Genomic DNA, 72,089 nt, shown 5'->3' with positions numbered 1-72,089 from the left:
ACATTGCAAGGAGTCAGAAGTTGGGATTTTTATATTTAAAGAAAAATTTAATATGACAACCATGACTCAAGAAGCAGCTGTGACAAAACTGTGCTTGTTTGGCCTGATACTTTTCCAAGGGGGGAGGATTAGACCTTCAGAGGATTTTTTAAGATTAGGTAAATTCATTTTGAGTGCTGTTATCATTTACTGCAGTGAATTTTGGGACAGGCCACACTGGCATAGTTTCAGTGCTGTGTGTTGTATATCAATATAGATATGATTAGACAAACCTTTGGTGATTAAGAGGATTTTATCATATGAAGGTGTCTTTTGCTCCAGGGCATAAATCATTCAGCAAGAAGTTTCATTTTATTTCCTCAAGGTTTTTTAATTTTCGGTTAATTAGCTAGAAATATACCACCTACTACATGCTCCTTTTCTCAGTTATGAGGCTAAAATTTGCCTCTACTAAAAATTGCTATGGGGCATTTGATTGTTTCTTTAAAATATTGCTAGCAACTTGTTATAAAATTAATTTGCTCAGTAACAGGCATGCTGGGGTAATCATCAAAGCCTTTCTAGGCAAGTTGTGTGTTCAGTCAAAAAATATTAGGCAATTCAAAATGTCTGTTGTTCTTCAGCTATTACAAAGTTTCATTTTTAAGAAGTCTCTAAAAAACAAACCCAACTTGACTTAAGCACTTCAGTGAGTTAATGGTGAAGTTATTTTATTCTAACTGGCTCCTGTCTCAAAAGATGGCCAAAAGAAAACAGCTGCAATCTTTTTTTTCTGAAGGTTAGTGCATTATCTTACTCCAATTCTAAAATGTTCTTCAAATGGCAGCTACTAGTCTGTCAAGTGCTGTAGGGCTGGAAGATGCCTCAGGATATCCTGAAAATTGATTTTCTGAAATAGTCAATTCATTCTGTATTTTAAAGTTTGCTGCGGGCTTCCAGTCACAGATGTAAATGGGAAGGTTAAGATTAACTCCCTTTCTCTTATTCCCTCTGCCCTAGCATGGAGTGGGCAGAGTGTATGAGGTGGGGGATGCCCCATCCCTGGAGACATTCAAGGCCAGGTTGGGCTCTGAGCAACCTGATCTAGTTGAGGATGTCCCTGCTCATTGCAGCAGGTTAGACTAGATAACCTATGAAGGTCACTTTCAACCTATCAACCTATCAACCTATCACTTTCAATCTATGTGAGATATCCTATGCTGTCTTCCTGGATAGCCCATTGAAACATTAGAAGGTCACACTTTCACAAAAATGGCTCATCTCACTCCTAAAATGAGATTTGAAGACTGCTACCCTAACACAGAATCACAGACCACAAACAGATGAACGAGGTCCTTGACTAGCATCAGAAAGCTTTCTGTTGCAATGCTGTGTGTAAAAAGCAAGGAGGAAGTTCCTGTGAAAGACTTCATCCTTTTCATTAGTGAATTCCAAAATAGGTCTGTTTTTCCAGGTCTTTTGAACAGTGTTTGTAAAAGCTTTGTAATATTGTAATTTCCAGTTCACCTAGTTCTAAAGAAGGGGTTCTTGGTTATGCCAAATAATGCTTGATATTAGAGTGCCTAGCTGGGAGACAGTTTCTTTGGTGTTTCAGTTATGGGTGTCATAGTGTTCACACAAAATTAATTGTGAATTTCTTAACTGTTTGATTTAAATGCTTTAAAGACATTCATAAAGGTCTTGAAGGATATGTTCTTCATGCTCGTCTTTCAGTTTTGACTGAAGGGACATTAGCAGATCATCCTTACTGTGGAATCTGTGTTTCTCAGCTGCGACTGACTGCTGTTAGGCATTACACAGGTAGAAAAAAACCCCATCAAAACACCTTTTAGAGAAGTTTTGCTATCTCTTACATGACCACTAAATGTCAGAGAAGTAAAATCTGAATATTGTGCTATGGTCTCTACTCCCTGAGTGTGAGACAAACAAAATTCTCTTACTCCCAACAGCACTCTTGATAGTAGAAAGTTCTGCACTGATTCAACATCTGTTGACAAGCTGTCTATATAAATCAACAGAGAAATGAACTGATACATGAAACTGAGTGTGTCTCCAAAGTGACTCACAATCTGTTGAAACAAGACACCATACCATTAGATGTGTAATTCCAGTGTTGTGGTTCCTCTTCCATCCTAAAATACCTGGAATAAAAAGCAGAAGTACAGTGACATGACAGTCTGGCAGCTGCCCTGAAGCACACATAAAAGAGGACTGAATGAAATAAAACCGTATAGACTTCTCTTATCCAGTGTCAGCATTGTATTACATATTGAATTTTTGCTTTGCTTATTAGGACCAATGGACATATTTTGAACCAATTCTGACAGACTAGATTCTAACGCTGAGCAAATTATGACATTATGGTATTCATATGTGCCAGTAAAAAAAAAAAAAAATTGAGAAATTGTGTGGCAAACAAGCATGGAAGGCAGAATAGGAACTAGAAACTAAGCAGACTAACAACAAGGCACTATATACTAGGAAAGAGACGGAAAGAGAGTATGGGCATTAGTGCCAAATGTTTGGTCATTGTGTAATAATTCACATCTGGCCAAATGTTAGTATCATCCTAATACTTTGCACCTCTGCTGAGTATTATTACAGGGGCAGTCGAAAACATGGTCAAATACTTTATACTGGTTGTAGGATGCATGCTGGCTGGCCTAAATTTGGAAGCAATTTCACTGCTTCACACATCACACATGTCCACTTAGCTAGAAGTTGGGATATATATAAAACAAAAAATAGGTTTTGAGGGGACATAACCAATAGGGGCCCATTATTGCCTATTTTTATAAAAAAATTTTCTCACAACTGGGTTTTTAGACAAAAATATTATACTGAGACAATGGTGATTGCTTGGTGGGCATCTTCTTTTGATCTAATTACTACAATAACATAGCTAGATCTGTTGACAGTATTTGATGAGGTTGACCATCATGTGGTGCTGTTTTACTTGAGATCTAGCAGACGGATAAAGCTGCACTCCTCTTTCTCTTATCCCTCCTCCTACCTGGATCATATTCGGAATTATGTGTGCTTCTGGCTCTGGGAACACCCTCACATCATAAAAGCTCTTAGTTAAGATGGGGACATGAGATGGATTTGGGAGTCAGTAGCATACACGGGCAATTAAACTCTGTGTCTTTGTAATAGTGTAATCAAGATTTCCAAACAGTAAAGTGCATAGCTTTACATATAAAGGAAGAATAGCCTGAGAAAACTAAATATGTCTCTAACACTGGACTGTTCAAAGAGGAGGAGATCTGGAAGAACTGTTTCAGCTCAGGCTGGAAACTGGGCGTGGAGCTGTTCTTGGAACCAGGATGATGGCAGAAAGTTCTCTAGGTGAGGTGGTTTCCCTCCTATCACCATACCCACGTCCATTTGTCCTGCCTGAAGGCTCTGCTGCTGAAAAATGCTATAGAAGAAAGTGCAAGTGAATGCCATGACGGATCATAAAATCTTAACATATCTACCAGGTTTCCTGTTAATTTTCCTTGGTTCAGCTCAACTCAGCTGTATGTAAACGATGCTCTCCAGGATTTGGCTTACTTTCTCTCTAGTAATTAGGTTTCCCAGGAAGGTTTTTCTTTAATTTTAGGAATCTTTTCCTCATAACCAATCTAATTTTTCTTCTTTCATTTCGTGCCCTTTTCTTCTTGTTCTTTTCCCAAGGGACATAGAATAGCTCACTACCTTCTTCGTGGTAACCTGTTACATGGTAAATCATTGCTTCCTGCTAAGGAAACCACTCTCCGGAGCAGATTGTTTCCTTAATAAGAAGCAATCATCCTTCACCCTATGTTTGAATTCTGCAATGAATTTATCTCACTCACGAATCCAGTGTAAGCCATCTTTCTGTCTCATTGTAACCTACTCAACAAAGCTGGTTTTCGCAAGGATGCATTAAATGACTCATTCTCCTGGCCAAGACTTCCTTTAGATTTGTGACTGCTGAATTCACCTTTTCCAGATGGTATCATAGTTTTCTGTCTCTCAGTCTAGGGAATGAAATTTAAGAATACGTGATAAGTAACATGGGACAGATTATGAACTTCTGCAAATGCATTTGTGCAGTACTTTCGATGCTAGACACTGTTTTTCCACATCTGGAGAGTAGAATATGATCTATTACCCCATCCATGAAAGAATATAAAATAATTGTAGGGTTAATCTTTATGTAGGACAATATTTATGTGTGCAATTAAGCACTTGCTAACAACCAGTGGAACTGTGGCATAGTCTCAAGCACCTTTCCTAGTACACAACTGATCTGGGCTTCAAAAATTGAATGATTGTTTATACTTATTTATAAGTGTGTTGTTGTTTGTTTGTTTTTTAAAGTGTGCTTGGGAATTTGATCAACTTTTGGAAATGGAAAAGCTTAAATGTTTTTGTTGTTTTGTAATTTTTGGGATTATCTTAATTACTATGGGAAAACAGCTAAAGAATAAACAAAGCAGCCTGTTATTCTTTTGTTTGCTTTACAAATAAATGTTCCACTTCATAATTACCCCTTTAAATCTAAATGCTTAGGTACAAAATATATTGTTTAGGAAAGCTTTACAGTCATCATGGCAAATATTTGACAGTACTTGTAGAACTAAGACACAGATAAAACGATTTATTGTGTTGTTTATAAACTGCAGAATTCTTGGTCAGTAGAGATTTAAGGTTTTTTGTTTGAATGTTAGACAGAAGGAGAAACTGCAAGAAATGTGGGTCCTGTACACACTTAGCATCCTTAGTGTAATATTTGTGGGTTGTCATCGACCACATTTTCCAACTATAGCTGTTTTTATTTATTGATCATATATATTTAGGCAAACATGTTTAAGACTGCACACATACATGATGTATACTCTTCTAATTTATAAATATATCTGTATGTTCCTTTGTTTCAAATTTGCAGGTCATCTAGAAAGAACTGAGCCTCCAAAACCAATTGAAAATTCTAACAGTGAATTAAACTAGCAGGAATTTTTGTTTATTTTCCTTAATCTCTTTCATAGATATCAAATTGGTGTTAGATACACAGTTGCTGCTTGTGTCAGTATAATAACACCAACTGCCAAGCTATGTGTTCAAAAGCAAATAAATTGAAATAATCAGGGTTTTCAGGATCATCTGCTGTAAAAAAAATGTCCTATATGTTAGGTAGCTCACAGAGAAACCTTTATTAGAAAATCCTATTGACACCCTGCTGCTAGAGGTCCATATACCACACAGAACAAAATACAGTCTCTCACTGCAGTTTAGATTTATTAACCTAGAAGTCCAGAGCTCCACAACATGAAACTCCTCTTCAGTCTGCAGCCTGGGCCACTCCAGAGTCTTTACCTGTGATTTCTCTTATCGCATCCCAGGACCTGCAGAAAATTACTGCCACATCCTTTCTTTCAGGTGGAGTAACTAGCCAGCTGCTAGCTGCCAGCTGTGAAACAACAGATTTTACAGAGGGTTGCCCCAAAACCACCAGCAAGGACTAACAAGATGGAAAAATTCAGGCTCCCACTCAATCACCGGTCCTACTATCACCAACTGCCAATTTATATGTCAGGATGAGAGGAGAGATGGTTTAGTAAAGGGATTAAATTATATTGAGCAAATTAGATAGGGAGCAGTTTTTCTTCAGATCATCTTTTCTTTCCAAGTGACTGCAAGCATGCTTTTAGAGTATGTTTTTTAATATAAGGTTAAGGTATCCTCTACAGAAGGCCAAATTGAATGAGTTAGCAGCATTTGCTTAGGTCTCCTTGCCCTCAGCAAGGGTATGCATTGTGCTGCAATACTATTCTGGGGCTGAAGGCTATAGATATGATTTCCATTCTGCCACCCTCCCAGCAAAATGGGACCTCTCATTTAGCTACTTCAGATCATGGTTTGCAATTGATGGATCAATTTCAAATAAAATGTATGAAATTCACCTTATGACATAAATATATCTTGTATTCAACACCGGCCTTCGTTATGCTGCATTCTCTAGCAGTTGCCTGTAAAGATTACATTACATGGAAAAAGAGACTTCTAAGCCATCAAAGAGGACTGAATGCAATCCTTTAAGGAGATGATGGTAGCATGAAACCTGGTCATTTTCAATAAATGAGATACAACACCTTTCAGGTATTACACATGCCCCTGAGCATCCTTTTTCATTTCTGCATTGTTGTGATCACACTTTCTGCTTCAGCAAGGTCTTTTTTTCTGCCATCCTAGTGTTAGAAAACCAGAACCACCATCATTACCTCTATCACCACCACCATCAAAAGACGGGATAATTTGACAGGAAAAACTGCAATATCAACTACATGCAATTTAATATCAGGCAGTGTATAGATAAAATGAGCTCCCCATCCATCTTTTAATTTATATTAGCTTTGAGTCCACAGGCAGGTTGAATATTCAGACAGAATGGCTTTCTTCTAGTCAACAGGCCCACAAAGACTGATACTTCACACCACAAAAATTTCCTCTGAGATGATGAAATATCCTGTATTCCAGGAATGCATACTTTTTCATTTGAGATGATATTAATCACTGATCAGAGCAGGTCAACAAATTTGGCATTTCTGATTTTCGCTGCACACAGTGAACTTGTAAATCAGAATAAATATTTGCAAATATTTATACACAGCTATGGCAAAGGCTATGGGGAATGCATGTCATGGCAGAAGTAGTAGTTTACAGTGCTGGCAGATAGAGATCCTGTTGCCATCTAACAGCTCCTAGTTGGGCACAGGCAACACATTTTGTTATGGCATGTCCATGCTTTCCTGCATAAGCATGAGTAACTCTCACGTCAGTGCCACCAAAAACTTGGGGTTGAGAGGTCTGAAGGTAATGGTGGCTGTGGCTCACTCTTCTCACCCAGCTCTCCTTCATATTCATAGAAGCTGAATCACTATTTCCACAGAGAGTCTGACAGCCACCACAATTCCTTGCTGCTTCCCCTTCGAGCACATCTAGATCTTTATCTGTCTCTTCCAGAGCTGTTTCTCAGAGGTAGTGTAAGCCCCAGTGATACTATAATTATTTAGAAATTCCTTTTAGCTGTTGTCAGTCCCTTGCCCAAGCAGGGAGAGTGCAGCTCCTTGGGTTCTCTCCTAGGAGAGAGTGGCCAGCCAGGAAACTGCTGCAAAAAGTCTCATGTTTCCTACTACACATTAGCAAGCCTCAATCAAATGCTATGTGCTTGGAGGAACTGCAAGGGAAAAGGTATTTTATCTGTAAATAGCTAACCCCACATTTAGCCATACCTGTGTAAATCTGCAGGGACTCTTCTGAAGCTGATGGGGCAGCTCTAGAGTTGCCTCATTCAGCAGGGCCCCGTGTAAGAAATGGGTGTATGCTCAGGAGGATGGAAGCTCTATCTGAAGGTTAAGGTACACAAAAACGTTTCAGGAGCTTGAGGAAGAAAATTAGTGTGTGAACATGACAACCTGAGGAAGGAATGAAGACATTAATTATCAGACCAAGGGAAAAACAAAGCAGCATGCAGAAAAACAATTAGTAGTTGAAAATGCTCTTGAGCCCAGTAACCTTGGAGAATGCATTGAGCTAGTGATGGTGGCTGTTGTCACTTAAGGCAATTATTGGATATCATATAAACCTTTTTTCAAACCAAGACAGAGTTGTTTATGTTTTAGGAAGCAGCCATCAATAGTGAAATTAAATATCTGAATGAATGCAGGAACATGTTCTAATAAAACACGAAGGAAGTAATCAGGGAAGATTATCAGTCTTGTCAGCCTGATATTTAGCAGCAATAAAAAAGAAAGTCTGCCACCAATGTACTTTCCTTTTTGCAAGCTGAGCCTATCTAGCATAATATTAAATGGCAGAGACTTATAAAGAGTTTAAGAGCTTCTCTGCAGGATGGAGCTGAAGACACACAGAAAACTGAGATTTACACTGGATTATTAAACTGGCTTACTCTTAATGCCAAACCAGGGCATCCCGGGATCAGCAATAACTTCCTGTGATTGCAGAGACCAGCCTCCAGTCACGCAGATGACCTGAACAGGAGTTTGATGAATTGCAAAGGAAGGCTTTGTATTCTGGCCTAAAGGAAAGCAAGACTTAACAGGCTCAGGACAGAAACACAGAACCCACCTGTACCCCACTGATCTTTTTTCCTCTGTCTCCAAGAAACAAATGAAGGATGGCAATGCCCAGCTACATCTGGAGGTGCCTGGTACAAATCCCCATGCAGGCACTCAAAAAGGAGGTCACTGCTTGCAATCACAACCTTACACTGCACCCTGGATACAAATAACACCCAGCAATAGAGCACAGCCTGTGCCTGCTACTATAGCTCAACAGATGGAGTAGCTGCTAAGCTTAGCTTGCAGGATTGAGAGATGGATTTTTTGTTTTATAAGCAAGACCATGTGCAGATGAACTGCGGATTGCCTACAGTTCACCAACATAAAATCTATTACTTAGCATTTTTTTTAGGTCAACATACTTGGTGTCACTCTCTTCTCTCATCTCTTCCCTGCCTATTTTATTTCAGAAAGTTGTTTGCCTGCTTTTCTCTCATGTTTCAGAGTTGAACTTCAGCAACTGAAATTGGTGCACCTTGCTTAGAAAGTTTCTGAAATTTATTAACGCTCATCTTTGATGAGCTAGCTTAAGACAGGTAGGACAATACATTTGCATGTGACTTAGCTTTTTTCCCTACAGTTTTATTATAAATGTTAATGCTCGTCTTTGATGAAGTGGCTCAAGCCAGGTAGCACAATATATTTGCATATAGTTTCACATTGTTTTTCTGTGCTTTTATTGTAAGTGGGATTTCTATGAAAAACCAAAAAAAAGCCACAGAAGCTGATGACAAAGTTGGTGTCAAAGCTTTGATGTAAACTTCTGTTTCTCAATACATTCTCCCTGAAATCTCAGAAGGCCATTTTAACAGCTTTGGAAATTGCATACTTTGTACTTAAGCTCTAATGTCTTTCTTAAAACACACCCATTTCTACCATGAGGTAGTAATAATTTTAGCTGTTGTTTCCACACCTCTAGGCCCATTATAGAACCTTACACAACTTTACTATAGACTGGGCTCCAAATCCCTGAAATACCAGCAGAACAATTTTTGTAAGATGACATCTTCAGACTAAATCTCTATATTTACTTTAAAGATTAGCATAAGTATGAAAGTGATCTGTCTGAGTGAAATTTTTGCTTGCATGAAGAAAGATGTCTCTGTCTCTATCTGCATCCTTGTTTTAAATTGGCATTTTTTCTTAGTTATCAGAACAATAAAATTGCTTATTGTGAGTCAAATTTCCATGAATAAGGAAAAAAATATGAAAGTGGCTAGACGGACCTCTGTGTGCATTGGGTAGAGACCCACAGAGGGAGTGTAAATGAAAGATGTAACTAATTGATAATCTTAAAAGTATAAAACAGGTTCCCTTCTGAATGTAGCCATTACACTTTATGATTTCTGCCAAAGTGTATATTGATCTCTCTGTCTTAAGAATCAGCACCTTTCCCTGCTGATTGAATTCTAATTACTCACTCCATAGTTACATTGATTTTAACAGACTTCTGGACAATTTTGTACTAGGCTGGTTTCAAATTACACTTAATGAATTTGTCATGACTATCGATATAAAAACTTCCATTCTACAGCAACCTGAAAAAGAAAGAAACTGCTTTTCCTCCCTTCTGCACAGGCCAAAGTTGTCCGCAACTTGTACTGTGCTCATCTGGAGCAGGCTCGTGATCTCTTTGATGAGAAAAGGCAGAAAATAACCATTGGTTTTGTTTGCTTAAACCCAATGATGAGTATGTCTCCAGCAAAAAGTGATTAGATTCAATGCACAAGTTAGTATTTTCAAAGAAAAATTCAATCACTTTCCTTATAAAGCAACAAAGTCAGGAAAATCTTCCGTCTGCCCTCTCCAAAATATGAATAATATAGTTAAAGGATAGGTAAGTCATATTGGTGCTGGTTATGTATTTCGTGTATGGGACAAAGTCCTCCCCCAACAAGCAGGCAATGTATGAAGCATAACAAAGATTAACAGCAAAAAGTTTACTTACAGTGTTATGACCTGTGCACTTTGGAGATACTTGGCTGCAGCCCATGCATGTGTGTCTGTAATGAAGACACACGGATTAGATATCCAGGTGCCACTTGGGCATCACAGGTCTACCTGTGCCCCCTGAAGCCACAGACCATGGGTGATGGGCAGCAATGCAGCAATGCCTGGTTCAGCTGCCTGGGGCTGTCCCCAGACTCTCTGCCTGCTCGCAGGGTCAGTCCCTTGATGATGGGTCCCCCTGCCTGCCTAACGCACATCCAGGCACAGGCATTTGCATAAATCAATCAAATCAGCCAGACTTACAATTAACTTCAGGGAATCTTTTTTGGCTTCATGCTTTTATTTTTGAGTTATTGCTATATAAAGGAGCATTCAATATTCAGTCAGGCTGAAAGATGTTGATTATATTCATCAGCTTTAATAAGATATAAGATCTTATTTTCTTGAATTATCTGTAGATCAAAGATATGATCAATGGCAGCCTTTAAATATTTCCAAGTCAATATTTCCAGAGAAGCTGTCATTAAAAAGGACCTAGACATGTTTTTTAACTGAAGACCCAACCCCTACTTGCAGACCTTGATCTTCCTTTCAAAGTTGATATTTTTGGGTGCAGCAGTTCTGGTGTCAACTGCGGTTGAAGCAGTAAGATATCTACAGATCCAGATTTTATATATATATATATATATATATATATATATATAAAATTATTGTTATTACAACTATACCTAAACTACCAGACACAGAAGTACCCTGGAGTCCTGTTCATGGATGCATCTCCCCTGTGTTTTAAGCCCATGTTAGGGTGAGACAAGGGCACAACACCATCCGCTCCCACCACCACCATTTCTGTGGGAGGGAAGCGGGGTGTGCAGAGCAGTGTGTGCCCATTGCTCTGCCCTTGCCCCGTGCCCCGAAGGGACCAGGCTCCTGCTTTGCACTTCCTGCCTGAATGAGATGGACTTCTAGCTGCTGTCTGCTGGAAGGAGTGTGATTTCAGAATACAATTTTCAGTCTAAATGGTAAAACTGTGGGTGTGTTTGAGCAAAAAAGAAATGAAGAAAACCAATTAATTTAAAAGCAGGCAATGATTTCACAGCACATGCCTATCGTGCATTCAAAATCACTGATTTACTACACATATCCTTTCTGGAAGTGACATACAGAAATTTTACTGCAAAGACAGGTTATTTTTTGTTTCTAATGAGGAAATGAATGAGTTATCCTCCTCCAACTCTGCATGTAGGGAACAATTCCAGTAGACAGGAGAGTTTGATGATTTCAGATGTTATTTTCTAAATTATAAAGCTTCCTGTGGAGATGAACTTTCTTACAGTCTCTGATAAACTATCTGGTGATTACTCTGAAGAGTAGTAAATGATCTAAAAATATGTATATCATCTTTGGAAGGAGAAAATAGATTGAAGGAGTCCTTTAAACCTGAAAGCTGAGTGGTTTGTTCTCTGTTGGGATAAACACATCAAGTTAGGGTTTACTTTGAGCAGCCTAATAGAAAACAATCTGCATAAATAGATGAAATTTTATCAGACAATGAATAAAAGATTCAAACAGAAAATTGTTTTTCTTTAGTTTCTATGAGGACTAAAAAGAACAAAATTACTGGGCTATTTCTTTCCCCTTAAAATCTTTTTATAGATAATGGTGAACAGATGATTCCTTCAAACTTCACTTGCGATAAATTCAAGACAAGATAATATAATCATCCATCTTCTTGATGAACCTCATCATCTTATCTTCAGTGTGAATCCAGGAGAAAAACTGAACAAGCCATGCATCTACACATCTCTTCATTTAAAAATTACAGCTGAAGGTTAGAAAATGTTTAAGGTCAAACTTCTAAGCTACCATCTGGAGCTCATTTAACAATTGCCAAGAACATCTGCCACTACTGCACATGCTTAAGACAAAACTTAGCCAGCATCACCTTTTAGTTTAAGGACAAAATCCTAGAGTTACATGAGCATTGGCTGAGATGCTTTGCTGCCAGCAGTCAGAATTCAGCACAAATTTAGTGCAGTTTGGCAACCAGTGGAGTCATTAATAGATAAAGATAGTCTTGTAGTTCTTAACACAGTGTTCACCATCTAAAACCCCATCTCACAAATAATAGTGTCATTTATGACTTTGCAAGACCCATCAAAAACACTGTGTGGGGGGTGGGGTGGGTATCTCCTGGCCGATGAGGACTGAGATTCAGCTGTGGGGTGGTCAAAGGAAACTCCCGTCGCTGCTGTCAGAGCCGCCCCTTCTGCTGTGGCTGTGCAAGGAGTCTGCGGTGCTCAGATTGCTGAAGGCAGTATTTTTCAGGAGTGCTGTAAGTGAAATATGAAGGCAGACATTTAAGAGCTAAACAAAACACATCCACAGAGGTGGGTGTAATATCATCTGAACTTTTATGCCAAAAGTGCAAGATACAAAATTCAGAGAAACACACAGCTCACAAGGTCTAATTCCTCAGATAGAGTTCAGCGTCTTTATTCATATTTTAAGATATAGCAAATCCCACTGGCTATTAATTCCTTACATTGATGAAAACATTTAGACTTTTAGAAATACTGTAAGGCTGCTATTCTTTACTCACATACATGAATTCCGAGTAGCGAGAAGTAGATGATGTGACATGTATTGCTAAATACAGAAGAAATATTTGCACTTTTTTTTAATGACCTGTATGGAAATTATACCCTCTAAATGATGGACATGACATATAAGATGTCTATTAAGATATAATGATAATTTTAACTAGAAGGAGAGGTTTTTACCTGATTGCATAATTAATTTAGTGATTTGATCCAACAGGACAGACCCTTTCAGACATGCTTAGTGTAGTCAAATTTCTGTAGTTTGTTAAATGTCATGAAATGGATTATTTTCCATAGGTGAAAAAGTAATACAATATATTGAGCATTTAGTGATTGACCTAAGTATTTAGTGATTCATCTGCAACATTATCTGTAACATGTAATAACAGATGTGCAATTCAAGATAATGTATATTAATAGGTATAATAAATTATTTTATTCCCTTTACAGAACACTGAGTCTGTATTTTAATGGTGTCTAGAAAGCAAAGAAAATTGAAATTATTGCTTTCATTCAGTTGAAAAGCTGTGAATCTGACTAAAATTCCCACATTGATTATAGATCAATTTGCTTTTAAAACTGAAAAAGAAGAGCTATGCTCCATGTCTTGTTCTTTATGAGGTTTTAAATTACATTATATTTTGTATTTTAATAGATGGCAGAATTTAATCAGAGGGACAGGAATTATGTAGAAACTGGTAGTTGTCTAATGGTGTGGAGAAGATTAATGAAAAGTATTGTGTTATTTTTGTATTTTGATTTCTGTTTTATTTTTTTTTTTAATTGTAGATAAACATAACTGCTAAAAGGTTATAATCAATTTTTTTTTTTTTTTTTTTACAGAATCTTTGTATGAAAATTAAGAGGAAGGTGTTTTTAACTAAACTTTCAATCAAACAACTATTTGTTTTCCAAAATTCAGAACACCATTACCAAATCCATGATACACATGACATTGGGTGTGATCTCCACCTGGGCTTATCTTTCCAGTTCTGTTCAAGAACTTTAACCAGCAGAGACACCTGTTACTTTGAATGTGTTTTTGTATTTTTTCTTAATGTCTAGAAATTATTTATCTTTAGTAGGTTCTAAATATTTTCTTCATTTTCTAGCCTGAAAAGTGTTTACAGCTGAACCAGAATTTGTAAGCAGGCTGGCTATCATGGTGTGACTCTGAAAACACACCCTCACCTGATCCAGATTAATTTAGACTGTCATTGTATGCTTGGTTTGCTGAATCTTCCTATAGTAACTTTTCTAGATTATGAAATTTAAAAAGATCTTCTGCTTTTGAGAAAGAATTGACAAGCAAAAAGTAATTGTTCTTCATAGCATACCTGCAGATGTTAAGTAAAATGTCTCCAAAACTTTAATTACAGTAAAAGGAAAGAGAATGCTGAGATTAATGGTAAAATAGATTTATGAGATCAAACATTTAAAGGTCAGAAAAGCCTAGCAGTTAAGGTTGACAGGCAAAGTTTACAGGATTATGTTGCACGTTTTGCATACCTTAAAATAGCAAAGAAAAATAATGTTTTATGCTTAATATGGAGGAAAAGAAAGACAAGTCTGAGCAGAAACCTGTGTGGGAGTTGTATATAAGAATATGGACACATCCTTTTCAATAGAAATGGAAGTTTTTACTGGGTTATTTCAGCTACTATTTTTTATTTCACAAATAATGCCGTAACTCTAATAAAGTTACAGGCATAGGTAATGCTATGCTTTTTTATTTGTTTGTAGTTGGTAAGCATGTGTATTTTCTGCCCATGTTTGCTAAACTGCATTTTTTTGTATTGTTGAAGATACGTAAAAATAGTCACAATTTATTGCATTAATGCGTGTCTAATATCAGCCAGTGCCACCAGCTACTGCACAATACCTTCTTTGTCCCTCTGCAAAATAGGGATGATAATAGTTTACATTTACTTTATCTCAATGCAGTATTGTGCTCCTTAATCATGTCCTACCAAGCAAGCACACTTAAGCATGGGAAGTCCTTGAGGAAGAAGAAAAAAAAGAAATGAAAAAGCAGAACAATTTGAAATCAAATTAGAGTGGAGGATGGGGGAACTTTAAACCTGGGACAAGTTAGTATCAGTTGGATATTTTTTAAACAAAAACTTTGTGTGGCCTGTATTTTCCCTTTGCTTTTATTGAAGACATTTATAGGTTTTAATAACTGCAAAGACTTATGCTCAGCATCTAGTGTTACATGCCCTGCTGTGGTTATAATGCTGATAATACCAATGGTGTGATACTTTAACTGAAACAGATTTTTTTTGTATGCAGTCAGGTGGTACCCCCATCCCACAGGCCTGACTCTGGCCCTCTATCCCCTCTCCCCACCCCACAGATCTTCCTGGGATGCCTGGCAGCAGTTTGGAGCTGCTTAGCCACTATGGGTTTTGGTGCTACCACAGGCAGATAGACATGTGAAGAATGATGCATGAAAAAGGAGGAGAAAAACCATGTCACATGTGCCCTCCTGACTACCAGCTGCTGAAAGTTAAGGGTTCAGGCTATTCCTTCCATCATTAGACAGAGGCTATTGTGGAGGTAACCTGGTTTGTGGCGAGGTTCAGTTGGGCTGGGAAAGACAGAGTGGGAAAAAAGCACAGAAACAGGACTAGGGAGTAATGGGCAAGGAGGGTAAGGTTAGAAGGAAATTGGAAATTGCATGAAATGAGGGAAAGCAGAAAATTAAAATAATAAAAAATAGGTTAAAGTGTCTTAGAAAAGGAGTTGGGAGGGGGGAAGAAAAGAAAGGAAGTACTGGAGGTTACTTTGAAAAGTTTGCTGATGCTGTTGAAAAATGTGTAGTATCAGGAATTCCCCAGTACACTCCAACTCTACAAGCAGGAGAAGACAGGCTGAAAGAGCCAGTCTTATTTTAATTAAATGTTTATTTAAGTCTAAAATATTTGAAAATTATAATTGATTTCCCCCAGCAATGCCATTAACCAAGCCCCTTTCACAGAGATCTTTGAAAAGCAGTCAACTCATGAAAAATCCCAGTTGGCAACTTTTTTTTCCATGAAAAAGCAGTTTACCGCAATCTTCAAAGGCCAGGATCTGGCATAGTTTTCTCTTGAATCAAGTTAACTCTGCAAGCTGAAGCCCTGCCAGGAAGCATGAAGTGTTCCAGCTAGCTGCAAGCGTGATTGCTGCGTGCTCAGACCCATGAGCCAGAGTGATGGACCTTCTTGCCCAACTGCCTAAACAGTCATTGATATCACAGCTCATGTGACCTGCCCATGTTAATAGAGCCCATTTTCGTTAGTGGGCCAGGTGGCAAACTGCAGCCATTCAGCATCTGTCTCATGAGCATCTAAACTCTCTCTTTACCACGGCCAGGATGGATGGTTGAGAGTAGTACCAACACAGCTGTTCAGTGTAACCCATCCCTGCTCATGAACTGTTAAGGCTTTTTAGCAGAACATGTGGCGATAGCATAAGGCGTAATAGTTTCAAACTAAAGGAGGGGAGATTCAGGCAAAAGAAGAGGAAGAAATCTTTTATAATGAGGGTGGTGGAACACTGGCACAGGTTGCCCAGAGAGGTGGTAGATGCTCCATCCCTGGAAACATTGAAGGCCAGGCTGGACGGGGCTCTGAGCAACCTGATCTAGTTAAAGATGTCCCTGCTCATTGCAGGGGGGTTGGACTAGACAACCTTTGAAGGTCCCTTCCAAGCCAAACTATTCTATGATTCCATGATACTATGACTTCATGAAGTGTCCAGCCATGGCATTACAGAGCACAGTCTATAGGCAGAGGCATGATCCCACAGTAAGGACAAAATAAATGAATTTGCATGGAGTTTCATTCTGCAAAAGCTAATCTGCTCCCACCGCCCTTCAGTGTCAGTGGAAATCCCCTGCACTAGCAAGGTGCAACAACCATACACCTGAGCAGAGTCTTGTCATTCAGAGACCACAGAGCTAAGGCTTGGTTTAAATGATTGTTTCTTGAACAAGGCTTCTTCTGACTGTGGTCAGTTTCAATGACTAAGAACAAATCTTTCAGAAATAAGAATACCACATTCCTACTACTGTGCAATAAAAAGACACAGGGATATTATAGAAAATTAAAATTGATGCCCTTGCTGCAAGCGGTGCAAAAATATATGGAGCGATTAGTTGCCTAAAAGCTCAAACGGTCCGCGAAACTTCTAAATAAGGTTGATGCTGGGAAACCATAGACCAAATATTCTGAAAATCACGCTCTTTTGATGTGTTCTAGGTAAGATACTTTAATATTTACATCACATGGTCTTTATAATTCTGACATCAGAACAGACACAGAATAAAGGTCAACAGAAAGAAAAAAACCAATAATAATGAAACAAAAGTCATATATTTTCTTGTCTTTAGCAAATACACAATGGAGGTGGCTGGGCACATTTAGAGGAGGGCATTTTTCAGACAGAAATATCATTGTGTGAAAGAAAACTCTCAAAGATACTCTAAATACAGTTTCAGTGTGGAAAGAATTTCTGGCCAGAGTATACATATAACTAATTATTCACTGGCTACAGCCCCCACTGGGGGCTCAACTCCTTGTTGTGGCTCATTTTGCCAAGGAATCTGAATCTCTAACTAAAAGAAGAATGCATGGACTCCTGGGCTGCAGTGAGAAGGACCTTGAGGAGGACATTTAGAGTGGGACAGCACCTTTCTCTAGCTCCTTGGCCTTGGGCTCCCTACTCGCCCCGTGCCCAGCCCAAACAACACCTGGTGATCATGGCAATTTCCTGGGACGTGCCTGGGAGTCTAAAAAGGGATGTCTCCCATGCTGTGAGCAGCTGCCAAAGAACTGGGAGAGCCCCCCGCCTTCCCAGCAAGCCTCTCAGTTGGAAGTAGCCTCTCTATCACTCTTGGTGGTTGTTAACAGTCAAGGAGTTCATAAAAGGAAATTGAGTTTTCCATTTCTGGAGAAAAATCAAATGACCTGCTTTTGAGTCTGAGACCAAGGCAGACACAAAAATATGAAGTACAATTTTTTTTATATCAATTTAATTGCATATTTCTTTCCAACTATATGACCACCTGGATGCAGTCACAACAATAACAACAACAAATCAATGTTTGTGAGGAAATGCAGTTAAGTATTAAGATCTAATAATATTCTCTCTTGGAAGCAGCTGTAAAATTCTTTGTTTCCCTTTGCGAACAGAATGCTGAGAACCAACAAGTGTCTAATATTATTCTTCCCCAGATGAAATGAAAAGATATTGATTTCTACAGAATAAACTCCCTAATATGTAAACACATTATTCTAAGGCTTAGAAGAATCATATACTTTTATTTCTGCTCTCATCTAAAAACACTTGAAGGAAATATTTTATCCAAAGAATATAATAAAATGTTGTCTACGCTTCCTGAAAAAAAAACACCAAATATATAAAGCACCTTTTCACATAGTGGGCACATACGTTCCTCCCTTTACATTATATTTACTTGAGAAAAGACATCTCTGAACACTAAAAGGGGTCTGCAAGGTTTCAGTACGATTACATGATGTTTGGTCATGAGGTTGGATTTCTGAAGAGGATCTCCTTCTTACCTATTGCAAAGACCACTCATGTTACCTGTTTGAAATAGTGATTCTACTGCTTTACACCAGCGTAAATGACCACAGAAGAGATAAGGAATAGGCATGAATAAGGTACAAAGTACCTTCTTTTACTGGAGTGGTTTTGCAACTGACATTTAGGGGCTTCTCATTAGGTTGATCATGCCTTGCATTTCCTTGAAAAGGGAAATCTTTACAAATTTTTCAGAATTTTATTAGCACTCTCTTAGTCATCTATGAAGTAATTCATCCCAGTTAATAAGGCAAGAAGCAGAAGTGTCCCAAGTACCATAGAAGAAAGATGACACTGGCATGTTTCCAGCCTCTCTGGATGAAGAAACTGTCTAAAACCCTAGATAATATTCTGAAATACTTTTTCAAAGTGTAATCAATCATTTGAACCCTTGGACTTCTTTTCAGAGTCATTTGTCCATGATGATAAGCATACCAGGACATCTATGACTGTATCTAGCTATTTCTATATGCACAGACTGAGAGAAGCTTTTCAGATTTAGGTGGTTTAGATTTTAGAAATATCATTTACTCCTCTGTTTTTTCTTCTGTCTTTTCCTCAGAATGGACTGCCATCATTCATATTTAGTTGAGCCACAGGCTGTTCTAAAACTCATCAGCTGAAGTACCATTCTACAAGACGCTTGGCCATGGAGACTATTCTTTCATAAACATCTACCATTTCCCAGCAGCTTTGCCTTGTCTCAAGCACATGCATAATGGAAAAAAAAAGGCTCAGAAGTTACAAGCTGCACAATAAAGGACAAAGAACATTCCTGTGTCTGTTGTGGAATAATGCAAAAAAGCAAAGAAGAGAAACATGTTATATTCATGGTTACCCAGGACAGAAAAAGGAGGAGGCAGCCTCAAGATTAACAGAAAAAAAGTTACTTGAATTGTCGTAGTCACAATAACTAGATGGAAAAAAACAATAATACATTACAATTCAAGTTAAATAAAAGCTTGTTTCTGCCTAGTACTTTTGAGAATTTGTCCATGAGCACTTCATTATTTAAACAGCGTTCCTGTGGTACAGCCAAGTTTAGCAAGGATTTATTTAACATGCCATTACAGCAATTAGCCCCAGGGAAAGTTCAGCTTGCATACACAGCTTCTAAATATGTTTTAAGTTTGTATTTATCAACTGAGTTTCCTTTCATCCCCCCAACTGAATATAAACTTTCCCTTTTTTCTTCAGCTCACAGCTCCTGGGAAGCTTTCTACCTGGGCTCTTTTCTGAGCACTCGACATGTCAAAACTCTATTCCAGAGGCCCCCTTCCACCTTTCCTCCTGGGAACACTGACACAATATCCATCCTCAGTAAGGTACATCTGTCAGGCCCCATGTGTCAGTTTGGATCATGACTGTGGGACCAAGCAGATAAAAACAGGATGTTTAAAAGGCAGAAAGGAGAGTCAGGACACTGAAGTTCAATTTCTAGCGCTGGTGTGACTTCAGGCAAGTCATTTGGTCATTACCTGTATCTCAGCTCTTCAAGCCTGTGTAGGGATAATAATTGTTTATCTCCACCTTGCTTATTCAGTTCATATCACTCACAATGTTTATTTATAGCATGTAGTACATCTAGGGTCCAATCTCACTTTAGGCCTCCAGACATAACCGTTCCTCAAAAAGATGTTTGAATCCTATGACTTTGATCAGACCTTCATGACAAAGTGACACTCCACATGGTGGAGGAAATGAGCTCTGCCACCTGAAAAATTCTGGGTTTGAGTTTGATAGGGTATCATCTTTAAAAAGATAATACAGTTTTAAACATTTTACTTTTTATTCTTCAGGTTTTGGCTGCCTGTCAGAAGAATAAAGAAAGGCATAAATATTCCAGTTTTACACTAGTGCTGACGTGGCAGTTGCTGCTATGCACTGAATGCCAGGAAACTTTAAGAAGTTGTACCTTGAGTTGCTCATCTCCTGAATCCAAGACATGGCTTCTGTTTCCTGTACCCTCTCTGAGTGACAAGGAGCAGGAGTAGCCCTGGTCTCCCTCATCACAAATAACTGGGCCTCTTGGCTTCATTTTTGCTTTTCCACCATCCATAGCAGTGACTGTCCAGGTTCCCTAGGGAACAGGAGAGGAACACATTTCTTTCAGCTTTCAGTTAAATGCAGCATGTGTCACTGACATCCCCATGCCATAATTCCACTGTCATCTGCCACCAGCTGATACGCATCTTGCAGTGCATGTAGCAGGAGCCCACACCCTGTGCCATGGGTGCCATCTCTGACCTGCTGGAAGGCAGGAGGGCTCTGCAGAGGGATGTGGATAGACTGGAAAAATGGGCTGATTCCAATGTGATGAAGTTCAACAAGACCAAGTGCTGGGTCCTGCACTTTGGCCATAACAACCCCCTGCAGCGCTACATGCTGGGCACGGAGTGGCTGGAGAGCAGTCAGACAGAAAGGGACCTGGGGGTACTAATTGACAGGAAGCTCAACATGAGCCAACAGTGTGCCCAGGTGGCCAAGAAGGCCAATGGTATCCTGTCCTGTATCAAAAAATAGCATGGTCAGCAGGACAAGGGAAGTGATCCTTCCCCTGTACTCTGCATTGGTGAGGCCACACCTGGAGTATTGTGTTCAGTTCTGGGCCTCTCAGTTCAGGAAAGACATTGAAGTGCTGGAGCGGGTCCAGAGAAGAGCAACACGACTCGTGAAGGGACTTGAACACAAGACCTATGGGGAGAGGCTGAGGGAGCTGGGGTTGTTTAGTCTGGAGAAGAGGAGGCTTAGAGGTGACCTCATCACTCTCTGTAACTACCTGAAGGGAAGTTATAGCCAGGTGGAGATTGGTCTCTTCTCCCAGGCAGTCAGCAATAGGACAAGGGGGCATGGGCTTAAACTCTGCCAGGGGAAATTTAGGCTGGATATTAGAAAGAAATTCTTTCCAGAGAGAGTGGTCAGGCATTGGAACGGCCTGCCCAGGGAGGTGGTGGACTCCCCGTCCCTGGAGGCTTTTAAACTGAGATTGGACGTGGTACTTAGTGCCATGATCTAGTAAATGGACTGGCGTTGGACCAAGGGTTGGACTTATGATCTCTGAGGTCCTTTCCAACCCAGTCGATTCTGTGATTCTGTGACACAGAGGGGACCAGTTTCTGTTCCCTTTTCATCAAGATTTCCCACTACATTCAGTGCACAGAACAGACTTGCAAGGAAGAAGAATTAAGGTTGTCTGAGCAACTCTCAATCTACTGTTTTTTAACTCTATGATTGAAAACAGGCTCTTTTAACAAATTTTGTTGAGTGTGCATTTTATAGTCATAAGTAATTATGAGTGTTGCAAGAGAAAAAATATTTCAGAGCTTCTGGTTGCTGTACATATTAACAGTGAGAGGCTTAGGGAATGCCACTGCCTAGGTTAAAATAGTAATATTGCTTTGGTTTTGTAATATACATGAAAAATAGACCTTTTTCACTGAGTGGACTCTTTCTGCATAACATGCTGAACACACATTCATTATATGCCAGCTGTGAACAAAGCACAGTGAAGTCATTGTATAGGGACACCAATGGAACTTTTTTCTCAAGCATGGACAGGATTGGCCAAAGTTTGATATGTTGGAGGAAAAAAAAAATCCATCTAGTTTCATTTTCTACCACTTAGGCTGTCTGTATAATAAAAATGAACCAAAATACAATAATACTTCTAGAAAATGACTCAATCTACAAACCAATAATTTCTTGACAGTTTCAACCACTGGACTTTTTTTTTTAACGGTATTTTGACCCTTTTGCTGAAACAGTCTCAATAAATTAAAATCAGAATATCCTAATCTATTTACCAGCATCATTCCCTTCTCATTACATCTGAACTGTTCAGGATGAATGACTACAGCAAGGAAAAGAGGAATTTCAAGAGCTCCATGAACACTACCTAATGTTCCACTACAGTTTAAGATTAACTAAAGCCAGCTTGATCCCCTACCTGCCCAATGGAAAATGGTCAGATAACGTTTGGTAAAGTTTATGAGATGCCAAGTCCCACTGTGGTGTATGCAGGTTTTTAATTTGCTGTAACTTATGTCTGGAAGGCTCCCTAGGCATACTGCTTTGTCACGAAAGTGCCAGAGAATCAAACTTCAAGCCAGAGATATTTTTTTTCACTTTTCCCCTGTACTTTTTGGAATGAAAGGAATGTGATACAGAGAGAACAGCACAAGTGTGATGAATAGTCTTCATGGGGCAATCATGAATAAAATAGAGATGAGTTACATAAAGACTAGGAGAGAGAAAATATGTAACTGCTCTCAGCTACTTGCTTAGTTGCACAGAGCTTAGTAAGACACATAATTAAATTTCAAAATTATTTTAAATTTAATTCTATCAATTTGAAAAGAATAATAATTCTATGAAATCTAGTTTGGAAGAAATAAAAGTTCTACTCTCTGATCACAAATCTATGCCACATTCAAAGCACTCATTTTAACAAATATAATGAAGAAATATGGAGACAAAGTTATCCTGGAAAAATAAATTAACGTGAGCCTTTGTACCCCAACTAGCTTTAATCAAGAGCAAACTTCTATATAATGTTAGGAAACCACTCATATATTTTAGTGGTGAAAGCTGTCTGGTTATAAAGAAAAACAATCACATTCTGTTTTCCCCTCACTGAATTCCTGAATTTAATAGGGAATGACACAGTGGCTGTGAGCATTTCATGGTTTCTAGGGTGAATAAGGGAATATTTCTCACTGATTTCTACTGACCCCTTGTGGTAAGCTAAACTGAGGAGTGTTGCTAAAGAAGACTTTGGCTTCTTCACTGAAGGAGTGGTGTACACCATGATCAGGAAAAATAACAGTTGAGTGACCATCTCAATGTCCTCCCAAGAGCATGACATCTTAGGTTGTCAAGAGGCCAGAAGATGGTCAAAATTCAAAAGTTGCTCTTAGTCCATGAGCACCAGTGCACCCTTCTTGGTGTGCAACAAGTTTCTGTAAGACACATTGCTGAGACATCCTAAACTGTAACACTGAAATTCAATTAATTCACTCCAGTCACCAAAAACATAGGATGAAATTAGAGGCTAATTTATGTAACTTTTCGTTTGCACTAGCTGAGAATACAATTGTCTATGTAAATGTCTTTCCACACTAAGTTCAGCGCTAAGTTGGACAATTACTCAAAGAAGGACATTACCAGTGTGTTGAGTAATTTAGTTTAGATTTCAGCCAGAAGAAAGACAAGAAAAGATATGAAGGATGGTTTCAGCTATTACAACTTCCAGCTTTTCTAAAATACATATTAAATTCAACTGTAAGACAAAAATTTTAAAAAAGACCTACTAGGAAAAAAAATCATAATATATTCTCACTCTCAGGTACTTATAAGTGCTTTATAAATTGCATACTCACTACACAAACATTCCTTCAATTGGGAACAAGCCAAGGTTCTCACTACTTTCATTTGTCCTAGCAATAGAATGACTTGCAGAAGAAAAAAAGAGGTAATGGGAATATTAAAGAGTGTGTAGCAAAGGGTCCAATTTGATTTTTACATGGAGAAGGTACATCTAAATATTGCACAATCAATATACCTAGGAATTGTACTTTACAGATTTTGCCAGCTGTCAGAACACATAATGAATAGTTATAAGATAGTTATTGTTTGTTGATGAGAGAAAAAAAAAAAGGCAAAAAAAGCCAGCACCATACACTACAGCTACGTTTCTCCAGTCTTTGCAAAAATTAGAAAGCTGCTGCCTTATCTGACATGCCTTCACTAGAGCTGGTATTTAGCTATATTAGTTGAGAATCTGTTCCAGCCTATTTAACACATATGGAAGCAATTCAATGGACTTAGTCAATATTGCTGTCATGCTTCCCCTTCTTATGAAAAAACAAACCAACAAAACAGTTTGAACCAGGAATAAATGTTATGTACGTTGGCTAAGCATACAGGGTACTATATACATAAACTAATTTCTCTATGTGTTTTTACTTGTTTTGTGTGCTTCTTGTAAAATTGCTTTAGATTGTCCTTGAAAAGTAAGGGGGAAGAATTTCCATGAATATTTTTGATCTCTTAAAACTGGGAAAAAAAAAATCAAAAAAACAAAAACAAACCACCAAAACTACCTTACGTGAAAAAAAGTTGTTCTTTAAATTTGAGAGCAGGTAAATGGAGGTTTCAAGCATCAAATAAAGTATTTGGGCAGTAAAAGCACCTAGGAAAACAGATTTACTTTAAATCTAAATGAATCTGGCCTGAACTAAATCTCTTTGTCTTTCCCTATTAAAGAATGTACTCTTGAGAAGCATCTTTCAGCTTAACGTCTGTACATGGGAATAGTACATGATAGTCATGCCTGATAGGCCATCCACAGCATGCAACATGAAGTTTGACACCAAAAGAAACAGGGAAATTAGGCAAGTCTAATTCTTCCCCCAACTTGTAGCATAAATAAGATTAAAATCTGAGAAAGTCATCCTGTGCAAAGTTTAATCAGTCTTGGCACATTCCCCTGAAAAACTGAAGTTTTGATTTTTCTAATTGAAAAAAATGTTTTATTGGAAATTTCCCAGTGGTTCCATGGATTCAGAAAAACAACCGAGCCATTCAAAAAGTAGATGACATAAATATTTTCCTATTTGAGTCAGGCTTCAAAACCAGTTAATAAATATATTTCTTGAAAGCATAAAATCTAGAGTTATGATTTCTGTATTTCCATAAGCTTATATTTAAAATATTGTTCTAATGTCTACAATGAAATTCATTATCCACTTTTTCCTTTTTAGTGTTTCATATACCAGTGCAAATTTAATGTGCTTTGGGGCATTTTTGGAAGGGGTCAGTTTTCTTTTCAGAATGGTTTAAATATCTGAACAGATGTAAAATTAGCCAATGCTGCACAGTATAAGCAGTTGTATACTGCAGTCACACTTGTCAGAAAATTCTAATATGACATTTGTCAGCTTTTAAATGAGAACACAACTATTAGCTTAGACACAATCTAGGATAATGTAATGTTTACAGCTGAAGAATGACTGAATGCTTACACTTATAGAGGTGTTTGCTTTTAATAGCCACATTTTCCAATCCTGTGATACAAGTCTAAAAAAAATATTTCTTTCTCTTGTATGTGCTAGGTTATAACAACAATTTTAATGATTTTTCTATCTATACAATGCTGCCTACAAAATATTTAATACCTGAGCAGCTGGTGTACTGTGACTGATGCTTACTAAATGAATAAATGTTTTGTCTTGTGTTTCCCCCATGTACTTGCATCCATCTGTTGCCTTGTGTCATTTTCGACTGAGGCCTAGAGGCACTACCACAAAACAAATAATGTCAATTTTGTTTTCAATATTGCAAGGCCAAGAACCCTGCTTCCAGCCTGAGAACACTTTTGCGCTTGGTGCTGCACAAACACAAATGTGAAGAGTTGTTTTTCATGCAGACACACAAAAAAAGCCATGCAGTAGGATGTGTTCACAGTACAAAAGTTTGCATGAGAAGTTTAAATTGGTATTCATTACAGGACAAATAACTTTATCAAGCAGGCAGTCTGAGTGAGAGTAGATTTACCAAGCTGGCAGAGGAAACTGTAGTTCCCCCTAATGAGCACTGTAAAGTGAAGCGTGTTCTCTGGGTCAAATGACAGGCGAGCATCTGTTTCACTTCACAGCCTCACCGTCCTCGCTGCTCTTGCAACCTGCCCTCTTCCAAGACAAGAGCTCATCAGCTCTGACCCAGAGACACCAGGGGCCATGGCGTGTTTGCGCTGAGCCCTCCGTAGTGTGGCACTGGCTGCTTCTCCTCACTTTTGGGGGTAATCACTCTGTGTTACTCCCCCAGCAGCCTGTAGAGCTGGTCTCCATAAATCTTTTTTAATGTAGGGAAGGTAATGTAAGGATAGTTCTTGTCTGTAGGGTTATTGCAAACAGTGATGTTAGGGATGATGATGGCTTCTCATGGGCACGGCTTCTCATTTTCAGTGACTACAGAAGGATACTGCTTGGCTGACTCAGTTAAGTCAGGTGCTTGAAATTCTTATCCTGAAACTCTTTAAATGTTTCAAGATGACTATTGGATCAGAATCATATCATAACTTTCAAGGTCTTACCTGCTCAGCCCTGGCATTAGGTGAGTACCTGCCTTTGGGTGGTGGATTTATACACCCATACAACCATATGCACGTGTAGTTATCCATAGTCTTTCAGTTCTTGTATAACTCATGAAAATACACCAGTGAGTGTTACATTGCAGAATGTTTGCTGGCAGGAAGAGAGAATTTCTGCAGACGGTGTAATATCCAGAACAATTAAACAACCTGAACCTCTGAAACTTGATCTGCATGAAAGCAAACACTCCTCTTTCCTTTTAAGACAGTGGCATGGAGGAAAGAGATAGAGTTGCAGCAAGAGCAAGAACGAAGATGACAGAATCATGACTGGTGATTACAAGTATGTGGGATCCTCTGCTCCCATGTGTTTGGAAAACACACTTGGCCTGCAAAAACAGCATGGGCCCTTCATTCAGGCAATAACTTCTAGGTCTAAGCCTTGCTCACATTACCTATTTAAACCCCCAAAATGATTCATGTAAAGGTGAGCGGGTTTTTATCCCAAATATAACTACTCCAGGACAGGTCTGTTGCCAGTCTCATAGTCTGTGAGCTCATCTTTTTCAAGAAACATCTTGGAGTTGTCTGTCTGTGCTGAGCAAACGGATTCAGGGACAAAGAGCTGAATCTTGAACTGAGTGAAGTAGATTGTCCGTGACACCTCTGTCAGGACATGTTTTTCTCAAGAGAAGGACGCAATATCTTTCTCCTGGAACCACATAAGAAATCATTCAGTATGGCCATTTTTGACAACTAAAACAAATACAGCTGTATTTGAGAACTTCGTTTAAGTATCTCAGTACTGCAGAAATTTTCGGGCACGCAGTTGAAACTGATGAACCATTTTCCATTCTCTTAAATCCCAAATAAGGCATATTAAATATTCATTTTCTATCTGTTTGAAAGTGTATCTCTGAACTTTGAAGACCATTCCTTTTGGAGAGAAGAAAAAGGAGAAAGGGGAATTCCCTCATATATTCAGAAGAAGATTTATACTGTTTTGTGTGATTGCTGGCATGGGAGCAATCCTTCCCCTCAGAAACGACTTCATGTCATATGTAGCCAAGAGGTCTAAAATACTAAATTCAACTGAGCAAGACAGATATGGCCTAGGCATGGAAATTTTGTGGGAGAAACTGATGAAACATCTGCTTGTTCACATCTGCCCCTTTAATCTTACATGACATGAAGCCATGCAATGAACCTCATGTCAGGCTAACACTGGTTATTGGGATGCAATAATCTCTGAAGAGATTTTGATTTTCCTTGGTTCTGTTTTAACTGTGGTGGTGGTGGAAACGTTTACTACTGATCATTACTTTGCTACTAATGAAATACATGGCAAAGAATTTTGAATACATTAATGGTTTCTGTCTTTTTCTTTTTTTCTTTCTTTTTCTTTCTTTTTCTTTTTGTTTTTGTTTTTCTCTTTCTCTTTTTCTTTTTCTTTTTCTTTTTCTTTTTCTTTCTCTTTTTCTTTTTCTTTTTCTTTTTCTTTTTCTTTTTCTTTTTCTTTTCTTTTTCTTTTCTTTCTTTTTCTTCTTTTCCACAGTCTAAGTAAATGAATAAATAAAAGTTTGATTAGCCCATGCAACAGCGGTGCTCCTCTGAGCTCTTCCTGCATCACTCAAGTGAGCCAAAGCCTGATAGTGAGGTCAGATCTCAGTCCCTGAGATTATTATTATGACTCCAGCAGCATCTACCCCAATCAGGATCAGAGCCCCCATGTTCCAGGTGCTGCACACTACCTGGTAAGAGATATTTGTTATCCCCCAGAGCCTTCAGCCTAATATGAATAACAAACAAAGCCAAAGGTTTTTCTACCATTCATCAAGGAAGCAGACTAAGTGGTTGTGTTCAGTACATTTTGTGTGAGAAGAGTCTGTGACTGCCTGCATTGCTGGCCTTTGTCTGATCCCCAGAGCATGACTAAGAAAAAGGGAAAAAAGGTAGGAAGATGAAGGTAAATTCAGTTACAAAGTTGTGTATTTGATAGAAAGCTACATGGGGAGTGAAAACAGAATCATAAAATGACAGGACACGAATGCAGTGGGAGTTAGGGAAAGATGAAAGAAGGAAGGAAATTGGATAACAATAGTGATCTGAAAGAATAAAGGCAAAGACAAATAATGACAAGCAAGAAAGAAAGAGGATTAGAGGTGAATGATGAAAGCTATGGAAATAAGGATGGTAGCTTCTATTAGAATTATAGTAAGTTATTTTATTTAAGATGTCATTGTTAAGAGTCAGGAAATGTATTTTTTTTAAAAATGTAGATGATCCTGAGAAGAACACGATTTCAAGGCAAAAGGGACTTTGGGGAAATGTATAAAAGCAACTGAGAATATGTTTACATGGCACTAGCTGCTGTTGGAGTTTACTGAGGATGGTCTAGCTTGATGTACTGGCAATGGTGCAGCTTGCATTAGCATAGACTTTCACAGCCTGAGCAGTCCTGTTACAAAGCAGAGGGTTATAAAGCGCTATTTGAAAACACTCTAAGGTGCTTTTGAGAATTTCATCTAAGCAGGATCCATTGTCATGAGTTGTCGTAGTTTCTTTCTTTAATTATTTAATAATGAGATTTTTTGTACAGGATAAAAAGATCAAAAAACATTGCCGAAAACATCGGAAAACTTATTTATGAACAACTGATGTCTGTAGAATAACATAAGTTTTGGAGTTTGTTTTACAGGCACTATTTTAGCTGAATCCTTGGGAGTTCAAGCCTGAATACATGCAAGGGAGTTATAGGTAGAGTGCAGGACCTCAACTTGAGTAGTCTCTCTCTTTCTTTCTCTCTCACTTCTCTCAGCCCATATCCTAAATGGACATCTAAGATGCTCCTATCAATAGCCTGTGTTTATATTAGGTAGCACTGAATGAGTTGTTTAGGGAACAAGTACCTGAAAATCTGGTTGCCACATGAATGCAGTTGTGAACTCCTTCACCCTTCTCAGATAGACAAGAATCTTTCCTATATTGCAGCAGAAGCTCCTCATTATGGGCACAGCACTGAGATCCAGATTCCCAGAAACAGGTGCCAGATCAATCTCATTTTTCTCTTGATGGAAGGTTGATGGGACAAGGAAAGCAAAGAGAGAGAGCCAAACATGGCAGTGGGGACCCTGACAGGGCAGGAGCAGGGATGGAGCCCTGCCATGGCTGAACCATTTCCATTATCTCTGTGTCTGGAGGGCAAAGATCCTGATACTATTCCGGGTCTGCTCCCAGCTGCCTGTACTGACAGTAACAGTGCGAGTTTTGCAGCACCTGGGTTCTGTGGCTGCTCAGGAGAGTTTCCAAATTCACCACCAGAAAGGATTAATTAAAGAGGTATAAATCACAGTTGATGCACCAGCCCTAGTAATTTAGAGAAGTCCCACCAAATGTTATTTTTATAGCCTACTGCTGAGTTCAGTAAAAGACACTTTCCTCTTGATCCTTGTAATAGTGCTTTTATCCCCAGAGAAGAATCCTCCTTAACTTAATAACAGTACATGTGTAGTTAATAGCTGGGGTTTGTAAAGCTTGTAACACCTTGCTCTGCTTCCCTGAATGCCAAGGTACACTGATTTTCTAAGTGGGATTGGCTTACCACAATATCTTGTGGTCACGCTGGTTAAAATAGGCTTAATTTCTTTGGGGCTTATATTTCATTGGATTCCTCACCATGCAGGCTATTTGAGTGCCATCAATTTATTATGAAGGTCAAATTCTGAAGACCTGACTCATCCAAAAGTGGTGTTAGGGATTTGGTAATTCACAGGGACTTATGGAGCAGGAAAGCCACACATTTCTATGACTAAAATGACACAATAGCAGAGATAATATCTGCAGAATTTTTTTTCAGCCAAATCTCTTGCCTAGATCAGCTCACAGAATGAGGGATATCTGGCTGCAAAGAGATCCATAAACAGTAATTTTCAGAGCCGGGTGGAAAAAGATAATTCCAGCTCTGGGAGGATTTCAATATTTGATGACTGCTTTCATGCCGATTTAAAATGAAAGCTCAAAATGTCAGAGTTCTGCTTAGCCAGACTCCAAGCTCAGTTTAAAATCCTGGGCAGATGCAAACTTTTCCTGAAGCACCAAAAATTCTGAAATATAAACCCTGCTGATTAATTAATCTTTCATGTGAAAGGTTTTCCCACCAGGAAGGAAAGGATTTCTAAGGCCACGCTTTTTGAAGCCCAGAGCTGCCAGCCTGGTGTGCACAGCTGGTGGCCAGCGGTGAGGACTCTACTCCAACAACAATTTCTCCCAGTGAACTCCAAGCCTTCTTAAACTGGCTTGTGGATGATTCTGCCTTTGATGAAAGAAGCCTCTCTGAGCCATCACTATTCAGAAAGAACTATCTAGAAAATATGTTCCTTTCCATTTAGAATCCAAAAAGGGTACAGAGAGTGCCATGTTTCATCAGCATAAATAATTAACTGCAGAAGAACATGCAATATTCATAGCTGAAAATCATTAAACAAAATAGGCTGGGAAAAAAAATCTTAAACATAAAGCAATATTAATCATTTAGCCACAGATTCAGCTTAGAGCTTCTCTTTTGTTTGATTTAATTATTATTTTTAAGAAAACTATTCACAGGCAGATGTTGCTCCGCAAACCCACACAACTAATTCCCACATGTGAGACAGTCAGCCTGAGGTTTAGCCTCTTGCAGTATTAATTAACATCACGAGGCATTGTTAACGATAGTGGACAAAGTGAAAATGAAGAATTTTCTGTGCTTGGCAATATCCGGATGAAAATGGGTCAAAAGAATAATGCTTTTCAAACAGCATTGTCTTCCCAGCTGTATTGTATGTTTCCAGATGTTTCAGTTTATGCAAGATGAAAAAAATCCACTCTCTAGCTTTTCTGTATCTCCAAGCATGCACAACAGGAGCCTTTCAGAACAGAGGTGTTGAAAAGCAAAAATTACCCCAGAAGCTTACTGATGATTTCCTAGCTGGAAGACAAGAAAATGCTTCTGTGTAAGAGCTGAATTCATTTCGCTGAGCAGAGGCATCCAGAGCTGCACAGCTCCTCTCACTGAGGAGGTGATGTCAAGGCAAACCCCAGAAGCTGACATTGTTCACATCATGGTGTGGAGAACAATCACACACATATTGTGTCTCATCTCACTGAAGGTCCCCTTGTCCTCCTGCCTTTCTGACATCCCTTCTCTCTTTCCCCTCCTTATTCCTGGAAACAGAGCTTGTCCTGAAAGTAGACTCCATGAGATGGCTATGGATCTGACAAGTAGGAAGTTAATCTATAAAATAAGAGTAAAAAGTGCAAAGATGATTGGTAGGAAAAATCACCTCTGTCCAGAGATTAGAATGTCTGAATATTTGCTCCTATGGGATTTGTGGCCTACTGTCCATCAGGAAGCTACCAGACTTAGGGCATCTTACAGTCCCTTGTCTTTTAGCACACGTATTCTTTGGAAAACAAGTGTAAAATCTACATAGTGAAGATTCTCCGTCCCATTCCATCCCATCCCATCCCATCCCACTCCCATCCCATCCCATCCCATCCCACTCCATGGTTACGTTTGTTATTTATAGACACTATAAAAGACTGAAGGTGACAGCATGAAAGCAAAACAGAATAAAGGCTTGTGCACTTGCAGGTCATATACAGTTCTTTCATGAAAGGTTCAGTCATGTAAAACACCTACAGTTAGTATTTCTTCTAGCAAATTGTTTGTGACAGTGAAGTATTTTTCTTCATTAGATAGCTAAATGTCATGTCTTCATGTTGAATATTATATACTTCCATAAGGGAGTTACACACATATATTCTTTCCTGTCTCATCTGCAAGGTTATTCAGTCTTTAAAAACAAGAAAATGTTGATTATCCTGTGGTGATTTACTGTACTATTTTAGGACATCATTACTAAATTGCATGGGAAAGGATTTTTTGTTCTGTGTTAAATGAAAACCATAATAACAGTCTCATAGTGATCATTTGTATCTCCATGGCAATTCTCCGATATGTAAGCAGTAGTCAACGAAAATTTCCACTAAAATAATTTTCCCGTGAATTCATAATTTTCTTTCCCTATTTGTCCATTCATTTGTCCAGTCTGCCCTGCTGGGGTACACTCTCACCTGAGCTGTGAGGTCTCTAGGACAGACAGTGTGTGTGCACAGTGCCTAGTGCAATATCTACTTTTCAATATCTTAGTTCTCACTTAGAATAAATAGGTTAGTTAGCATGTTATATGCATACCAGGATAGCGACTGGTGAAACTGCGGTGTTAGTTTAGTGCTATAATCTGATTTTAGGGCAATATTCCTACTATTAAGAAACGTCAAAGGTGAGCGAAAAGTACTTTTCCTTGCTGGGAAAGAAAGGCAGCAAGGTGGGGTGGGGTACAGCTCTGGATGGCACTATATGGTAGACAGAACAAGTTGGCAGAAAAGAATGCATCAAAATTACTTGTGCTAAAACTGGTCAATTAATCTGGCATGAACCAGGCCTCTATTTCTGCTGTCAAGATCTGAGGGCATAATTACATGAGCCGCAGCACTTGTAAGGGTGTTCAACCCAGACATGAATTTATTAGAAAACAGGGCAAACACATTTGCATAGCGAGTTCGTATTTCTAGAGGAAGAAATCTATGCACTGTGCCAAAATAAGAATTTAAATGATCTAATATGAAATTGTGAAATCTAATGAATGATTTAATAACATCACTGGCATTAGCACAGATGGCTCACCATAGTGGTGCTCCACTCTGCCTTATGTAATGGGAATGATTGAGAAATGACACACATCTCTATTACACAGTATTATCCTGGGTGTCAGCACAGTGTACCACTAAAGTTCTAGTGCCAGAGTTATCACTCACATTTCAACTGCAGAGGAAAAGCCTTGTTGATTTATAACAACTGCTGAGTAGTTTATAAAAAGACAGAAGTGATCCTAGATCTGGGAGTCACAGGTTGCCCCAAAACCATATGAAGCCAAGCAGAAGTTCTTACTAAGCATTACTATTAAAAAAAATTCTTTCTAAGGAAGCAGAGAAACTAACAGTGAACTCTGAAGGCACTGGGTTGATCAACAGCCTGACCTGAAAAAGTGAATAGTGTTCAGTTGCGCTTATACCTTTAGTCCAACTTAAGTTATCTTTAAAGGAAACAAGTTTCTAAAATGATGACTAGACATGTTTTGAAATTTCTGTGATTTGCAATTGCTAACAGTTGCTGAGATGAGAAACTATGTGTATTTAAAAAGAAAAAATAAATTAAAAAAAAAAAAAAGCTATGTTTACATCTCTGATTTTGTTAACCATGCAGTCTCACTAACCACAGAACTTGTGCTTTGGGGAACAGGTAAGAGAAGGAGGAAAAGGGATTGGTAACAGGTGCAAAACTATGAAGGTTGCTTGAGCCAGGACTGCAACCAAAATAAATGTTTGTTAAATTACACCCTTAAAATCTGATGGACACAATCTAGGTAAACCAGAGGACTCATTTAAGATCAGTTATTTTGTTTCAGGAAGAGCTATAGCAAAGCTTTGGCTGCCTCAGATTGGATACTAATCTGTCTTTGCAGTGAGAACTTGCTTTTTAGCAAATTTAAATGTATTGTTTATAGTTTGAATACAGGGAAGTTCAGAAAAACTTTCCACAAAAGTTGGGAGGATGCAGATGACCTTCCTATTTAAACCTGCAGATTTTCCAAAAAAGCAGATAATCATTCTTCTTTTAATATTTTATTCAATACTACCTCTTCTGGTTTCATTAAAACAGGGAATTATCATAAAAATCAAGAGAAAAAGGAAAAAAACCTCTGATTCCCCTTAAGTTCTTGACAAAACTGTTATTGGTTTCCAGAGGAAAGTGATTTGATCTTTTTCTGCAGTGCTTATCTGAATCCTTGCAAAACAGAAGTTTTTAAATTTTGCACTAGGATAAATCTAAGACTATCAAGTCTCCTTCAAAACAGTAGTATTTCAGCTGCTATTACTCTGAGCAAAAGCAATTACAGGCTTGTTTCTGACATCTGTGTATGTTTTCAGGCTGAAATAAAGTACATCTTGGTTAAACACCATTTGTGGCATCAGGGTTACCTCACATGCAACAGCTCTCACCTCCACATTCATCTCCCTCTGAGACTGTCCTCTTTGGTGGCTTTAAGTATAATGAGTTATCCCAACACCTTTCCACACAGATTATGCAGTGAACCCCAAAGCAGTGAAGCAGAGGACAAATTTACTTTCTGTAAGAGTTTCCTTCTGTCAGAGATCACAGCTGGAAAAATCTGAGACAGTAGGTCAGGAGAAGCCACTTCCATCCTGAAAGCACTCTTGCTTGGTAGGAGTTTACGAATAGTCTGACAACGATACTAAAGACATTCAGTATTGTGCATCATTGTAGTTAAGAAGTTAATTGTTAGAAGAGGTACTTGAAAAAAGTTTAAAGCATGTATTTGGTTTGCCTTCAAAGGTAGTAACTTGGTTTTTAGCACACAGGGCCTTCAGAAGTTGGACAGCTTCTATCTTGCTGTCGTGGATGGTGCTGAAATGTGTTGTCTCCACCTGATGAGTGTAAAAAGCAGCAACAGACTAGTGAAGAATTCTCCCTAAATTCTAATGATCTATTATTCATCACTGTTTACAAGTATCCATGCTGTATATTTGCTGTGCTGTCATGGAAACGGTCATTCAGCCAACCAATTAAGAGCAAAATAAAATGACACTGTCAAAATTGGCACATGTTAGAATTTAATTTCTTACCCGTTTCACAAAAAAAAAAAAAAAATCCCAAAATATTTTTAATTCTTAAGAATCCTATTTGCATTCATCTTTTTGGAAAAAAATATAGACGGAAGCTATTCCATGAATACATTAATCAAGAAAAAGCTATGTGGAGTCTATGCTTTCGTATGACTTATATACAATGGATTACAAGTGGCTTTACAAGTGCATTTGATAGAAATGCTTCATTATACTTTTCTTAGGTTCTTTTCTAGTCCTCGCATAGGAGCAATAGACTCCGTCTAGGTCTAAATGTCAATCTTTTTATATGGCATGATAGCGCCATTATGGCACATTAGCTAATTATGGCACATTATGCCATACTTGTTCTACACTCTACCTCAAATAGTCAGGAGACTTGTCAGTAGCTTCTCCAAGGGTGTGGTTTTACAGCAGCGTTAGAGGTCCTATGTCCCTGCTTGCTCTCTCTTGCCATCCCCTCTTCAGCTGCATCCCTGCTTGCTCCCTTCCACTGCCATAGGTACAAATTGGATCTCCCAGTGATGTGAAGGAGCAATACTGACTGGGTTCATTTTCTTCCTGAATCTGGTCAGATAAGCACCAGTCCCACTGCATGGCAAAGGGGGACAGTATGTTGCCTAGAACAGCATGCTCAGCTTAAGATGTGGCTCCACAACATATGTGCAAGGACAAGAATAACTCCAAGATGAAGTCTGATGCAGTTAAAGCTCTCTCAGCTATCTAACTCTTAAAAGCTGTATTATTCCCTTTACTGGAAAATTGTTCTATTGCATCACCCTCAGTGGAGTTTCTTAAGAGAAGCAGCCTTCTCTACCACATCTCCATCGTGTCCTCCCTTGTCATTGAAGTGTATTCTCTCCCCTGCTCACATGGAGGCAGGCAGATATGCACTCGTAGACTCAAGCTGTGCAGTTTCTCATCCTAGGGGATTCTCTTCTAGCACTTTTTGGCCCTATTAGAGCTTCTTGTTGCTGCCTTAGTAGTGCAAAAAGCTATGCTGCACAAGGGAATCTACCCAACGGACCCTTAATAAAATGTCACTCACATGAAGACAACAAAAAAACCATCCTCAAAGTCACTAGAGTCAAACTCTGAAGCTACATAGAAAATGTAAGAAAATCAAAGTCTGGATGGATAAGTCTTCCTGTACTATTGTTATATTCAGATGAAGAATGGGAGACAATAAATCAGTGTTAGTACATGTGGAGATCTGGAATGTGCTGCATCTTTCTCCAGTGATATATGGTCGAGAAAGCGCCTGATGAAAGTAATTATTTATAGCAAGCATAAAAACAGTGCTAGTTAGAACTCAGTAGCTGTCACCATCATTTTAGCAAAAGCTTGTGAGAGTTACACCAGTTTGATGGTGTCTTAAAGTGAGCTGAACTGTAGAGAACTGCAGTTTTGTTTCAGATATCAAGAAAATGATCAGAGTAACAGTAGTAATCAAAATGAATGAACCCTACAGAAATGCAATGACTATAGAGCTGTCAGCATCTTTTCTCCTCCTCCAGTTGATCCCAAAGAAGAGGGTACTGAATAACAATCCACTACAAGTACCAAGCACAGTCTGTGTGAGACTTTTTACTTATTTGAAGTCTTTCACTCACCTGGGAGTACCTAACCTCATCCACAGAATATAGTCATTAAAAAATAAGAGTTTTAAAAAATATCACTTGGTTTTATGGCCTGGGTTTATGGATGTATTTTGTCTTTCCTTATGCTGTTGCAAAAGTTCAGTGCATAACACTCAGCCACACTAAGTGCCCTCACCCATTCAGAACAGATAACATTAGTTAGTTGTGTCTCCATACTATAAGTAAATCCCTGTAGCAGCTTGCTTTCCTCTCCATCTGACTGAATAGTATTGCTGGAATATGTTTTACTTATGCCCTCTTCCAACGTCACGTACACTCCTGCATTAAACTTGTCTTAGTTCATGATGAATGCTTTTCCAGCAGCAGTCTAAACTAAAATACTACACTCGTACAGTAACATGACTCTAGTTCAGGAACAGAATAGGGCAAATTATGCCCCAACAACAAAGTTCTCCTCCAGTCCCAGTGTATGGCTTAGGATCACTTTAGCGCTTTTCTGTGATTCTGTTGTGTCCCACAATCTTCTTCAAATGACTCTCACTGATGCTTCCCACCTTCAGAAGTTTCAGATATTTGTGTCACACTTTTATCAAACAACACAGAAGCTGAATTTATTCCAAAAGGTATTCAGGAAGTCTCTAGTGACTTTATATGACTTTCAAAGCTCTAAACATACTAGACTCACCTAATGTAAGGCACCAGACCTACAGCTTGCCTCTGATTAAGAAATGCTTTGCATTTTTGAATCCCTTCAAGTAATTTAATCATGTATGGATGTGTGCAAGTCTGTAGGAGCCACAATGATCTTAAACTTTGGTCTGGATTCTTCATGATGAATCAGCCTGTGATCTTGTCTTTTTCATGACTTTTACAGTAACTTTTTCACTTGATCTAATTTTATTACTACATTTTTCTTGTATATAGTAGATATCAAAAGGAATAAAAATGTCATACATCTGTATATAGTTCAAGCTGATATCCTATTTCTACTAGCAACATTATAGTATTTTTACATTAATCATGGCTTGAGATACTTGCAATGATGATTAGTTATTCATATGCTAACTTCTTTAACTGTGTTGTACAACATTAAGCATACATCTGTTTTTATACAGTTTATGATCTCACAACCCATTTTGTCCTTATTTTTAGAAACAGTAATTTTAAAAAACCAAATATCAAAAAAAGCTTCAAGAGCTCCTTGACTGTGAGTGTTACTTGTAGGAATATTGAATTCAGCAACTTATAACTGTTGTTGCTATGTGAAATCAAATGTCCTTGGAATATTATTCTCCTTTGCCTGTAATCTAGGCGATGTGTCACCAGCTTTGAGCTCCCTGCTGTGCTGGAATTTTATTTCAGAAGTTATTGCAATCCTGATTTGAGATAGTCTTTTTTTTTCCTTTTAAAATTAGACTATGATACTCCACGTCTTGTAGGTAGTTCAGCAGTTCCCCCTGCAAGTTTTGTATATATATATTGCTTGGAAAGCATATCAGTGACCAGAACACGTTCCAGCACATATGAAATAAAACTAAAAGTCTAGCATTCTGCCAGTTTATTAGATAGGAAGGTGTATGTTGCATAGAAGAATGTGGAGGATGTAAAGGACAGACCACGTCGTTACTGTCACCTTGGGAGCATCCCTGCAACATTGCTTATTTGCTATTGAGGGTGATTAACTCTTGAACACACTGCTCGCGAAGATGGGCTGGGAGACTTGTTGGCCGCAGGACAATAGCCCCAGATCTCTTTGAGCCCTGCCAAGGGTGCCTTGCAGCAGGCACCTTGACAGCACCTGCCTCACTAGCTGCTGCAAACAGCTTTACAAAGCAAATCCACCGAGTTTTATAGCATTTTTATATTAAACACTAGGTGTCACTAGCATACTCTTAACGCAGTCTGTTGAATTTTGGCTGCAAGGTGCTGTTCAGCCCGGTATCCAAGTGCAGGTGGCTTTCTTCAGTGCCTGCACTTTGCTGGCAGAAGCCCCACAAATCCTACTTGGTTCAGGTATGAAGGTGTTCACAAAACACCCACAGTGCAGGGTTACTGCCCAAAGTATTTACATGGGAAGCAGCAAGAGAAAATACTTTCACAAACATAATTTTTGCTGCTTTTGTGTGTTCTCATTGGTTTAAGGCAACCACATGATTACAGAAAACAATATTGCTTACCCAGGGAAAAAGAATTAAGTACCAGCTATCACAGCATTAGGGAAAAGACTAATACACACTGTCCTGGGCCTTCTCTGAAGGAGAATGGCTATCCAGCACAGTCATCAGGTGATACCCATTTATCCATGCTGTGGAGAGCACAAAGCAGAATTTTGCTTTGGAAGAGCCATAAACACGAATGACATTTTGCTCTAGTGTAATCAAATTCAAATATTGCCAGAGGTTTACAACAGAAATTACCTTGATCAGGAAATAATGTCTGAATAAATGATCTTGGTTATTTTTCCATCCTTTGGGCATATTTTAACAATTTCTTTGTTCCAAAGTTTATACAACACACTCCTGTGTCATGTTGCAAGTTCAATTTCTGCACAGTTTTTTACCCGGTCTTCAGCAAGTCTGTGTCAGGTAACAGCAGCGAGGACTCTTGGCATGGGCGAGAGAAACACAGTGACTGATGGCACACTAGAAGGTACCTTTCAGCTTTTGTGATAGTTTTTGGAGATAATTGAGGCATCCTTTTCTCAGGCACAGGAAAATGTGCAGGGTGAAGTACAGACTGGCTACGGGGAGCACAGCAGCAATCCCTCTGTCCAAATGTCAAGGAGAGCTGAAAGTGGCCTGGGACAGATGACAACCAAGCTAAGAACTGGCAAAGACATTCTCTGCCTGCTGTTTTCTTTTGTGACTGGACAGATGGAGAGTTGCCCCCAGTTTTTCAAAGTGTACAAAAAGGTGGGCAAACATCAGAGCTCAGAGATCTGACTTAGTGTATGTGAGTTAGGAAACATATATTGTGCTAACGATTAACTCATTTACTGACCTCAGAAAGACTGAAAAGCAATTTTAAATGCTAAGAGCAGCAGTAAGGTGCTCTTTAGGCCTGTACAGAGCTGATCACACCTGGCTTTGATTCAAGACATGTCCCAAGTCCATCTCCACAAGAAACATCTATGCAGACATAAAGCCTTGAGGCTCCTTTTCATCCTCACACAGTCATCCGGTGGAAGTTTCCTGATCATTCAAGATAATTTTGGGGATCTGAAGCCCGGCAGGAAAGAAATAATTTTAATATAATCTCTTAAAGCATCACCAACTCCTTTACCATAAGCAGCACAACTAGAATCTCAGTGAGAATCAGAGACAATGATTCTGGACCCCAATAATTAAAAACTCAAGAATTACTTCCTTCCAAAAATAAAAATACACCCAGGTCTCCTGTTTACTCTGTCTTCACCTGCTCTGCACTTCAAATTCTGAGTACAGAGCTGGGTTTCGTGTTGTGCTCTAGAGACCCACCACCTGTGGCCCCAACCTAAATACTCATTACCCAGGGACTAGCAGTCTGTCTCTGTTGCAGACTTGGGACTGTCAGTAAAGGCATAAAGGCAGAGCCCAAGCTGTCTTATACTGGCCAGGCATGAAATGAAAATGAGTAAAAAACAAATGATGCCATTCAAGATAAAGCCATTGAAGGATGAAATCTGTAATGAAGCCCTTATTTTTTAATAGTTCACTCTTCTTTTATCCTTTCATTGTAAATAAAGATTCCATATAAAAAGTAGAGTTGATTTACATAGCAATCAACCAAAATTGCATATTTAAAACATTCAGCACATTCATATAGTGGATTGGTATAGACAGTTGCTTTTCTACAAATTAAATCAATTTTGTATATTCAAAAATATGTTTCATATAGAAAGCAAACTAAGGTTTGTGGGTTGTTTTTATTTTTTTATTTTTTATTTTTTTTTTTTCCCTCAGAAGCAGCTCGTCTTTCTGATCAAAGGGAATACACTGTTATTCAAAGTTTTGCCAATCTCTTTGTTTCTCCTTCCTAGTGTAGAGATTCTCACTAGTAGCTTTTTCAGACTGACAAACACTGATATAGCTACCAAAGTCATACATTTGAAAATCTAATGCAGCTTCCAAGGATGCTAATGCTCATGTGTACATACATCAGAAAACCATTTGTTTACTTGTCTTGAAGAGCTTATCTGGTCCTCATGGCACTGTGCCACACACACTCAGCAACACTGATGTCCTTCTTACACAAGAAAGAGATATTAGCCTAAATTGGTAGAGAGAAAATTTCCATTAAATTCCCAATGGCAAAAAAGTTTCAAAGTATGAATATCTTTCCTAATTCCATGTCCTCATATTGCCTTAAATTTGATTCAAGAGCTTTCAAATGTTCAGTTTTAGAAGTTGCAAAATCAGAAGAATACTGTTAGCATTGTTTTTATATTACCACCAGCAAGCACATAATTATTTTTGTCCTGAATATTTCAACTTTGAAGTTTCAGCTGAAGTGCAAAGACAAATTATGAAAAACAATTAACCATTATTTTATTTGACTTGATATAGTTCAACATTATCCATTAAATCTTGGTTCCACTGAAATCACTAGGAACTATACAACTGATTTTAACAAAACCAGCATTTAATATCTCTCCCTTTCTTTCTGTGGGCCAAGGATGCTACTGCTCCTTTAATAAAATTCCTTAATCAAAATTTTTCATGTTGGTTCTCTGGAAGGTATTGCAGCTTCTTATGTCCTTCCCATCACCTGCAAAGTAAATCTTTTAGCCTTCACATTTATATCAGCTGAGATGATTTAGTTTCTTCATCATGCAAGCTAGTAGACAAAGGTTTCTATTATTTCCAGTTACTAAACTACAAAACTTATTTCATAGTCCTTACAGCCCTTCTGTACAGTCCTTACAGTCCTTCTTAGCAGACTCATCTGTGTGGTGTGTCAGCCTGTGTGATTAGCACATCCATCTGCTTCAAATCTGTTGATCAGCTGCAGATCAAAGTCCCTCTTGACTATGGCTATTAACACCTTTCAGCAAAATAATATAACTCAAAATACATTTCTGTTAATTTTTTTTTTTTTTTTAATGTTAAAAACATGTTTCCGATGACCTTTTTCTTGAAGAAAGTCCAAGTGCCTAAATACTCTTGGGAAGTGTGTAAAAAAAGGTTGTGGTGCAATAGGATCCAGGACACATTTCTGTGGCTGCTTATTCAAGTCGTCCACGAAATGAAAGGGAGAGACTGGTGGCATTTCACAGTTATCTTGTATTCCAGTTACAATGTCTTGGGCACAAACAGTATTTTCCTTGTGCAAAATGTCTTGTGCTCCAAACCCATCTCCCTTTTTTCGGTCCCTCTCAGGACTTATTGTTAACTGAGCTTCCCTGCTTGTTAAATGTGACAAAATCTTGCATTTCTCACAACAGCAAAGTGTTCACATCAGCTACCAGCTCCCACTCTTTTAGTTTGGAAATTATGTCATGCAAATGATACAGATTTTCCTGTCCCTTTATTCTCCAGGGCAGATACAAAATAACATTTGTTATAAGCAAGTTAACTATTTAATTGCATTTCAAAGTAAAATATATCGATTGCATGATTTTCTATTTGAATCTCCTTGGTAAAGCTCCTTGCTATTTGAAGCTCTTTGATAAAGCAACACTAGATCACAAAAACATTGGCTGAAGTGAATCCAGAGCCTTAGTAAGAAAATAAATCTTTCTGGGCTATCATCTTTTTGTCTCACATTTCATTGAAATATGTTACACACTGCGAGGGGAGGAAAAACCTCAAGGGCTCTTGGTATTTCTCAACTGTGAATTTCCAGCTACTTGCTATATTTATGGCTACAATATCAGTCTTCATCAGGATGCAGTAAATACCTTTGCAGAGGTCAGTTTCTTGGATCTAGTTCAATTGTTATTTTCAGTTGTGATAGGAACTTAACTTAAATCACTCCTGTCATGTACTTGAGACACTCAGCTTGTTCCACTGTCTCCCTCTCCCTTCTCCAAAGGACATATCCCCTGTTTGGAGCCACTGAGAATAAGAAATCCTGCTTTGTTGCCTTCCTGCCAGATCTCCTTTGGTCTTCTTTTTTCCCTAGCATCGGTCTGGTCCTTCATAATCCACAGATAATTCAGTAATTTCTGCTTTACCATCTCCTCATGGCTTTCAGTCTCTCAATCTGCATTCTTACACTTCATTTAATTTCACCTTGGTTTACAACTCCATCATCCTGTCACATGGCCAGTGCCCCTGAATCCTTTTTTGGCTCCCCCTTCCAATTTCTGTACCATCATTTCCCTTTCCTTGCTCCGCTGTCCTCAACTCCAAAAAACATTGAAAAAAAAATTCCAAAAGACTTTGAATAACACAAAGAAATGCCCCTATCTGAAAATCCGTCTGCTCCCATGTACACCTGCAGTCTTAAATTGGAGCAAAACCATTATTTTTCCATGGTTCAGTCTACCTCAGGCTTCAATACCAAGCACCATAGCATCCAGCCATGCAAGACTTCTGTAGCATCCAGATTATCTGATTTGGTACTGCCTGGATTCCTGTCACTTTATTCTGAGTGAAAACTGATGCACCCTATGAGGACTTTTTTCAGTATCTTTCCACACTTACGCCTTCTACTCACCTCCACATACTTCACTCCTGTATTTGACACAGACCTCTAATTAGCCTAATTAAATTAGATCAGTGTGTCCCCTTTATAGGAATAAATTATGTATTTTTAAAAAATGGTTTGGGCTGAAATGTAACCCCCCTGGAACCTTCTTGCTCAAGCAGGTGTCATTTGTAAAAATGTGCTATCAGCTCGCCTGCCTGAGACACAAATCATCCTCCCTCTCAAACTCTTACCTCTGCTGTTTCTTAGTCACTTGTAATAGTTTCAAACTCAAACCCAAAGTCCTCATTAATCACCACCTAGGAGAAATACATCTACAACTCTCATTCCCTCAGAGAGATCTGATTTCCCCCATTCCTTGTCACATTTCCTTGCTTTCACTTCTTCTCAACTCCTCTCTTCGATCTGGCCATTTCCCATCAGCTTCAGACAAGGTTTTGCATTACTTGCCCTAAAAATAGCAACCTTTTCAAACTGTAGATCTGTCTTTCCTCTTGCCATTATCTCTGGCATCTTTTTTAGAACCTCTAATCTGATGCAGAAAGAGTCACATCGCCTTTGTGTCCAAAGTCTCTCTTCTCTGGTGACTCCCTCTGGTCTTGTTCCCAGTGCTCCAGGCAAGTGCTCAGCTCTGAGCTCACAGGGCACTGCCTCCTTCTCCTGTTACTTTCAGGTGGTCAGTCAGATCTGCTTACACCCATTTAAATACCACTCCTGGCCTGTGAATGTGGAAACTGCCAAATCTCTTTCCCTTAACTTTCAGTCTACAGCCCTTTGCTTGGTGTCCTGTCCAGAGCTGCCATAATGTCTTCTGTTCTACTCGCTTTTTAGAATTTAATAACAAACATTGTCTTTATCGAGATTTCATTTTCTATACCCAGTCAAACACTTCACACTTCTGTTTAACATATGAGCCCAAAAGCTTAGTGTTGCTTCTCTCTGTCCTTAACCTCGCACCCTTTTCTGCCTTCTTCAAATCATGTTTCTTCTTTCTTAACCTGCAAAACACATGCTTTTCCATTCTTTCAAATAATCTTTTTGGGTAAATAAAATCCATCCACTGGAAAGGAGGGGTGATGTCTTCCTGTTCTGCTTCTTCAGTCACAGCACTCCAGTTTCTAAGGACTTGCTTTCACCAGTTGCAAGACAAAAGGGGCCACAATGTGTACCTACTGTAACCTCTGGTACATGAAAAGACCATAAAATATGCTTGTATTTCAGAACAGATTCATTAGAAGTAGATCCAGGTTTAGTTTTAAATCTTTCTATTGATGATCCACGACTAAATATTGATAAATTGATTCACTGTAACTTTGGGAGTGTTTTTACTTCCAGTTAACTGGTTGAAGAGAAGTTACAAAGTGCAAAATTAAATAGGTAAATTATTTAATATAGTATTTCCTAAAGCTTCCACCAAAATTTCCAGAGCTTTACTTCCAGTTTTCATCCACTGGACCTTGTCATGCTTTTTGCTGGAGAGCAAAGAACCTTCTGTCCTCCAAGCAGAACAAATCTCACATTGGTCTTTCATTAAAATAAATTGGCTGAGAACACTAAACTGACTGTCATGCTTTCCAGACCTTTAATAATCCTCAGAACCTTCTCCCATTTTTTCCAAAATCTTTCTTTGCTTGTGGAAACCACAACTGACTGTTTACAGACACCGTTTTCTAACATAGGTTGCATGGTGCCAAAACCTAGATCTTTCCCCACTCACACTCTATCTATGTCACTGGTACTGAAATTTAAGTACCAGGACTCAAAACCTTCCAGTATTACATAAACATGCTGAAAGTCCTGTTTCTGTGGACAGAAACAAAGAGACTTATGGCTTTCCACTGGGATTCTAATACTTAAATAAGTAATTTTTCCTGGAAAGATGCTGACATTATTCCCTCACTTAATTTCCTTTTACATGAATACTTTCAAAAGAATTGGTGAATGTGTTTTTACAAATCCACTCTCTCCCTTGATCCATGTATGGTTTGTTTTCTGGCTCATACAAAATTTCCAGACTCTGTGATCAATGGAAATGGCCACTGGAACCAATGGAAAACTCCTTTCAGGTTGTCACCTATCCTGGGTGGCCTCTACAAACCGTTAGGTCATCAAAACTGCTCTTCAGATAGCCAGTTTACCAGCCTCATGGGTAAAATCAAGTCTCTTGCTCCAGCATTCATTAGCATAGGGACTACTATCACATTCACAGACATCTTCAATTGGTTCCTGATAATTCTTTCCCTCAATTTCTTTTCAGAGCTTCTTACTGGAAGTAGGGAACAGATGAAAACCTGAACAATACTGTATCATGCAGTTAACTGCTTGAAGAGAAGTTACAAAGTGCAAAATTAAATGGGTAAATTATTTAATATAGTATTTCCTAAAGCTGCCACCAAAATTTCCAGAGCTTTCCACGTGGAAAAATATTGACAATTCAACTCCAGAGGCTCAGAGGATTTCTTGACCATCTCTTCTTACACTCTCAAGTACAAGATACTTAATCCTGTTGATTAATTATTTCTATCTGCTGTTGAATCTTAGTTCCTGTTGGAGTTGAAAGGTTTTACTGGTCATATGTGATTACATCAACAGGATATATCCCCAAATGCAGAGAAATGTAATTGTTTTTAGTCTTTTTTACACTGTTCAAATTTTAACAAATGCTTCTGGTAATGAGATCATGCCTTTATCACAAAGCTCATGAACAATTATGTAGAGGAATTTCTTCTTCTTCATTCTGTTGCTGTGATTTTTTTCATTTAATTTTACCAGTTTTCTATATTACCCGATTTCTGGTGTGTCCATAATACTACATAAATAGAAAAGACAATTTTGACAGTGTTGCATTGTTTTATTTTATTTTCTTCCTTCTAAACAGCATTCTCTCCTTCCTTACTTACAGGACTGTGTTTTTTCTATGTGTAGTAGAATGTACTTGAATGTTCTGAGTTAATAATAATGTTTTTTTTTCAAACATTTTATAACTTCTTATTTCATTTTCATCTTTTTTGAAAGTCTAAAGTTCAAATTTGTTTATTACCAGCATGAGCTTTGTTATGTTTGTTTGCAACAAATGTTAAAAAGTTAGAGATCACTTTGCTCTTATTTTAACACCAAACTTGGTCTACCAATGACTTCCTTTTTATATTTCAAGATGAAGTTTAACATGGAAGTCCCCTGAGCTGGACACAGCACTTTTTGATTTAAGAAACTGTCATCTAGAACATTTAAAAATTCCAAGGACATTTTATTATTGGCAGTGTAAGACTAGCAGTACAAGACACTCAGATGGAAGTTTCCCAAGATAAACCACTGCTTTTTTCCACAATTTATAAATAGGCATTTAAGATATCAATTACGTTATCTGTGGTAGATGTTGTCTTGAGCTTTTTCTGTTAGGGCACTGACACATTCATGTGCATTTGGCTTTTATGTTGCCAAAGCTTTGAGCACCATCCCCCTTCCAATTAAACTTCGGCTCTGCATAAAATGTCAAAGTCTCTGCATTTCTGCATCTTCTACCACCCATTCCTGGATGCCACGTTTCATTGCTTTTCTTCCTTGTTCCTTCAAAGACAGACTTTTCTTTTCACACCCTTCTCTGCTCCTTTCTGCCCTTTGTCCACTCCCCCTCACACTCCACGTTGTTCATCCAAGTCCCTGATGCACTAGCAATAAATCTGCTTTTGAAATACTGAGTCCCTCATGTTTCATCACCTCCACTTCTTCTTCCTCATACACCATTTAGATGCTGTTTCTCCCACCTGTTTCCCCATCAAAATTCCTACTCTTCCCTCCTTCTGCTCAGCTCACAATTAGCATGTGACTTACCTCTTGCTCTGCCTCTCGAGATACTTTCTCACCACTAACATTGCTCCTTTCATTTGGATCTCAGCAACCTTTGTCACATTTCCATGTTCCCTTGTTCCCCTTTACCTTGATGTGTTACAGATCCCACTGAAGCCACAATCTCTCAGAAAACAAGTTAAACTAAACCTCTAATTGACAAACACAATTTCAGGAGGGGCTGGAAGGAGCAGAAAGATTTGTTTACCTGCAGCACACAGTGGCTGAGAGGCCTCACAGTTTCTCAAAAGCGGGATGTCCTGAGGACTGAAGTTGTACTAAGGTCAACCGTTGTTCCCCTTGGTGCCTGGGACATCTGAGATTTGTCAGAAGAAGTGTTCTGGGCATCTTATACTGTGAGGAAGAGGAAGGACATCATCAATTTGAGCCTTAAACCTGTCTTCCCTTGGCCAGTCAAATAACAAAGAACACAGATTTGGAGCACTGGGGAGGGAAGCAAAAAAAACCATTTATTATTTTTCATTTAGAAAAAAAAAAAAAAAAAGACTCATTACCTTGCTCAAGGATTATTTGTGTTAATATGATTAATAATACATTTGAAAAATTATGTCTATAAACTGGTTCAAATGCAACAAATGCAAATATTTTTTTAATTCCAAAGCATTATTAAAACAGTAGAAAAATAATGAAGCTTTTTTCCCCAAACTATGAAAATTCATTTAGAAATGAATAAAAAGTACAGACAGTAAATTCGGCTTTGAGACAGGAAAGAAAAATAACTAGAATCTCCTACAGAGTCCCTGATGGCTGAATGTGTGAAATTAATCACTGACAAATGGAGAGGACAATTCTCCACGCAGTGTTGAGCTTCCTATTCTCTGAATGACAGCCAGTTAGAATAAGAGAGCCAAAGATAATATGAGGTGCTTTGCTGCATTAACTTTCTGATCACCAACCATGCACCTGCAGCAAAAAGAGTTTTGCCCAAAACCTGAACTGGGAGTAAATCTTAAATAAGTATATATTAATCCTGTACTTGTATTTCCTTTGGAAGTCTTCCAAAGTGCTGTCACCATTTATCACAGCCCTGGTCAAACTTCCACCTCCCAAGCATTCTCTACATTTGAATATTTGGTGCAGACACAAAATTAATGTGATTCTGGCTCTCTTTGAATAGAAGAGTGAGTGCTTCATGGTCTTCAAAAACGAGCAGAAAACCGTGGTTGATGCAGTCTCTGAGTTTCAGATCGTTGGACATTGTCATAATAAGCATCACTGTATGCCCTGAAACTTTTTCCTGAGTATCCAGTATTGTCATCTGTCAAAGTAGGATGCTGGGCTGGGTTGTCTTTCACTCTGATAGAGAATAGCTATGTACTTATGGTATAAGACAGCAGGGATTTTGCAGAGAAGTATTTAAAACATTTTTTCTGCTTCAAACAACGCTGGTAACATAAAGACCTAGAAAATAATAAATACATCTAAGCAAGTGTCTTTGAGTGTCTTTGAGTGTCTTTGTTTCTGCCCAGATGCAAATATCTTCTCTGTTGCAGAGAAAGGATTGATTTTGTCTAAGCTTTCTGCCTTTTTCTTCTCAAAATGGTAGCTAAGAGAGGCTTCTTTGTATATACCTTAGTCTTTTGCCAGGATGAAACCTTCCTCTTCAACACCAAATCAATGTAAGCCCAATGAAGTCGTCCAGCCATGGGTCAGTTTTCTTCTAATCCACCCATCCTGAAGACCATACATAAAATCAGCAGTGGCCACTCTTCTGTCTGACAGTGCTTTCCTCCGAATGGATGATCAACAAGACTGCTTGGACATAAAGAAGACATACAGAAGACATATATCTGTAAGTTTAATTCCTCACACTGATATATATGTGATTTAAAGGACTAAAGTCACCTGAATAAAGGTAAATACTTGTAAAACGAAATATGTCAAATGCTGGATGTATGTTATCTGTCTTGCAGTTTATAACAGAAAATAAAGGATAAGAATCATAAATGGCAACTACCAGGCAAAATATTGATAAAAAGCAGGTATTTTTTCCAGAAGGGATTCATTTTTCTATGCATAATGGTAAACATTTGAGAAGTTTTGGAATTCACTTTTCTTTGTCATGGATATAGATAAAAAAATGTACAGGAAAAATTATAGTATTTGAATGTCATACAGGACACACAAGACAAATTTTAAAAGTCCTGTTCTATAAGCATGTTTGCTTACTGAATTTCTTATCCAGATTTTAAAGTACAGCTCTATGTTCTATGTCACTCAGATGGCAGCATTTAAAATCACTGCTAACACCTTCAGAAGCTGATAAGCTTGTTTCAGTGCTGTCAGCTAAGTTCCTATACCTTTATCTGGAGTTTTCATATGGTATGAAGTTCAGTGACTGCTTACTTCACATTCACAGAGATATTTCAACATTTTCTGCAGTTCGACCAAGAAAAATCTTTCAGAATCGATGTGTGTCCTGGGGCAGGATTAAGCCAGTGCTCAGTAGTGCACTGAATTAGTCTTTCTGGTGGTCTGATTGCTTTAATCTCTGTTTTTTGAAAAAAAAGCTCACATCTATAAGGATTTGATTATTTTTTTTTTTTTAATTAATATGAAACAAATGTCAAGGCTACAAGCAATTCACAAGGTCTTTTCAGAGGTATATGGTCTTCTCAGTTGATCTCAATGGACCATTCATTCTGAGGTCCAGCTACTCCAGCTACCTCACTGGTGTTTGTTTGCAAAGCAGAACCAGGGTTCACTGTTTATGATACAGTGATTAAAAGAACTCTTGCAATTCATTGCTGCATCCAGTGTTACTTCTATACCTACCACTGTTGTCCTAGCTGTGCTGTAGCTGGTTTGGCTCTGCAGTCACTGAAGAGAGTTTGTATGGGTGGAAACACTGCTACCACCTGCTACCGCTGCTTTATCAGAGAGGCATGTCTGAAAACTAATGCCTTCTACAAACTGGAACAAGCTTCCCATTTTTTTTCATGTGGGAGCAGAATGAAACAGAGGTAAATCAGAACTTCCTACATTGTAACAATGGCGAACCACAGCAGAAAGAAACTGGAGAACTATGTAGGGGTAGGTCTTTCTTTGATACACATTTATGTTGCTTCATTTACTTTGGAAGAGTCGATTCACTTGAGCTGAGGATGTGGCTCTTGTCAGGTCCTTACAGTTTTGAAGATTAGTTGTTTATAAATAAGTAGATTTGCTGCAAGCTCTTTTCCTTTTGATGAGGATTTTTTTTTTCTAGCATATATTTCAAGAATGAACACTGTTTCAAATGCTTATTATTTTCTTTGTTTGTTGTTTTGTTCTTGTGTTCATCAATGTGTCAGTATGACATTTTTGATGCAAGTCAATTCTTGCCTGCACTTGGAGCTGATGCACCTTGAATGGCGACAAATTCTAGACTGATTAATGCTGTACACATGGAACATCCAGTTCCTATGGACACCTACGTGACTGCAAAAATAATAGGATCTGCTGGGTGTCCATCCTGCCCTGAAAAGTATCATACCCCACCCTACCTGTTTTCATGAGGTAATTTTTTTTTTTTTTTAAATTTGGATCCAATATATAGCTTCTCTGCATTCTGCCTTAACATTGTTAAACATTAATGCTGCCTACAATGCTTGCTGTGCTTCCCTCCATAAAATGAACAAAGCGGCTGTGCTCTCTTGCCAGCCACAGATTTATTGGGGTATGGATTATCCATATTAAAAACAGTCATCAGGCCACAAAGGTTCCATCACAATCTGCCTACGAGCTAACACCATTAAGAGGCAGACTTCATATATCTTCATGACTGATATGTTGATCTGTCCCACTCCATTGACTAATGAATTGACACACACAATGTTCTTCAGCATTACTGTGCATCTCTTTGATTTACAGCACTGGAGTAGGGGGCTGTAAGCACTCAGATGCTGATGAATTCCAGACAGCACTTGCACCTGGCTGACCAGGATGCTTCCCTCTCAGGAGAGCAGTTCTTGCATCCCAGAACTGTACATAATAAACATGGTGATCCTCACTCTGTCTGCATTTTCACCTCTACAATGCCATCAGACTGCTTGCCTTCCTGAGCCAAATCCCCAGCTACTATAAATCAAAGTGCATCGATTTATATCAGTTGTTCTCTGAGCAGCATGTCTGAGCCTTTTGTTTTGTCTGCTTTAAAGATACATCTGGGAACCACCAATGTATGCTTGCTCCCGTGGTCTGTCAGTGCCAGGGAAAAGGGCTCGAGAGAAGAACAGCAGATTTCTGCCCACAATGGGGGTCAGTCCTGTCAGCCTGCACCTGTGGTGGGAAGGTGGTGGCCACTGGCCCAATGCTGCTCCTGTGAACAGAGAGGAGCAGTGAGGTTGTGGAAAGATGGGGAGTGAATGGAGATTTGGCCCATAGCTTCTGTTTGTTGAACTAATTAACTGACTACGGGATTGTGTTTTGCTAACAGCCTTGTATTTAAGTTACCCACAGCACAGACTATTCAGTTCTAGTGGTTGACATGAAATACAGACTCATTTTAACTCTTTGGAATGCACCATCATGTAGGACAGTCATCTTCCAGTGTACTACTAAATCCACCTGATGAACCAAAAGAGCCACTACAGGTACCCTCCACTATGAGCAGGACAAGGCAGGAGCAATTGTTTGGATGTGTCCTGGGTGAACGACTGAATATCATCTGCATTGCAAGTTTGTGTTGCACTGCTCAAAAAATATAGCCAGTAAAAGCATTTTCAAAGTCAAAATAGAAAATTCTTATTTTATGCAGCAAATAAATCAGAATTCTAAGAAGTCTGATAACTGCTGTAGCACTAAATTGTATGGATTCTCTGACAAAGAGAAATATTCCAGCCCTTGACTCAACATTTCAATGATGACTGAAATATATTACTCTTTGTAGATTCTTGGTTTGTTTGTTTATTTTAATTTTGAGATGCCTCATATATTTATACAGATTTCATATCAGTAATATGTCATAGATTTACACCTGTTTAACCAGAGAATTTGGAGACACAGGCAAACTTCTTCCTGCTACTCAGGGAAAAAGAGCATGCAAAAAAAAAATATTAAAAAGACCTGACCAGAGAGTCTAATTAACATGAAGGGGAAAAAAAGAATTCTTTCTTTCAGGTCACTTGCAAAGATGATCACCTCACTGAAAAACTCACAGCAGACTCATCACTGAAGTAATATATCTAGTCACAGTTTGCAAATATGGAGTGGGAATTTTGTCTTTAAAAACAGGAAGAGATTGTCTTGTATGGAGAGAGATGTCAACATCAAGTGAAGTCAATTCCACATTGCCTTTAAGTGAACAGATCCAGAATTTCATTGAAAATACAGGAAAATAAAGATTTCCATGCTCTGATTTTCTGGAGACGATCTAGGTGGTAAATAGAAACTGATTGCTAGTGTTTGCAGCTGATAAAAGTTGAGGCTAGAGAATAAAGAAAAGAAAAAAAGAAAGAGTTATATCACAAAGGAGATTGTTGTATTACTTGCAATCAAAATTAGATCATTTTTCAAAGCTGCTAGAAATAAATGTAAGCTGCTTCTGGGCACCTTTAATTTATGTGACTGCTACTGGCAAAGCAAATAAGGTATTTTGATACTGTTCTTAATAGCATTACAGGGATAAAATGTTTCACAGAGTGACAATGTCCTATGCAGCACTGCAGCACCAGTTATATAAAAAACAGAAGAAAATCCCTATCTTTTTAATATCTAACTTATAATTGTCCCTCATTGTTGATAGACCTTTCTTATTATGCTCAACTTAGTAATGGAAAGAAGTGTTTTAAAAATCTAAGTAAATTATAAATCAAATTTCTAATGGGTGCTGAACACATTTCTTCAGATAAGGTTCACAGAGTTAGTTGAGGGAAACAAGACTGACGGGCTGGAGCTGAATTTGATTGTGAAGAAGCAACAGAGCAGGCACTATTTGGGAATATTCTGCACTGTCTGGAATGAAGAGATGAACTGGTGGGTCTGAGGAGAAGACAGAGATTTGTGCAACACACTGAGAGGAAGACCTACTTGTACATTGTGCTAAGAGGAAGATCTGCTCTATGCCTGCATCCAGCTTCCACCAGAGTAGGTGGAAGGTAAAAGAGCACATGTGCCAAAACAAGCCTGGAGTATCTACCCACTCGCTGAATGGAATACCTGAAAGAAAAAAAACCCTTTCTTCTCCTGGCCAACAACTGCAAGGGAGTTCTGAAGAAGAAGAGCAGCAAAGGAGAGAAGACTTGCAGATCTTCACCTTCAGGACCTCATCCCTGAAGCACCAGTCCCATTACTTCATTGTATGGCAGGAGTCTGGGTCTGTTTCCTGCACAGAGGACGTCTGCATCTAGAAAAGGACCAGGGAGCCTTGTGGGAAATAGTTCCCTGAAGAGTGGAAGGAGGGAACACAACAAGTGATGGTTTACTGAAATAAGAATTATTTTCATTTAAATAATTTCCCACCACACCTCAGCCTTTTAATCTTCTATGTTAGTTTCTTGGCCTGTGGGAGTCTTGCTGCCTTGGCTTCTAGAAAGTTTCATGTGTTTAAGATGCTGTGAAAATCTACACAAATGTCTACTGAAAATCCTTTTAACGAGTGTCATTATCTTGAGTTTTCCATCTCTTGATGTTCATTTTTTCTGGAAAAGTTCCACTCCAAAGTAAAGTTCCATTCTGCCCCACATTCCCTCCATTGCAGTAAAGAAGAGTGTAACTGAATTTGTCATAATGGTGTTCCAGACTGGAGAGCAACAAGTAGATAAACTCAATATTGTTAAACTACTCTTACCCTCATGTGCACAACAACTTCCCCATCACTTTGGCAGGTGTAGGAGCTCCTTCATGGAAAAGAAAACCTGCTCCACAGGAGTGCGTAGACTGCCAAGGCAGCAAAAACAACCAACAAGTCTTTAAAAAGTGAAAAAGTGTTTTTACTGCAAAACATAAGTAGGATTAATTTGCATGAACAAATTTACAGAAAAAAATCTGTCAGTCAATATCCTGTAAAATGAAAACATAGCACAAAAATTTAAACTCTGTAAGTTTTCTGTGAAACATGCAGTGTGTACTAAAAAGTACCAACCCACTTGCTTAAATATACTGATGTCTTACATGCAGTGCCCACTGAAGTAAACTCCTTGCCTGGTCCTTCCCTGGGTGTCTCTATAGATCTTATACAAGTCTCTTTATATCTCCGGCAACATCAAGCATATACTGTTATTGTGACTTTTGTGATGGGCTTTTTCCATCTCATTAGCTGCAATTTAGAGATGGGAAGAGAATAAACAACAGGCAAAGTTTGATCTGAGATGACAAGGCTAATTTTGGGAAAAATGTCCCTCTACTTCTCCAGTTGTCAGATTTAATCTAAAGCAAGCACAGTGTGCAGATAGTAAACATAATATCCTCCTAATTATATTAAATTACCTCTCAGGAGCTGCTCTGCCCTCTTATCAAAGGCTGGGAACTGGTTTTTAATGATGAATGTGAACCTCGGTGGGACATTGTATATCATCATTTAGTTCAGAAAATGTAGCCCAGATCAGTTGTATAGGTGTAATTAGATGCTGAAAAATAATTACCTTGGCCTTACCATTAAAAATTTCTTGCTTGTATCCCCTTGGGATCTATGGACAAATTACTTTATTAGGAAATCATTAAAGCTCAATTTGTCTCTATATACTACAGACATCAATATTCATTTCTCATAATGGAACCACACATTCTTGCCATAAATTTGTACAACTACATAGCCAGATATCAATTTGAAGTCATTACTAACCTTAACAAAAAGACTGTTTTTACATGGTAAGAAGTTTTTCTTATGCGTCAGCTTCCAGCAGAAAACTTACCAATATGAGCTTTATTGTTAGCACATTATCTCACATCATCTCTGTGTTTTTATGCCTCACTGCAGAGGGAGCGTTTTTTATGTGGCTGATATCTTTGTGCTACTGCAATATCCAAATTTGAGTCATCAGGAGAAAAATAGCTCCTAAAATAAATTACACCATTATGAGAACACTCCTGTTATCAAGGCCCTGAAACCATTCCGCTTTGGGTGTTGGTGCTGGCTCTCAGACTGTGCAGAGCAGTGAGGAAGCACCCCCAGATGCCCTATAGGAAGATCCTCCATGACGCATCCTTCTCACAGGAGTTAATGGCCCTCACTGTGCCGTGGCAGTGACCTCAGGGCCCCTTGCAACTTTTACGTAGTCCCTATTTCTCTGCAGATTTCTCTGAGTAATGAGAAAACATGCTACTCCAATGTCCTTGGTATGGGGACAAGGTATAGTTTCAAGTCATATCTAGCAGTTAACTGATTGATTCACCATTAGAATTTACAGAGCAGATGTGAGGAAGAAAGGAGACCATCTGTCAGACTCCAGATCACCCCCTGCAATAAATTACCTTCACATAGTTCAGTCTTTATCTTTTGCACAAGTCCAGGTTCTCACTGAAATTTGTCATTGCAGGACTGAGTAAAATGACAGACTCCAGCTAATTCTCTACAGTGGTGGTTGGATAGTCACTATATAGTAGTTGTTATCTCAGCACGTTTCTGAACATCACACACACCCATACAAGTAATCTTTATACTGGAGCTTCTAAATTTCCATTTGGATGTGTGCAAGCAATCCTCTATTTTATAACATGACAATTTTTCTGAATTTGGTATGGCACAAGCACTTGCAAAAATATAAATAAGAAGATAGTCTATATGCAACAATATGATCACAGAATTCATAATCACTTCAGAAAAAAAGCAACTAGTGGATTTTCAAAAATATTGCTTGGAACCTGATAAGTGCTGAGAACATTCCCAGCTTACTTATTTTGTCTTCTATTTCAACAGGTACATCTGTTTGCAGTTATAAAGTTGTCAGTCTAGAATCATGTCTGTCACATTGTCAGTGCTCTTATGGTCACTGCAGTGGAACTCAATCTGCCATGGCTCTTGCTCAGAAGCTGCCAGAGTCCCAACTTCACCATTCAGGACCCTTTTGAATCTCTCTGTGTCTGTGTATTAGGTGTCAACGCTGTTCAAACTGCTGAGAAAAATGCAGCACAAGTTGTGGCACTCAGTTGGAAGCAAATAAAATGCCAGACTCTCTGCAAAGCCCCTGCACATACTTTATCTATGGCACTGAAGTTGTTAAAACAGTCTGTAGACAATAAGCATTTCAGACCAATTCCTCACACAAAAGGAACAAAGTGCTAAAGTCATCAATATAAGCAGTATAAATCAACTGAATAGGCAGCTGGAAAATGACAGTTACCTGTATTATAAGACTTAAAAAGGGAAGATAAAATATAGGTAGATTTTTATCTTTTAGGTTTATAAGGCTGTGTTTGATGGACCATAAGGTCTTGCTAGACTTAATAGGCCAGATTCCTCCCTGGGGTAGCTCAATTATGTTTGATTGTCTCCCATCAGGATGGCTGGAACCAAGACAATTAGGTATGCTGCCACAGTAGTTGGAGGTTCTCCACTTTTAAGAGCTGCCATGCCTCAGATGGTACATTAATTCCAAGGCCAGGAAGCATATATTCAAAATTGCAACAGGCAGCAGAAAGAACAATGTAGTAAAGAAACAAGCAGAGAATTGGTGCTCTCAGCCAGCACAAACTGAATGGCAACAAAGGACCCCAGTTCTTTGTGTCCTGCAAACTGCATCTTCCAATTATACTAATTCTTTTAACTTTGCCTTGCCTGTCTGACACACCCTCCAAGACAAATCCCAACAGCGTATCCAAAATAGCGCTCAGGAAGGGACTCCACTTTGCTTGGGGGAAAGTGTCTTTAAACATAATTCTGTCTCTTTTCAAGTTACACAGATTTTTCTTGTTTTCTCATCACCTCCAGCTCCCAGTTCGATCTGGTAGAGTGAGAGCTATTCTTGAAGCTGGCTATTACTACTCAACAGCTGCACTCAAGTGCCCCAAATGAAAAGAAACAGATCTCCCTTTCAAACTTGGAGAGGATAATTTTCAAACCAAGGTACCCTAAAAGCATTCCAGTAAAGGTGAGGACATTCCTGTCCAGTGATTTAAGCTTCTGCTAACATTAGGCTTTCTTGAACTTGGAATACAGGTTAGGAAATATTGCTCTAAAAGGTTTACTGCCTTAAATTTAACTTGTCTTTTACTGACTCACTGCAAATCAAACAAGAATACATGGTTAAAGCAAAAACAAAGACCATAACAACAAACAAAAGAAACAAAAACTTAAATAAAACATGCTATGATCAAAGAATCACTTTTTTTGGTTTTGAACCTGGCTCTGACAAGTTTGTTGGCTGACAGTTCTCCCCACCTCCCTCCCACGTGTGCTGTTTTATATTTACCTAAAGTGAATTTCGGCTCTATTTTGTTGTTAGCAAGTATTACAGCTCAGTAAAAACAGATGTTAAAGTCACCCAGTTTTAGAGGGAAACACTGGATGCTAAGAAGCCAACATCCACAATGTGTGTTTTAAGGGTTTGTGTGTGGAGGTCACTTGGGATTAGATGGAGCACACGGACTAAAAAGTATTAATGTTTATTAGTCAGAATATATTTTTCAGGTTGGTGTCTCCTAAGCTGCGGTCTAGACTATGCACTCAAAGACTTTTTGACAATGCAAAATAAAGTGCAGTAATTGACAATCACGAAATTTGCTTCAACATCATGGTCCCAATAAAAACTGAAATGCTAATGTGGACAGTGCCCCAATAACTTCTCTCCCTATGACACTGAATAACTTCTCAGCATCAGCCAACTTTATACTTCACTGATCACTGTGTTTTCAATGTAATTGGTAAATAGATTGAATTTGAGAAGGTACTCCAATACTCACCTCAAGATAACACATAACTCCTGAAAAGCAGACTCTTTTGATGGGTGAGTCAGTGTTATCTCCTAACCCTCTTAGAATTAAAATTGTTTAGGCTATGAGTCATATTCAAATATGACAGTTTCAGCTGTTAGTCTGACAACTTCACATTAACTCTGTTGGGCTAGTCTTTTTGTTCTCTCACAGCATGTTGATCCATGTCACTAATGACATATTGTCTCAGTACCTTAAATCTGTCCTACTTTGAAACTTTCGTAAGTAGCAGCTATTTTTACATGCATTGTACACAAGACCTAAAAATAGACGTAGAAACAGAGCAGATTTTTCTCATTATCTTACTCTAGATAGTAACCCAGTCCATGATTCTATGTATCTGACCAGGTGTGCTAAAGCCCCTTCTATCCCTCTCATGTTGATTTTCAGCTGGATGTATTATTTGCTGTGGCATTGTGTTTGGCATGGAATGGGTGAATAACAGCCAAACAAGAATAATCTAGGACATATTATTGATAAAGAATAGCTTACCTACTAATGGCTTGAGTTGTGTTCATATTTGCTGCCATTTCTGAAAGTGCTGATACACATTCAATATTCTGAAAATTATTGGTATGGCAAACTATCACATGCTCACCTGTTTTGATCACTTGAAATGCGACTTCAAGACATACCTTCTACCTTACTGGGAAGAAGATGCAGGGATCAGTATGTACATGTACTAGAAATATTTAATTATGGAGTCTGGAAAGGCCCTGAGAGGTCTCTAGCCCCAGTCTCCTGCTCAAAGTAGGATCAGCTGTGAGGTCAGACCAGGTTGCTCAGGGCTTTAGCATGGTGGATCTTGAAGATCTCCAAAGGTGGAGATTGCACAGTCTCCCTACACAACCTATTCTATTTCCTGACTTTGCTCATTAAGTTTTTTTTTTTTTTCCTTAAATCAGCTCTCAAAGTCTCTTAATTTATGTGTATTGTCTCTCATCCTCCCATGATGCACTACCACACTGTTATCTTTGTAACCTCCCTGCAGGTACTGGGAGGAAACTGCTAAATGCCCCCAAAGGAATCCTGACTCCAAGCTGAACAATACTTGATCCCTTAGGCTTTCCTCAGAGGGCAAGTACTCGAGTCCCTGCCCAGCCCCATGGCTTTCCATTGAACTTCACTTATTAACAACCTTTTTTCTTGGGAGGGGGATAAAATTGGTTACAGTATTCCTGATATGGTCTAACCAAGTGCTGAGCAAATGCTTTTAGTAAAACCCTTCCTATGGTCCTCTTAACACAGCCCAGGATGCTGCTAGCCTGCCTTGCTGTCAGGGCATACTGCTAGCTCCGGTTTAGCCCACTATCCATCAGCACCTCCAGATCCTCTTCAGATCCTGTTTAGTGTCATCTAGAAACTTGGTGAGGGTGCATGCACTCCATGTCCTCCTCTGGGTCATTGATAAAGATATCAAACAGGAGAGGTCCCAGCATAGATCCCAGAGGTAGTCAGAACCAGCCCGTAGCTACAGTACTAACTGTGTAGCACTGTGTACTCTGGTATTGTGTTTGCTAGTATAGAACTGTGCTATAACAAAAAACAGAGGGTTTTTCCCATATCCAAATAAATAAATTTGTAATCATAACAGAATTAATGTAAAAAAAAAAAAATTGATATCTGAATTTACGTCTGTAATGAATAAGATGGGGTGCTAGAAAGATTTTTAATAGAAAAAGTCATTCAAAAATGCTATCATAAAGCTCACTTGGGAGAGCACTAAATTTAAAACGTTTATTTGTCCTTGTGCTTTTGTATGAAGTCTTATGATGTGAACTGTTAAATGGAAAATGTGGAAAGAAGGTGATAAATGTAGAAAGGCATCAACATCAGTATTAATGGAGCAGCAATAATGTAGAAAATCAAGTTGTTCTTATCCTTATTTGGAAAAACATTTAACATTTGGGAAGGAAAAACAGAGAGAATGAAACAAGATGGTCATTACAGGCTTCTGATTTCCAGGCAACACTAACATTGTAATTATGTATAATTTTATACAATTACTTATACATGTGCATGCATGCACATTTTTTTGTTATACAGAATAGAGACAGAGATGAACCAATTTGGAAAAGAAAATAAGTTGAAAGCCGTATATTCGACATGGATCTCTTCAGCCATTCAAGAACAGTTGTTTCTTGCTATTGGTCTTTCATTTTATGTTCCAGCCTTGGGCTGAGGGCAGAAAAATATAAATACTGTATGAAGCCTTAGGATGTTCCTGATCTTTTTTTTGACAAGTAAAAGTAAGAAACAACAGAAGTCTACAGAGGCAGCAATTTTATAGTAGTTCATGCTCATTTATTATTCTGAATGTAGTTTGGTGAGGTATTAAAGCATGTTTCTAATGGGCTTTGACAGATACCCTTTGACAAATTTTGCTGCAGTGTATACCTCCCTAGATATTGATGTCACTTTTCTGATGAAGGTTACCACCAGAGGGAAGAGTCTGGAAGAAACGAGCTGCTGCCAACACCTCAGATGCTCCAAAATGCTCATGTCTTAGCCAAAATAAACAGTTCAGTAGATAGGTGTAAGCTGGAATGCCAGACTGCAAACTGGAGAGGTAAACGGTGTAGTTCAAGAAGGTACCAGCTTTGGTGGCTTTGACCATCAGATTAAGATGGTCCTACATATTAGCATTTACTGCTGTCATTACTGTATACATACATCACATTTGTTAGGATGCAGTTGATAAAGAAACCCACCACACTACATTACTGGCTACAAATTTAATTATGAAGGTAGGCTGATTTGAGCTGTTATCGTTGCATGAGTAGTCAATAGAGTTATTGGGATGACAGTCTCATTCCATGAAGCATTTCAGAAATGTCTCACTTTATATCTACATTGAAGAAAAATAATTGCAGATCACCATTAAAGATATGTTATTTTATTTTATTTTCGCATATTAAACATTTCATCTAGTTTTAGCATTATACTGTAATGGAAAAAAAAAGAGTTGTTTTAAAAGTAAAATATTGAAATCTTTTGTTCTGAAGCCATGATAATACGACACTGTGATTTATTTCTGTGTTGTGGGATTTTGTTTGTTTTTGGTTTTGTTTTGTATATACAGCACTGGCCTAACTTCAAGAAATATTTGGTTTTGATGCACAGCCTCTTAAGAACTGCTCAAAGTGTCTATTTCTTGAATAGCATTAACATATAGACAGATACAATCCACAGCCAGAAACCTGCAAGTATATATACTGAGTCAAAGCACAGGACAGAGACTGAAGTAACTTGTGATTTCTTCTTTACTTAGAATTAAATTCACGTAAATTTGACTTCAGAGAGTCCAAGACTGCACTCTTGATGTGTAATTTGAAGCAAGGTCTTAAAGGAAACTTAATACAAAGCACTTTCTCAACTGCCATAGTGTTATTAATACAAGTACAATGGTGTACATGATCCTGACTGGTTTTAATGCATTATGACCACCTCACATGGAAGATATGATATAAAACTTACCCAAAATATTTGGTTTCTTAAGGGTTTCAAGTGGTTTTGCAATGTTTCAGTAGCTCACTAGTAATGATGGAAATAAATCCCATTAGATGAGAATGATTAAGATTAGAGATGTAATTTCTCCTAAACAAATTATGACATACATTTTTTGGCAGGGCTTCAGCTAGAGCACTATATCCAGTTTGAGTACCACGATTACAAAGGATAAAGGCACAAGTGAAACTGTTCATGAGATAAAAGAGGTATTGACCAGATGACTAAGAAACGTGGTGTATTTAGAAAAGATTTGGGGTTGGTTAGTCTACAGAACAGAAAATAGAGGGACAAGGATATGTCAACAAAGCAAAAGTCAATAACTGTCCTCTGAGTTCACTGTGGGTAGGATAAAATGGAATAAGCTTAACTTGCAGCAATTTAATTGCAGTCATTTAATTGAAGAGATTTAGTTTAGACATTAGAAAATACATTCTAATTAAGGAAGTAAAGGTCTAAAGGAATATGCGACTGAAATAGATTGTAGGTTGCAGAATCTCTTGGAGTATCTTAAAAGCAGAACAGAAGAACATCTGTCTGGATTAGATTATTCTTTGAAATTAAGAGCTGGAGATGAAGATCGTCTGAGTTGCCTTCTGGAATGTGTTCTAGCATTTATGAGTTTGGTTACAAAACACTCTGGAGCTAAAGAGACACTGGAAAAGCAGATGAACAGCACTCCTCCCTCGCTTCCCCTCAACCACCCGCAAAATAATTCCCTCCCCAAATCTTGCTGAGTATGCATGCACATTTTAAAACATTGCTGTGTTGACACTCTCTTCTATGTTTGATTTGATTTTTACAGATTGCTGTGATCAAATTCTATTAACCACAAGTGCTGAGAAAACACTTTAAAGCTGTTACGCACAAATACACCTTGAGAGTGAAGAGAAAAATTCACAAGAAATGCAATTTACACTAGAAGTCTGAATCATATGACAACCTCATCCTTTCAGAGAATAAAATGCCTAGGGTTTCAGACTGCTACTTCTGATCACAAGGCATGAACAAGCTTCATGAAGAACCTCTGGGTCCAGATATGGAAGGTAGCTACAATCTTCTCATGATCTGTTTGATGCAGAAATAAACACTGGATAGATTTTTAAGGGCTTCTGTTAAATTTGTTCACTGTTTTGTCTTCTGATTTGTCAGCTATCCATCAGTCTTACTGTCTTTAACTCAAAAAAATGATAATTAGAGAAAGGCTTTTGAAGGGTTTAACCTGACAGAGGAGAGACAATTTTGCTGTGGCCAGATAAATGAGGCTGTAGGAAGGAAAGCAATGAGGTGATCTTTCTCAAAGTCCTGACTCCATGCGGGTCCTATTTCTTTCTGGTCTCCTGAAGTGGCAACTGAAAGCCATGACTTCAGTTACCATGCACTAAAGGATACCCTGGGAAATCCAGCATCAAAAAATACAGGCCAGACTGTGCCAGAGGCGCTGAGGCCAGTATCTGTTAAAAAAATCCAAAACCCTAAAAAGCACAACAAACCACCCTGTCTCCAGAAGGCAGCAGTCCTGCTGCGGCTGTGGCTGCTGCCTGCAGTTTGGTGGAGTTGGTAGCTCCTCTCCCACTCTCCCCCATCTGCCAGACGGCTTCTCTTTCTTGCCTTTGCCCCAGAACTGACTGGCAAACATTTGGCAACAGACATCGAAATGGAAGTGACTGATGGAAATTCACTGCTTTTCATTTTCTCATTGCCTTCAACAACAGGGAGAGGAGAAAATGCATTTATGAGTATGCATTGTGATTTGTAGAACAGAAAGACTCCATTGGCAACTGCTATGCCTCTGAGCAGGTGCTGATCACTATTCTACATACAAAGATTTGTAATTCAGCTGCTATTCCAGAGAGCCCTTCATGAATCAGAACTGATTTGCAGTTGAGACAATGCTTGCAGAATGCTTCAGATGCGGAACTTGCTTTGCTTTTTACCATACCAAGGAGTTTAGACTTAATCGTGACTTATTCTAACATAAAAGGGAAGACAATTGAGAATCAGACCTGTATCAGGTAATGATCTAAATCCTTGAAGACTCAGTTAAGAAAGTTACTCTATATAGTGACCTACAGCAACCAAACAAATAGTCCAGTATGCAAAAGACCATTACCTTCTGAACTCAGCAGAATGAGTTTGACTGATGTACCTTGAAGGCGGTTTACAAGAACTAGCCTCCTACCTCAAGTTACTTGTTGCCACTGCAGAGAAATGCTTCCAGGAAACATGGTTTCTTGGGCACGCCTTGTGCTGGAACCTATTTGTGAGGTTTCTCAGTCTCCAGCCATTGCATTCTGGAGAACATCAATCACTGCCTTTGGTGAGCAGGAGAAAGAGTACAGCTATTTGAGCCAGAGGGGAGTTCTGTAAAGTAGCAGCTTGAAGAAATTTCACATGCTGTTTATATTGTTCAAGGGGAGGGATGGCTTTGTGGGTTCCCCCTAAGAGGTAGTAATGGATGGGAGCAATTCTCATTTTCAGTCTCATGTGACTCATACAATTCACTTCAAAAAAGAGCATCTCCTTTGTAAAGTATTTTGAAGTTTTCTGCTTTCAGGAGAAAAATCACATTTTCAAAATTCTCATAGAGTGAAACTTATGTCCTACACATAAAGGACATGAAGGACATCTACTTTCATCACTCACGCAGTGCCTTTTCATCTTTTTGGCAGCATGCATTTGCACCAGGGATTTTTCTAGGTTTGTCTTGTCTGATGCTGCCTATGTTATCCTATCAATATTAAGTAAATAATGTCATTATGGTGTTAAAAGAAAGAAAAGAAAAAAAAAAAAGAGAAGAAACAAGATGTTTTGATTCTCACTCTCAAAGACACAACTGCAGAGGAGTGCCTTGCTGATTCTGGTTATGAACAGAATGTGTGTGCATGAGTATGATAGGGAAAGGTAAAGGGAAATAAATACCTTTCAGTGCTCTAACTTGAGAATTTTTATTGGCCTCCTGGATCTTCCAATCAGAGGCACTTTGCATTCAGCCCACCTTGTGAACTCAAAACTCTTGGAAGAGCCTTTCCCCACTGCTAGGCTCTTACTCATTTCTTGGCATCCAGTTGTCACATGTGACTTCAGGCAGAATGGAACCAGATTCCGCTTACCATGAGGGGACAGCCCTGAGCACAAGGTGAATTTTGTGACCTCCAGGAGACAATTTTAGAGCAAGACACAATCTTCACCCTACATACTTTTATAGCATAGATTTTTATGTACACAACAGCCTTAAAGGCACTTCAAAATCTATATGGAGACCACAGTCAGCACAGTCTCTGAATTATTATTCTGACTGTTTTGCTTATTAAGATTATACCTTAGAGACTAAAGTCATTATTATACAGTGCAGGCAAAACAGCTTATACTGTGTCAAAGCAGCTAGCACTTCCCTCAATGTAAAAAGAAAATTAGTTTTGCAACACTGACCAAGACAACTGATGAACTAATCTTCTGCAACATTTGCAATTTGCAGAACCACAAGCTGGCACTGCTCCATGTAATGATCATTTACTATACAGTATACAGTAGGAAAAAATTGCAAAAGCAGGAAGTCTTCATTTTCTCCATAGGTGATGTAAAAAAGGAAAAATAAATAAGATGAATATTTGGTGATGCTTATAACTTCCATGTTTCTGCAGAATGATACTAGTGATCATTGAATTCTTTCAGTTAGCATTGCCTATAAAAATACACAGCTAAGATAAGTTTCAGTACTTGTTTGAATCTTCTTCTGATAAAACAAAACACTCTTTCTGCTTTTAGAGTTGCCATTAAAATACCTCCTCTGGACATGACTACTCTGGTTTTGGTTCCCTGTGCTGTTACCTGCAGTACTGATGAATACCATGGAGGGCATAACAAAAGCAGACCCCGCATCATCATAACAAGCTGACACAAAATATCATTAGATGAAGGACCTTTCTATACCTGATGCTTCCCAAGGTACTCGCTAATAGCTGAGACAGCAGGGATTTAATCTGACGTAAAGTAATTGAACAGAAACTGGATTGTGCGTGTGTCTGTGTGTGCATGTGCAGCGCTATGAGATGTCACAAACTTCTGTTTTATAACTCAGCCATAAACATTTGCTCCAGGCAAAACACAGCACACAGTGTTCCATCTAGGGAGCAGTTTTTGTTTAAACAAATTAAAAAATATCAATTTGCTCTTTTTAAAATTTATGACTGCCAATATTTCCTGTTCCCCTCTTCTACCATCCATCCACACTGGTCTGCACATGACTCAGTAGGGATTTGATTTATTGGAATTAATTTGGCAAATGATTAGTTCATAACATAGAGTAATGGCTTTGCAATTCTTTTTGGGGAAGTGGTAAAAGTATAGTTGTTAGAAAAGAGAAATACTTAATATGAGGGTAGAGTACCTGCTTATAACAGGACAGAGTTTCCTAAAACTGTGTGATCTCCAGTTTGCTTGTCCCTGTACAGAGAGGCACAGATTAATTACTGCCAGGGAAATTCTCCCCAGGTCCTTTGAATGTCATGGTAGCAAACTGACCCCAACAATGTGGAATTTCCCACTCCTTGCATTTACAAACTTGTCAGAATTTGCTGTGCCAACATATTTGGATTTGTTAACTTCAGAGGAGCAGAATTACCTCAGGCAGCTTACATTTTCCTGCCTTTTCTTCAAACATTGTATACAGAACAAGCTGCATTCCAACAAGAAAAGGGGGAAGCTCTGTATTACAAAACTGAAAACTGAATGACAACAGGAGCTCACAAAGCAAAGACAGGCTTGGAAACACTCAGTTGCTGGTTCCCTGGTCTTTGTTGGTAGCTGGGACAAGGCTGCAGCAGTAGAGAGCAGAAAGCCATCTCTGTGGTATCAAACTCCCCTGTTCTTCCCTTCTAAATGAGACACAGAGGCTTCACTGGAGCTGACAGTCCTGCCCACTAACACTTTCCCTCCTATGGGAAGTGAGCAACACTGTTAAGGACAGGCAGATGAGCAACTGGCAACATGCTGATGAGTAACTGAGAGTTCTGATTTGCTTTGGCCCAGCCTGACATAGGAAGCCAAAAGTGAAAAGGGGTGAAATCTTCCCCCTTCAAAAAGTGAGAGAGGGGAGTGAGGCTCACTGACAGCATACTCCTCTGTCGTGGAGGACCATCTCTCTTTCAGTTCAGAGCTCTGAGCTTCACCGAGCGTTGTGGCTGCTCACCAAGGTGTTATATTTGTGGGACCTTCTGAGTACCTCATCATCAGTTTTCACCTTGGGAAGGATGCTGGTTCATGCAGGTTTCTGAACACACAGTTCTGTAAAGTTGTAATACTTGAAGCCCTTTAAATCTCAGTCAGAGAGATTCTAAAAATTTCTCCTACTTTCCTTTTATTATCTCTCTTCTAGTTTAAAAGATCTCTATAGTAGTGTAGGATAAAATATGATTTGTGAGTCTCATATATTTATTAAAAGCAGGGATGATCCTCACAAAGTTTGTGAAGCTCCTCTGAAAGACACCTCTTGTTGAGTGGCAAGGTGTCCTTTCCAGGAGAGGTCCTGGCTTTCTCAGCAAGAGATCCAGCACAAGGGACAACTGTCTGCACAGACACCTACATGCCCACACCTGATCAAGTCCAGCACGTGAAAGGGGACTTTCTGTGCTGTTGTCTCCATCTTATTCTTCTCTGCCTTGCATTGCATGGGAAGGGGAACATGATGACCTATACCACTCACGGACTTTATAATCACAGAATTGCTAAAATAAACCTTAAACTGCTGTGAAGTCTGCAAGCACTGATACAGATGATGGACAGGAAACTTCAGTGAAGTTGCCTTTGTTTGTTATAGTCTTTGAATTTTTGCTGATCATAATCAGTTTCATAGTATGACTGCAACAAGAAAGGGATTATTTCTTTTGCTCTGGAATTTAAGGATGAGCATATTTGTTCAGAGGATAGACATGACCAAATTAGAACATGCTACTGGGGCATAATAAATTCACAGTAATTGCAGACTAGTGTTCCTTGATTCTTCAGACACCATCATCTGTAAATATTCTGATCCTTTCATAGTTAGCTCATTCGTGCATTTGTCCTTATTGAATTAACTGCTGTCTTTTCTTTCATGCTGTCTCCTGAGGGAAGCCCCTTTTAAATCTTTTTGGTTTAATTCCATTAATTGGCATATTGTCTGGTCTTATGTTTCCCCTCCTGGGTCTTGAACTTACGTTCCTTCACTTATTAAAATCCTTAGCTATATTTCTGCAGCTTTGACTGACAATTTTCTTGATCAAAGGACAAAGCATGTGCTTTCTTATCTTTTATTTCCAGGCTAATGGTTAACAATGTAGTCAGTTTATCAGTCAATTTGTTAAGCCAGGGTGAGAGTTCTCTGTTCTTAAGTCATCACAAAAATCAATGATAATCAATTCATTTATTCTAGGCCACATTAAATTATTATTAACTATAATAATTAAAATTAAATAATTTAAAGGTCTTCAAGCCTTTACTGATTTATGGATAGTTCTTGCTTTTGCCCTTTGCTAGCAACTTGCACATTTTTAATCCTTTTTCAGTTACACTAATGAAGACAGCAACTAAATCACACAATCTTTTCAGTATGAAAAATCAGAGGGCTAAAGTTTTGCTTTCAGCAACACAACTCTCCCCCTTATATTAACAGAAGAATTAATGTTTAGGAAGTATGCAGCATGAAGTAGAAAAATAAGTAGTTTTGCTGAAGTATTATTGCAGTAACAAGAAAAATGGGTTGAAAACACAAACTTAATGCTACTCCTAGTCCACACATTTTACAGTTATGATAAACTGGTTTAATGATACATTGAAAACATTTTGTTATTGATTTTTTTTTTTACAGGACACAATAAAAACATGTAATTACTTTACTGTAAATTACACACAGGAATTATATCAAGCTATAATCTTGAGTATATCTTATAAGCCATCAAGTAAATGAAAAAGAAGCAGGACAGAAAGACATCCAAAACACAGATGAGGTTAAGTAAAAGCAGAATCATCACATCTTTCCCAAATGTGTTCACCTTGGTGTCCCTTTTATCTTGACCAGAAGGTAAGGCATGGTTTTCAAGGGTGAGAAGAACTGGTCCATAACAGTTTTCCTTAGGACTCAGGGAGATCCCATCATGAAAGCCAGTAGTACTCTAAACATCATGGAGTCTTGCTTTGTCAGCTCCTTGCTATAGAGCAGGACTCTGACAAATGCTTATTTTTATATGTACGTATATAAAAATATGTGGAGAGGTAATGACTGTGTAAGTTCTAAGGAAATCAGGCTGGTGAGAACTGTTCACTTCATGACTTACAGTAATAATGACCTCTCATCTAATGAGCAAAGACCACATTCAGATCTCTCCTCAGGCAAGCTCTCATTTAAGCCAAGACCTGAGGAAAGAGTGACTAAGAATCTGCGAAAAATTCTGACAGTGTAAATTGCTGCTGGACAACTTCAAAGGCGATTTTGCTATTATAAGACTTCAGGGTATGGCCCATAGCTGTATGCATCCATCCAAATTTAATGAAAAAGAAACTGTATACTTTACCAAGTTTCACTTTAGAGATGTTTTGTTGGTGGAAATTGAGTAAGACCCGCCTGCCTCAGCCTGTGCATTTGTTTGTTCGTGCCCAGATGGCAGCAGCTGGATTAGAAACAGCAGACATCCTGGGGAGCATAAGAGCTGCTCAGCCTTGTCAAAAGTTCTATGTTTAACTTGGATCCCATAATGACACAACCTAAATAAATTATCACAATGTTCCTGAGATTTACACAAAGAGTAAAGGACTTTATCACATCCTTTTCAGCTGCCATTCTTCTTACTTAAGCCCTCTGAAAATGTTTATTCATAACTTTTTTTTTTTGGTTATGCCTATGGGCACACAGAATATTATCAGTTTTAAACAAAGGAGTCTGCCAGGCTTCCCAGTTTCTGCTCCAGAACTACTTCAAGGTGAGAATACATATTTAAAAATGTGGTTTGAAAACTCGAGGGATGGGACATTCTGATCATTGTGTCTGTATGTCCTTGTTATCATGGACATTGTTTGCCTTAAATACTTTTCATGAGCCTCATCATAAAACTTGTTCAACTTTTTCATCTGCAGTGCCCCTCCTAGAAGGCTACATCTGAAGTTCAGTTCTCTGCCCTTTAGAAACCTTCTCATTTCTGCTCTGAATACATTCCTTCTCAGTTTACTTGTGCTTGTGATGACATATTAAGTTAAGCAGATGCTTTTTCATTATGGTTTAAAAGATCTTTTCATACAGGTACTCATATTTGATTGATCAGCTGAGAGAGAAACTTGAACTAAAGTTTACTCTGAGTAAGCCTTCCCATGAAACCTGCACCTGCACAGCCTTTTAAGAGAGAGCTGAATTTTCCTTACTGTCAAAGCCACAATTTTGTACCATAACAGGACATCTGTGTATTATCAGTTCTCAGCTTTCTGAGATACCCAGCTCCATGAGTGCAAGTTTCAGACAGTGCTGGACTCTCATAAGTGTTGTGCTGATTTCAGACTCTTAAGATTTTAGGTTTATTTTACCTAAATCTGTGCTTGTTCCATCTTTTCCCCTGCTGTGTTTTAAGCCAGTAGATCTCCAGGGGACCCACAAGAGATTAGCAGAGAATGGTGTGCAAGCAAGCAGTGACACTCCAGAGGGGAGATTTTCAGCATGCCAAGAAAAGCAACACACAGCTTGTAACCACAGCCAAGCATAACATGATTTCACACATCTGTTGGTATAGGCAGTAGACAGCTCCTGTAACAAGACTTCTCAAGATGGAGAGCCATTTCAAGACTAGTGTTTCTGACACTATTGTGCCATGCTTTTAAAATATGCATGCTGCCATGAAGGCTAACAGAAGTACCATGCATATAATTTACTTGACCTTCCTAAATGCCAGCCCTGTCTCCATAAGTTAAGAAATCAGTTGCACTAGTATTAGTGGCAACTTTCAGAAAACCAGAAATCATAATATTCAAAGACTCCACTAGATTGTACCTATTATGGATTTAACTATACCAAATTTTTTGTCATCTCTAGCATCACTGGTTTGGGAAAATATTCTGTTGTTAGAATGACCAATATGGACATAGGATCTTTGTACGACACAACTGCATTCCCTGGGAACTGGAGACTTCACTCAGTTTGATCATGTCCAGGAAATCAGATCCTTAAGTTACAACAAAAGCAATGGTGCAATTCAGACAAGAAAGATAAAACAAGATCAGCAGGCCACAGAAGATGCAAATGTCAGAAACAAGGCTGTATCTACTAAAAAATGAAAAATCAAAAGCTCTACTTTCTCTGATTCATGAGAGCCTGGCTTAATTGGAGAACAAAAACCCTACATGATTTTTCAGTGGTTTTAAGGTGAGCAAGTGGTCCTTTTTCAGAGCAGCATCCACTCAAGCTAAAGCACCAGAGCAAATCAGGAGTTGGCTCATACAATTCACACAGAAGACAGAAAGCTGGACTACGTGGAACTTTGTACCACTGACATTAAAAGATACATTATTTTAAAATAAATACTCCGACAGATGCAGCTGTAGTTTGAACCCTAGTGGTAACAGTAGGATGATATTTCATACCTGGGCAGCTTATTCTCCTTTATTCACCAGAAAAGGTGCATGAGTATCAAGATTTCTTTCAGTGACTGTAACAGTAACCTCTTGGTAGTAGAGATACATATCACTTTAACACTGGACCGGAGCAAGTAAATCACTGCAGCATTTCAACAGGTTTCTGCTCACTAGCTCAGCCATGGTAGCACTTTGGCTTTAGAGGGTCACAGTTTTGCTATAAGATATTTTAATTATGCAAAACCTTAAAACAAACAAAAAAAAGCTATCTGTATTTTGCAGCTCTGCCATCTGAAAATAGGCAAGACGGTTCAGAAATCAGCCTCAGCTACTCCTGATTTATCGATTTATTCACATCCCTCTTAGGACACATTAAGTTTTATCTTTAATTTTCCACTGCTCACCTTCCTTTTGCAATTTCATGAAGACTGAATTTGGTTAAAGCAATGAATGTACTTAGCTTAATGTATACTTATGTTTCAAACACAGATGCCCAAAAAGTATATGTAATAATTTTTGCAAAAATTGATCTATTTCATCTTATCTGAATATAAAAACTTTTAATAACATTTCAGAATTTGGAACTCTGGTTCAAATTTTGAAGCTTCAGAGTTGCATACAACTATTGTAACTACTAAACATGCAATGTAGCATGTCATTGGAGGGCACCTTCATATTCTGAATAAAAATGGTTTGGACAAGGAAGGAAATAAAGAAAAAGAGGAATAATAAAAAAATTCAAGTGTAAAAGACATCTTAAAACACAGTTGCCTACGTGTTAAACTTAACATCTGAAATAGGTGACATATATTGCAATCCACATGTTCTTTCTGGAGAAGAAATATTGATGTTATTTCAACGGTATCCAAAACTTCAATCAAACTGAATGTCTTTTTCACAACTATTGTTGTTGTTACTGCAGATTTCATGCTCTTCTTTCAACTCCAGGTATTCATGA

This window comes from Nesoenas mayeri (assembly GCF_963082525.1).
Source record: "Nesoenas mayeri genome assembly, chromosome: 2".
NCBI lineage: Eukaryota > Metazoa > Chordata > Aves > Columbiformes > Columbidae > Nesoenas > Nesoenas mayeri.
The sequence above is the reverse complement of the archived record's forward strand: the minus strand, read 5'-3'. Positions refer to the sequence as shown.